This window comes from Pinus tabuliformis, chromosome 6, assembly GCF_031772625.1.
Source record: "Pinus tabuliformis cultivar Carrire ecotype Pingquan chromosome 6, CPIR1, whole genome shotgun sequence".
In the NCBI taxonomy this organism is placed as follows: Eukaryota; Viridiplantae; Streptophyta; class Pinopsida; order Pinales; family Pinaceae; genus Pinus; species Pinus tabuliformis.
In genome coordinates, this window is record NC_142292.1 from 124721936 (window position 1) to 124794024 (window position 72089).

The 72089-nt window shown below is 38.4% G+C and overlaps 2 protein-coding genes across 2 annotated transcripts; one reads left to right on the forward strand and one right to left on the reverse strand.

The window, feature by feature from the left end:
- The first annotated feature begins 4219 nt into the window (after positions 1 to 4219).
- On the forward strand, positions 4220 to 54591 carry LOC149257655 (protein ROLLING AND ERECT LEAF 2-like). Its single transcript, XM_089414513.1, has 4 exons — positions 4220 to 5722; positions 6685 to 6869; positions 7280 to 7503; positions 53543 to 54591. Exons 1-4 carry the CDS (start codon positions 4792 to 4794, stop codon positions 54339 to 54341), a joined length of 2139 nt encoding a protein of 712 aa, XP_089270639.1. The 5' UTR covers positions 4220 to 4791; the 3' UTR covers positions 54342 to 54591.
- LOC149257656 (uncharacterized) lies at positions 10721 to 41355 on the reverse strand. Its single transcript, XM_089433897.1, has 3 exons — positions 40200 to 41355; positions 39966 to 40076; positions 10721 to 11119 (listed from the first exon to the last, which is right to left on the reverse strand). Exons 1-3 carry the CDS (start codon positions 41295 to 41297, stop codon positions 10721 to 10723), a joined length of 1608 nt encoding a protein of 535 aa, XP_089290023.1. The 5' UTR covers positions 41298 to 41355.
- Positions 54592 to 72089: the final 17498 nt, after the last annotated feature.

Below are 72089 nucleotides of genomic sequence, written 5' to 3' on the forward strand. Positions count from 1 at the left end.
TAGCAATGGAGCACATTGATAGAGATAATTAGAAATGTGATCTCAACTACTCCGCTTCATGAGAATAGCAAAACAAAAAGGCTTTGTCACGATACATCACAATAATAATTTTGATACAATACAAATATTATTATAATATACTAAGTACATACATAATCATCTGGGTCTAACTTGAGTGGTTGAGGGATGGAGTGTTATCCTCCTTTCCTAGGTTATATTTTCGTAAGTGACATGTTGAGCTCATAAAGAATATATTTTTGTAATAGCTTTGAGTCTTCTTATTAACATTACATTATGCCTTAAAGGATCTATGGTTTACCTTGGGTACCATCCTAAAAATAAGGGAAAGTACCTAAGGGTTTTTCGAAAACATTGCATCCTAAAAAAAAGGTATACATGTTAATCCATATCATTTCTATTATCATTTTTTGTCCTCCAATGCTTTTAGGAGAGAGGGAAAGTGTTGTTGTAGTTGGCATCAAACCAGCATAATGTAGGCATTGACCTTGCCCAATGACAAGGTAGGAAGCAATGAATCCTTCACGAATTTGGTGAGACAAAGATTTGTAATTGGAATTTCAGAAATCAAACGCTGTCCCATTAGCGCCAAATGAGAGTAAATCTTTGGTACTAATGATGTGGGAAATCCTACTCATAAGTAGAGTTCAACAGACAAGGTGAAAAATACAATATCTAATTGCAATTTCATTAGCAAACACAAGCTTATATAACTTTACAACAAGAGAACTAACTCAAAAAATTAAAAGAGAAAATCCCAACAAGATCCTAAAAACTAGCAACTAAGCACAATAATACAAATGGTTAGACATATGATCTCAACTACTCAACTGGAATAGGAAACCAAAAGGCTTCATCACATCAAACCACAATGATAATCTCCTACAATACAAATAAATGTAACATACTAAGTACATATTCTAATCCATACCATCCACACATGTTTCATGGCGTGTACTTTGTGTTGGTAGGTGTAATAACAACATTGGACCCATATAATTTAATAGTTGGAATGATTCCAATCTCTTTCTCTTTAACCAAAAAGAATGTTATGAAGGGAACAACACAACTTCTTTAATAAATGCAACAATTTGTAAAACATATATATTTGAAACATGTAATTTAATTTGGGACTAAGATGTTTCAAGAGAGAGGTGTCTCGCTTTTCAATAAAGCTATGACATGCCAACATGGTCATTTTTCCTCTAAATAACCAAAGTGTCATTTATGGGAATGGAATGAGTTCAATCTAAATTCCTCAATGAATATCATTAAGATGGTATCCATTAAACACCCTTTTAATGCCAATGTATTTGGTACATCTACAAGAGCATCATAAATCAATGTAATGTCTCACTAAATCATGACCTTAAAATGAAATACTACTATTTTTTATTAATTACAATTACTAACAAGATAAACTAAGTAGATATGATACACTTTAAGGCTTTTTGGAGCATTGGTTGAATGCCCACTAAGGCATGAAGTAATGAGAGATTCCTTCCATCTCATGACTCAAAAGGAAGCTATTTAGAGTGATGACAATGGTAAATGAAAAATGAAAAGTGTAGCTGGAGGGGACAAGGAGAAAACCGAAAGTGGTGGGAGAGTAGAGTAACAACAAGAGAAAGGTGATATGTGCAAAGGCTTAGAGAAATAACAATACCTAACTTAATCTTATGGATTATGAAGACCATTGAAATAACCACGACAAGGGTAAGTAGGTTGGGGCCATAGTCAAGGTTATGACCACAATCTTCTCCAAAGAAAACTACTGAGAATGGTAACAATTACAAAGGAAAAATGAAAAGTGTTGAAGTAGGGGATAAAGAGAAAACCCAAAATGTTGGAAGAGTGTAGTAACAATAAGACAAAAGGCAACATAAACAAATGGTTAGAGAATATTGCTAACATTAAACTTAAGCTCATAATCCTATGGAGTACGAAGATCACTTAACCAACCATAGTCAAGATTGTTCATAGATTTCTCACAACGAAAGTATTAAAAATGACGATAAAGGCCATAGTCAAGATTGTTCATAGTTTTCTCAAAAAAAGGTATTGAAAATGATGACAATGACAAAGAAAAAATAAAAAGCATTAAAATAAAGGATAAAGAGAAAGCCCAAAATAATGGAAGGATGGAATACCAACAAGATAAAAGTGATAGGAGCAAAAGGTTACCTAAACTTACCAACTTTCAACTTAGACTCTTAAGCATATAAATATAATATCTCAATCTTATGGATTATGAAGACCATTGAAATGATCATAATAAAGGTAAATAAGTTGGGGCCACAATCAAGGTTAGGACTACAATCTTCTTCAAAAAAAACTATCGTGAATAATAACAATTGGAAAATGAAAAATTAAAAGGGTTGAAGTAGAGGCTAAAAGAGAAAACACACAATGATGGAAGGGTGTAATAAAGATAAGAGAAAAGTAACATATACAAAAGATTAGAGAATCTTGCTATCGATAAACTTAAGTTCTTAATCCTATAGATTATAAAAACTAGTTAATTAAATATAATAAAAGTAAAGAGATTAAAACGAAAGCCAAGATTAAATTTCTAATTTCTTCCAATAAAATTATTAAAAAAATAACAAAAAAATAAAAATAAAAATGAAATAACCAGAGGAAAGTGATAAAAGGTGAAAAGTTACATAAACTTACCAACATTAAACTTAATTTCTTAATCTTATAAATGCCACTTAAACTTACCAACATTAATCTCATGAATGCCACCCAATAACCATGATAAGGGCAAAGAGATTGGGGCCACATTGAAGGTTAGGACCACAATCTTCTCCACATGGTGTTTTAAGACGGCCCAAATATATGGGCCCTCCTAGGAGAGACCAAAAGTCTTTCTTCCACATCATGAAAAGGTGGGGAGGGGAAAAATTAAAGAAAAAACATAGAAAGTGAGCGTTATAGAAGTAATAAATTAATAAACATTTATTTGCACAAAAGTAAACTGAGCCGACCGCTCCCGAGGACCGAGTGAAAGAGACCAATTTAATTGTCGTTATCTTCGCTCAATTCTCATACACGTCGTGAGATCGAACCCGACAGAATCGAAAAACAATGGTTTTTTAAAAATTTTGATGCTTCACATTTGTGTATTAAATATGATTGGTTAAATATGTGAAGACCAGAGAAAATGAGAAATAATTTATTCTCTTCCACCTTCTACGAAATTTGTATTCATTTATTAGAAAAGTATTTTCGACATAGAAGCGTATTTGGAGTCTCAATTTTTAATAAATGTATTTTTAAAATATAAATTTTTGAGTTTTTATACAGCAATTTGATAATATATTTAAAAAAATTTAATCATTTATTATTTAAATTAAAATTTTAAATAATATTTTTAGTATAAAAACAGATTTAGCATTTAAAGAAAAAGATGGTCCAAATATAAAATGTTTGGAAGATTTTGGTTGAAATTGGGCCAATTCTTTTTGGGTTTTGGTTATAGTTATTGTTTTGAAGCAATTAATGTTTATTATTTTAAATAATAATTTGTAATAGAAAAATAGATTTAGTATTTTAAAGAATGTTGTTAAATATAATCTGTTTCTAAAATTTTGGTTAAAATTAGGTCAATTTTTTTTAAGGTTTGGTTATTGTTTTGAAGGTTTGGTTATTGTTTTGAAGAGTTTAGTTGAAATCTGATGATTATTTTTTGAGTTGAATTTTAATTTATCTTATTTAAAATAAGTTTCAACTAAATATATAAATTGAGTATTTTAAGATATTTTTGAGTTTAATATATAAAATTAATATCCTGAAAAATCCTTGTAAAAAATTTACACAACACACTTATGATTTCAACTACCTCAGTTTTAAACAAATTAGACTAGTTAAACTAGAAAATTTATGAGAAAACCCTCATTAAAAAATAGCACATTTAGAGTAAAGCTTTTAAAAACCCTTTTCAATATCTAAATCGTACAAATTTAACAATTGAAAATAAAATTACATTTTTAAAAGCGATCAGAAAATATATACTAAAAGAGAGTCAAAACGTAGAACGTGTAGAATACGATTTTTTTATTGCGTTCAAACCGCCAGGTCGGGGATTTTAATTTCCTGTTATTTCGCCAATGGGGTCTTAATAGTTCGTCACTTTCAAACCGCTAAAGTAGGCCTTGTCTGTATAACAGATTAATATATACAGTCTGAGAAAAAGACAGGCAGAGTTACATTACAGTTAGGAAGCTCTGAATTTATCTACAGGTGATGGTCATGAGGTTGAACAACATAAAAAAATGCAATTAGGTCTGTGTCTTGAAGGATAGATGGGTAGCACAGGTGTAGTGGAGAGTATGAAAGGCATTAGTAATGGGGTGTGTGTATTTGAGGCCATTTGTAGGGAGGAGGTATGTGTAGTTCGGTAGTTACTGTATCTGAGTGTGATTGCTGTATGGGGATATCATGTGGTTAAAGTTAAAGATGAAAAAGCCATCACCAATCAATCAGGCAGAAGAGGGATATTCAATGAGTATACATATCGTCGATGTGGGTATATGTGAATATCTCATTGTGGGAGGCTGATGGGTTTCTGGAGGGTTGATTGATTAGCACAACAACAGGATCACAGCAATGAGAATGAGAAGAGCGATGGTGTTATGAGGATGATTCGTCTGCTGTGACTGTCTGCAGCTCTGTGAATGTTGAGTAAAAGTTTTTATTTGGGTGTGAGGGGGAGGGGGAAGGGAAAAAGGAGTGAATTTTTGTGGGTGTGTGTTTATTGTCATTGGGAAGATGGGGTGTGTGTCATCCAAGGTGGAGAATGAAGAATTAGTGAAAAGATGCAGGGACAGGAGGAGGCTAATGAAGCAGGCAGTGAATTCCAGGCACAATTTTGCTGCAGCCCACATTGCTTATTTGAGGGCTCTGCAAAACACAGGGAATGCTCTGGTACAATTTGCAGAGGGGGAATCCAGTGCTATGAGTGGCAATGCTATTGAAGAAGCGGCCACATCAATACCAGCGACCCCATTAACAGCATCTCAGCGCCATCCCATGAAATTCCATCCTCCTCCTCCGCCTCCGCCGCCGCCATTGGTGCCTAGCAGCCCCTCCGTGAGTCCCAGCATGGAGAGCTTTCGTATGCCATCCAAGCACAATCCCCTCAATAGGTCTACTTCAGACATTAGCTATGTTTGGTCTCCTCCTCCTCCTCCTCCTCCTGCTAATCCGATCCTTCATGAGGATCGAACTCCTGACGACCAGTGGGCTTCGTCACAGTATTCAGGCACGCCTTCCTATATTTATCAGGGCTCTGCCTGGAATGCGTGGGAGCCCTTCTACCCCTCTTCTTCACCCGGGATCCATGGGCATGAACGTAAGAAGATAAAGCAGGAGGAGTACTATCAGCGGGAAGATCCAATGGATGATAATTCCACTGATTCCGAGGAGGAACAGGAGGAATCAGGCATTCAGCATGAGGTGGAAGGCAGCAGCAGAGCAGCAGGAGGTAAGTCTCCTGGGCGAGAGTACACGGACGATGTGTCTTCAGTCACCAGCTGGTATACTAAAGACACCATCGAAATGCAGATGACGGTTGCAAGACGGCGTCTTGAGGAGATCATGAAGAGCCTGGATGAGTACTTTGTCAAGGCCTCTGCTGCTGGGAAGGAGGTGTCAGGCATCCTAGAAACCAACAGGGCACAGAATGAATTTGAAACCAGAAGTATGTATGACCTCTATTTCACCCTTTTTCCCTTTTTTGGTCCTAAAGTTTTGGAAGTGCTTTCAGAAACATGCCCAGAACGGCCGCACAGCGGACTTCCTTAAGCTTTTTGGTGCCAGGTCCGAGGTCTAATTAGCAGACCCATCTAATGCCGGGTCTAATTTGGGTTGCATATATCGATTTCCAATATTTAATGCATAGACCATGTGTTGAAATTGAGATATACACCCTCAAGAATCACAAACTTAAGACGCATATGAGACCTGGTTTAGATGGGTAAGTGCTAGTGTCCATATCTGATGCACACTTGATGGATCCCCCAAGCCCCACCACCACCCGAGCTTTAGAGCACCTTCCTTCTCTTAGCGAAACTATTTCGTCGAAATCACCTAAAACTTGCATCTGGCCTTGAAAATTATGCCATTTGGGGCACCTTGCTTCTCTTAGTAAAACTATTCCACCAAAATCACCTAAAATTTGCCCCTGGCCTTGTTCTTTTGAAATTTATGCCATTTGGAGCACCTTGCTTCTCTTGCTTAAACTATACCATCAATATCACCAAAAACTCTCAACTGGCCGTTCATTCGGAACTTATGCCTTTTGGGGGGGCAGATCACTGCAGTAATGGAACCTGGTGATAGCTTAATACTCCGTCGACCTCCCAAGTGAATCAACACCTTATTGGCAACCTCACCCTCTTTTCGTGTTTTCACTACAATATATTTTTCTTTCTTTAAGAAATATGTCTACTATTTGTTCAAACTTTAAACCTACTGAAACTGTGTGGCATTACTTTTATTGATGTTTTTGGCAGTGGGTGCTCAAGTCTCAACCCAACATTTGGCTTTGTAATGTAGCATGGGCATTTTAGTAGTTTGTTCTTTGGGTATATTTAGTCTCTTTTCATGGGTGTTTTATTTTTGACGAATTCTCATCTGATTTTTAGTGGGTTTCTGAAACAGAGAACCTTTACCATTCTCCCAATGTATTCAATGCCTTATCGTGGACATGGTCTTCAAAGCCACCTCTTGCCATCCGATATTCTCTGGAACCCGGTAAAATGAGTTCATCTAGTAAACATGGCAGCCATTGCTCCACTTTGGAGAGGCTTCTTGCATGGGAGAAGAGGCTCTATGAGGAAGTCAAGGTAGTTTCTCCCATCTCTTGTTCTATTCAAGTTTTCGACTTTTTATGAGTTGTATGCATTGCCTGCAAGTTATAATGCAGCGTCTGAATGCCCAGAAGATTCTTTATTGATGGGTTTTTTCAGATGAGTTGTGTGGCTCAAGGAATTATTTGTATGCTTTCCATGATAGAGTTCTCTGTTTTAGGATTTTTTTCCATATTAAAAGGGACAGAAAGGTTTAACTCAAATCTTTTATGAAAGAAGCATAAGATTGAAAGTTTTCTAAATCTCATTGACGAACATTCCGTAACTCATGCACCTTTTCAGAATTGAGAATTTCTTTTTTTAGTGTTTTGATGCTGTTGCATTGGTCGAGCTTTTCTAGCTGCTAGACCTATCTGAAGTCATGCATTGCTTCGTTATATCTGCAGAATGAAGAGGCTAGAAAGATCGAACAGGAGAAAAAATTGAAATTGCTGCAGAGTCAAGAAGTCAAAGGGGAAAATGCGATAAAGATGGATAAGACCCAAGCATCAATTAAGAGACTGCAGTCCCTAATAATGGTTGCACACCAGGCAGTAACTACGACTTCTTCAGCAATTATAGAATTAAGAGACAACGAATTGTGCCCACAACTTCAAGAATTATCTGAAGGGTAGAAAATCCTCACTTCATTTTTTAGTCGTTTTGCATATTTTGCGTGGATTCCAATATTTACTGGTCCATGAAGAAGTGTCCTGAAATGCATATTTTGCAAACAAGAATGAGACCAATAAGATTTTAAGCTCATTCACACTATCTAAGGTCTTAACACACACTTCAACGAGACCCATTATGCCAGGGCATCTTAACATCCAAGAACAATTTTCAAATTTTAAATCAAGATTCCAATCTGCAAAATTTCAAGTGACACTCCTGCAGTTATGGTCAGTTCCTGTGTTGATGTTCAAGTACCTGAGGGTATTTCTTAAATCCTTTGTTTGCTAAGGAGGGGCTTACATTTTGATATCTCATAAAATCCCCTTTTACCTAGTTCAAGATGCAAAGCTGGAAAGGTCTTTTCTCCCTGTTGATTTGTGGCAAAACCTGCTTCCAGTTGACTTTCATCTGTCCAAGAGTTGACACATAGCTTGAGCAAGTTAGCAATATCCCAAACCTCATTCACATCCTCAAGTTGCCATCTAGGCATCCACACCAGAGTCATGGGTGATGATACTAGGTAAATGAATGCTTCACATACCTATCTTGAGATTAACAAAAGAAACAAATGGCAGGACACTCTCCTATGCTGATGTAGTGGCCCATGGCATATGCTACCAGCAATCTGACCAGTTATCGTTCCCATTCCCATCTTGGCCATGCATTAATACATTTTTAACTAATCAATCTATATGCATAATATATGCAGATTGGAGGTGTTTTCTAGTTTCTTATCTCGTGAATTGCTTAGGCCCAATTCTTGTTGGTGAAACCCAAATACCTTTTCAAAATGACTCCTTAATTAAGGATGTTGCAGATTCTGTTCTTCCAAGAAGTGCTTCAGGAGGAGGTAGTACCGTCATTGGTTGGGATTCAACTAGCTTTTGCAACTGAAACAATATCCATGTAAAAAGACAGAGTCTCAAATGGAGTTCTTTGATTGTGGCCAAGACCTTCTTCTAAACATTGCTATCCTTAGATTTGCTTCTTTTCCTCCTTTTTGGGGGTTGTCTGTTACTTTTTCTTAATTGTCATTGCCTAAATATGTTCCTACTTGGTAAATTTTCCACACAATTCTAACATAGTGATGCTAGAAGAGATCAAATTACCCACTTTGCAGTAAGTGCATATTAGATGGTGAACCACTGACTGACATCTTCAAATTATTGCAAGAAATGTTCACAAGCCATTGTGCACTTGCAATTGGTTAGTTAATTTGCTTCATGTGAAGGGCATTTTTGTTAAGGTTTGGTGACCACTTAAGGAATGCTTTGATAGGTGGAAGAATGTTGACCTTGGTCAATAATGAATGCACATTCTCAAGATTTTACCTGAGGCTAACATAAGTTGGTAGGGTAAGGCACAAGTCGATAGATTTGTGATCGGTAAAATTGTCCAAGGAGACCTAACGAGGACCATGAGACTGTACCAAATGCCATAGAAGCAGAGCTAGAGCCAAACTCAGGTATTCTAGTGGTCTTGAAAGGAGTTAGAGATAGACTAAGTACATAATTGGAGTCATTCTAATAAGAGGTTCAGATAGAGTTTGATGAGGTATAAGCAGACATATTTGGTCAATGTATTAGAGGTACAGAATGCTGCAACAACTTCCATGTAGGATCCACATTGTGATGGTCAACTTTTGACAAGGATTAGAGTGGCAATTGGTAATTTGTCACAGACGTCCTAATATTAGTTGTTGCATAGTTTAAGTATTGTGACCGAGTGTCACAAGCATATATTTTGGTACAGCAAATAATTTAGAGAATATGAACATATGGAAGAAAAAGTGTTTGTATTCCTTTAGCTAGATTATTTATACTTCTCCCTGGGATTGTAAAGGGGTTGATTTGTTGTTGTTTGTATCCATTTTCATGTTCTTCTCTTGCAAGCTTTTATTCAATTAATAAAAGTTGGAACTGACTTGCTGTCCAATATTATCACACCAAAATTATATACGAATGTTTAATTAGGTTTGAGTTAGATAAGTAAATCGCGATTGTGTATGTTAAGCTAAACTTATTGCAACTAGAGTTGTGGTTTTTCTAACTTTTCTAAGGCACTCCTGTTTAGATCACCTAGCCCCTTGTGGCCAATGTAGGATTGTTAAGGTGTTTAGATCTCCTTGTATAGATACTTTGAAGAATAGCTTTAGAATTGTGAAGGATAAAGGTCAAGATGATACATGTAATGCTATTTGGGAAAATTTGTGTTGGAAGAGAATATTGAGGATGGCTTTGTCCTTAAGTGTGGATGCTTTCATGCTATTTGTGTTTAATTATTGTTACATGTTTCTACTCAAATATGTATTGTTATTTCTATTTCACACACAAACTATGCTGATCTATGTTATAGTATTGATATTAATCTAGATGATATTAGAACATTTTTTTTTTCCATGTAATGAATCACCCGACCCTCCAAATTGTAGGTAAGGATAAGACATTCTTTATGGCTCAAGGCCACTTTACAACAAGGTTTGAAGCAATTACAACAATATACTCGATATAAGCTCAATTATGAGAATTGAACCTGGGTGGGGAGGATAACAATCATTCCTCCCAACCACCCAAGATAAATCCAACTGACATGATATTAGAACTTGTTAATGTTTTTTTCTTAATATGTGTTATTAGAGTAATATGCCCGTTGTGATTAACATGTGAGTAATATGCCCTTTGTACTCTAAGGTTCATTTTGAAGTGATTTGAGCTAAATATTGTCTTTAGGGAGAAGTATTAGGTTTATGGTGGCTATTGAGAGTCTGATTATGAATATCTGCTAAGATTGAGAGTTGTGTTTTAGTGAGCGCCATTTATTGGAAGATGAAATTGCATCCACATCATGTATGAGGGTCATTGGGCTGTTTATGAGTGTCACTGGGAATATTGTGTTTTCGTTGATGTCAAAGTTAGGGGGAGATTGTTGGAAATACTGTTGCCATTGATGTCAAAAACGGGTGTTGAAGTTTGTAGCTATGGCCAGTCTTCATAATTGTAATATTTTTCCGAAGGAAAAATTGTAATTTTATTAGTGAAAACAAAATTACATATAGCAGATGCTTGATAGCATTCCATCATCTAGTCAAAGACTGATGATCATGAGTTCAATACAATATAATCAATCATGAGAAGAAAGAGTTAAACTTTTCTCCATTTCTTCTTTTCCACCTTTCACCATTCTCCTTGAGATGGCGAGGCAGATACAATGGCGAGCTGCTGTCCTTCTGTTCTTGGAGTTTCCTTGTCTGAATCAGAATTTTCTGATGCATGTGGCAGTTTGAAGCCGCTAGTATCCTTTGCTTCAGGTATCCTTGCTAGTTGTGTTGAAGTGACCTGTAGATCGGTTTGTTCTTGTATCGAATTCTCCTTTTCTTCTTTCTCTTGAGTGTTCTGAGTGGGAATGGGAGTCTTCTCATTGTCCTCTTCCTCATCTGGTTCATTTGGGGGAAATTGCCATCCTTTGGGCTGCTTACGTGTCTTCTTCTTTCTTCGCGATTCCTTCTTGGTTTCAGGGCACATGTTTTGTAGATGTCCTGTTTGATGAGATGTTCTGCATCTAAATGCTGTGTTCTGGTCTTCATAATTATAATTGTACTTGTGTCAATATGTATTTTATGTAAAAGCAAAAGGAAGAAATTTTTTTTTTATTGTCAACCATGTTCTTCATGCTTTATTTTGGTCAAAAGAGAATAGGTCAAAGGCATGTTCTTCATGACCTTATGAAAAGAAGTAAAATTTGAATTTTTGTAAGTGTCATTTTGTTTGTCCAAGTTGCCAAGTTGGCCCTTCAGATGGACAAGTCAGCCAGCCCATAGGACGTGTCTCTTCATAAGGTCGAACAACTATTTATTGGCACAAATCCTTCATCATTTGACATCAATTTTGGGTCTCTTCCATGGTATAATAATTCGGGTCTGTGACATGAATCTGAGGCAAGTTCTTAAATATCTGAGTTTTTCTAAGGCTAAAACAGTGATATGACACTCGAGTTTCCTGAGGTCTGAGAACGAGTTTCAGAGGTATATAGTAATGCGGATTTCAGAAAGGCTTTTCCTGTGATGATAATGTGAGCTGATCTGTGGCACTTGCTTCTGAGGAATGCAAGCTGATTTGTGGCATGCACTTCTGAGGAATGCGAGCTGATCTGTGGCACCTATTCCTGTAGAATGCGAGCTGGCTGAGGTTCATTTTTCAGCGATGATATTCAAGTTCCATGACTAAGACAGTTAGTGATCTTCAACCCTCATGAAAACCTGTGATAGGGACCTCATTGAAGATCTCTTTATGGACAATATTTGAAGGCATCTTATCTTGACATGTTGGAGGTTTGACTTGGCATTTGGTGATTGGTCTGGTCAGTTTGTCTATGACTTGGATTTCTCTTGTTGATGAAGAATATATAAGGAAAGGATTGATGGGTTTTCCCCTTGTGGGTTTTTCCCTGGCCTTGGGCCTAATTTCTGGTGTTCCTTGTCTTTTGTGCTTTGTATTTGTATAATTGCTTGATGAACTAAAGATTGAAGTAATTGCTAAATGGAAAAACATAAATAAACTGTCGCAAGTAATTATCATGATTAAAAATTCTATTTTAATCGAATTTCCAACATGGTATCAGAGCTAGTTTGAACAAGTTGAAGAACAACTGAAGATTATATCTCTTAGAAAAGGGGAATTTCTTTCTGGACTAGTAGAACAAACTTCTATGAACCTTGGAAACCAAATTCTGTGTTCATCTCTGTAAAAGAAGCTCAAAAATTCCTGTGTACAAGAAGATCAAATTCCTGAGAAGTGAGATTTATTGAGGACAGGGTCTGACCTATTTTGATAATCCAAATATTGATGGTTCGAGCTCCTTCACACTAATTATAAAAACCTCTATGATCCAAGGAAGGGTCATCTAAAAGGTTATTGAAGCCAAGATACAAGTCTGAAGTCCTGAATGGTCTGAAGTTATTTAAGATAAGTCTGAAGTTTGTGTGAAAATTGCTCCAGATAAAAGATGATGGTAAAGTAAAGAATCCCTGTGGTGAAGAGCATTAACAGTGACAATTTGCAAAGTCTACATAACAAAAAACATCCGAATTATCTCTACATGGCATCTGAAAGTTGTGGTATCTCTGTTCTATTTTTGTGGAAGTCCGAACTTGTGGAAGTCATCTGCAAACCTGGAGACATAATTTATGACAGAGTTGTGACAAAGGATTGTATTTTTCTCGAGGCACATTTCTTTCAAGGCCGAATTAAGACTTTGTGACTAGGTGACAGTCCAAGGCTACACATGTCTGTGGAAGATAATGAAACTTGAAGCACTACTTCTCTGTGACAAGCAAGTCCCTTAAGCACTTTATTTTAGCAGCATATGGTATCCTAGTAACGTTACGAGCAGCCTGAAGAAATTATGATTTGGCACCATATTCAAGGAAGCAAGGTTAAAATATCAACCCTCAAAGGTATGTATAATCTTTTGTTCTTATATCTAGGCTAACAGAAATCTAGAGTATAAATCCATTTCAAATTCTCTTGCAATTGACTCCTAAGTTGTTAATTTTAGGATAACAATGGTATGTTCTATGCTTAGAGCAATTTTACTTCATTTTTCTATCATATCCAGTATAGCAATCACATCAACATGATAGTAAAGTGCAGATAAAACATAAACAATAACAGTAAAAGACAAGCCAACACAAGAGGACACAAGATATGGCACCAGCCAGGGACAAACTCCAATGTGGGGAAACCCTTGATCAATTCTTCTTATAATTCTTCAAAAATTCAGCACAGAGAGAGTACAATTTACAATATTCACTTGCCCAAACTGATCAGTCAAAACAACAGAAACAGAAAGCCCTAACCAGAAAGTCAATGCTGGTCAACAAGGCTGAAATTGACCTCCAAAACAGCTCGGTCAACCTTGGTCAACTCGGCCTCCAACAGCAAGATAATGCAACCCAAAACAGTCCGAAAATAACCAGTCAAATCTGGTCAACAAAAGTCAACACAGCAACCTGAATTAGGGCAGTCAACGTTCGTCAACGCAGGGCTCAAACTGCCTCGGTTTTTGTGCCCAGAACAACGGCCTGCCCAAACATAAGTCTTCCTCACAAAATCGAAGTCAAACAGGGTCAACGCTGGTCGAAGTCAGCCTCCTCAAATTTCGGTATCCTGAAATTTTGGTCAAATCTGGTCAACGCAGCAGCTAGAAAAGACATTTTTCCCTTCGCACGTGTGGAGAGAGAGGCCCAAAAGTCCGTACCCGATCAAGATGAGAGAGAGAAAGATGAATGAGATGCCAAAATGAGGAGGCACCTTGTATTTATATGCAACGTTGAAGGCTGGAGGAGGCTAATTTGATGGCTGACCGACCTTGACAATTTGTCCATAATCAAAATAAATTCATAACTTCATTTGTACATGTCAGAATGGGACGATCTTTAGATCAATCCTACACCTCTCGGAAAGAGGAATCCAAGAAGAATATCAGCTGTCTCATAAGAGCTGTACAATGTGATGTTTGGCCCTAGTTGCCAAATTTAACACTCCCTCTCAACTAGGGAGAACATCTCCTGCTAAACTGTTTGACAATCTGTACCATCCCTGTCATTGCATTGTTTTGCTTTGCTCTGCTGAACCATGAAGAAAGAAGAAATGATCGAGAATGTATCATACCATTCTCCACTGACCTGAAGTCAGTCTCCAACAAAAGAATGCGTCATACCACTCTTAACTGACCTGTAGTCAGTTTCCATTGATCCCAGATCAATATCAACATCCCAGCATAGGGAGTACGGTAGTACACGATGTGTCCATCGGTAGTACTATGGCCCTTATCCTCATTTCCCTATTCATTGGCCAGATGAGAGGTACTTCCCATGAGTCCCAGACTGCATGGGTAGGATGTGCCGGCAGGAGAAGGTGAACCATTCATCCCGCTCATATGCCATAGGGGAGGGTGAACCACACAGCCTATGCATATGCCACCATGGGGTATCACAGGGGAAGGTGAACCATTCACCTTGTACACAACGCACCACTAGGGGAGGGTGAGTCACCCTATGGTGAGTCATCGCTCCAAGTACCCCAAGCCCCTCGGAGCTCCTAGAGCTCACTATCCATCTCATACAGGACCCTCGTAAGAGGGTCTCTCCACGACTCTAAGTCGTTCACGGAAGGTTAAGAATTTGACCTTCCTGAGGGGCTTCGTAAGAATATTGGTGACCTGCTCATCGGTCCCAATATGATGGAGCCTTATTGTTCCCTGCTGTACCATATCCCGGATAAAGTGGTACCTAATATCAATATGCTTGGAGCAATCATGAAACACATGATTCTCAGAAAGACGAATCCCACTCTGGTTGTCACAGAAGATCACTTTTTTTATAATTCCTCTGAGTTGTAGGGTCCTAGTTTGTAGCTTTACAATCATGGTTGCAAGCAAAACTATAGGGTTCCTTCCTTCTTTTCTCTTCTATTGAGAGTGGGAGATTGATACTGATGATATTTTTGGTGTGGTTTCATCATTGTCAGATTCTTATTTCAGCTCGGAGGTGATTTTATTTTCTGACTCTGATAGTTCTATTTCCTTTTCATTTATAATTTTGCAATTATATGGCGATTTCTCTTCTTATTTATCCATGTCTTCAATTCCAATCTCTAACTTGTCTTCTTGTGCTGCCTTCCAATTTAGTTATTTTGCGTTATCTTCTTTATTGTATCTAAATCTTGTATCCCATTTCTCTCTGCATTTCATACATTTACATGCTTTTCATCTTTTGAGATTTCAGATTTTGTTGACTTCCGTCTAGCTGTTGTGGGGTGAGCTATCTTGAATTTTTGGTGTTTGTTGTTCGGAGGATTTTTTACTTGAATAAACTGTCATTTTTGGCATGATCTACTTAGTTTTAATTCTGCCATTTTTTCCTAATGTTTTCCTTTTCCACGGTTTTAACATTGTGCATGACTAATTCGTTCCTTATGTGAGGATTTAATCCAGAAACATAATATTGGAGTAATTTTTCTTGTGATAACCTGAGCACTCTTGTCACAATTGTTTATCATTTATGTATGTGTGTCAAGTTTCAACATCCTACTTTTGTGGTAACTTGGTGAGTTTTGCAATTTTTTTTTGTATACCCTAGGAGCTTTTAAAGAATTTGTCTTTAAATGTACACTAGTTGAATGAGATGTATGTCATTGAGTATTTCCACCACATGTACTAGTGGTATGTTGGGCCATGAAGGTGCATGGATGAGATTTTGATCTTATTTTCTTTGTTTTGAATGTTATGTTTGTCAAAATATTATTTTTCCTTGCTTATCCATTTCACGCTTTGTTTTTCATTTCCATTAAAGCTCATCAACTTAACCTTCATCCTTAATGATGGACTGTACCTTGGTGGGTTAGTGTTGCTCTGTGGTAGCGATGGGAGGATTGGGGTGGCAGCTGTGGGTGAATTGGGCAGAGTAATATTTTGGTTGGGTTTCATGTTGGCATTGACAAGTAGTAGATGTAATTGGGGTGTGGGTGATTTTAATTCTACCTTGTCCTGTTTGAGCTTTTTCAACCTTGAATTCTTCCTTCCGTGCTTTTTTACTAGCTTGTTTTTCCTGAATTGCTCTTCATTTCTTTTCATTGTCAGTGTTTAATTTTATATTCCGTATAGATTCGAGTGTTGATGGATACAATGGTTAATTGGTGGTAGTATGGTTTGGAAAGGTACAATTACCTCCGTAAATATCAGGCTCCAGATTTTTCAACCACCACAAATTTTGATTTCCAATACAATTTAGTGTCCCCACAATATCCGCTGAAGTTGGGCTTCAATACCAATATTATAAAATGTTTACTTTAAGTTTGTACCTTTTAATTATTACATTTGATTTGAATTTTGCATTATACCCTAAACTCATATGCTCCTATATCTATATATGTGTTATTTTATATTCATAACATATTCTCAAAGAATCCTATTTTGAAGGGGAAGTACAAGAAGAATAAGAGCAAAGTTTAAACAATTTAGATCTCCAAAAATTCACCATGGCTCATGCTATTCAGGGTTTGACAGTAAGAGAAGGGATTCAATTAGATTTCCTATCTATATTGGTGCAATTCCTTGAGACCAAGGGATACGATATATCTCTTTTGCTAACATGCTTATATTTCAAGGAACCAAGAAAGAAGACCTTGTGGCACATTTGTTTGAGTTTGACGTGTTTTATCGTGGTGTGGATTGTACTGTTGATGTCCGATAGTGATTGCTTGTTTTCAACAACATTGAAGGAAGCAACCATCAAATGGCTCTAGTCACTCAAAAACAAATTTTGTAGCACCATGGGCACTTATGAATGAGATATTTCTTTGGAAGTATGAAGAATATAGTAAACAACAAAATTTAGAGGAAGAAAGATTAACAATGAAACGATAAGAGTTGACTGTTGAAGAATTTTTGGAGTGACTCATGTTCTTGGAAAAGTGTTGCATAAACATTTCATTAGATAGAAACAATAATCTCTTTGCAAAGTTTGAAGGATGTTGTGTGAATCTGGCTCGATTTATTGACATAAGGGGAGACTACACAAAATTCATTAGAGGAGCGTAAGGCTTTAGATTTGAAATTTGTTTGTATTGCAAAATGGTGGGGTAATCCCTACAACCAAACTAGATTTAAAATGCAAACTGTTGACACTATACTAACATTTTAGGAGGAGATGATGGATAAATCGCCAAGAAAATGACATCCTTGGCCTTGGACATCAAGCACTTAGATGTTGAATGTAGAAACAAACACTTTAGATGTGGTGTGCACCATGCAAAGAGCCATACAAGTCTGGACTCTGGAGAGTCCACTGAGCCATACAATTCTGTAGAGTCCACTGTAAGAATAGTTAAAATTTATATATATATTTTTAACTTGAAGCAGTTTAGATGGATTTTGTTTAGATCTCATTCATTGTGTATATTTGAATTACACTCTTAGTATAGCTAATACATGTTTCCTTTATTGTCAACTTTGTAACAATTTACATTTCACGGGCTATGTTACCTTCCAACTTCATTCGTTGTCAATTTCTAGTTATGTAATTTTGTTCTAGCTTATGTTTTGTTTAAGTGTTATAGCTTTGCATTGAGCTTAGTTGCTTTTCTAAATAGGGGTCTTTGTTACATGGTGACAACATTCTAAGGAGGGTTCATTTTGATTTATTTCTTTCCTTTGCATTGAGTTTTTTTTCTAGTACAATTATAATAAAAAAATCGTTTCATAATAGCGCACTTATTGAATGTAATGCCACAAGTCTTTCTAACAGCTAGGTCAATTCCCTTTATGGAAAAATAAAAGAGACCTAGGATATATAATGGACCTCAAATTAACAAATGTAAAGTGACCATTCTAGCATGTGGTTTGCCTTTCTAGGGATCACTAGCTTGAAAGTGCAATCTTGTTCTAACCTTTTTGTTAAGGTGAGTCGTTAAGCAATCAACCTTTCTATGTGACAATACACATCATCTTATTGTTGTAAAGGAGCTCTAGAAGTTTGTTGTGATAGGTATTAGATGAAGGAAGTTTTAGGCATACTTGAGAAATTTACTTTTAATAAGCAGGAGTATTGCGAATTGGTATACTTTAAAACTTTACAATAGGTACAACTTAATGATAAAGGGGGTAAAATTTATGATAAAAGGAGTGCATGTTAGCATACTCTAAAAGTTGTGTTGCTCATTGGTGACTTTGGCAATTCTTATCACATCGAAAAAAACAACAATGGAGTCGGGAGCCAAGTGAGATTAACAGGGGTCAAAGTTATAGATCTTAGGATGGTGTTTGGTGAGTAAGAAAGAAATAGTCAATGTGAATACGAAGGTCAACGCTCTGACCCTTTGAAACCAATGACTTGGACATCCATCAAATCGAGCCAATGTTACAAAACCTATGGGAGTCAACTCGACTCTCGAATTTGACTTGTCTTGGTGAAACAATTGAGTTGAGTTTGTTTAAAACTGAGTTTGATTCCCTAATGCTTGGATCTGTTTGAAAGTTGATTAGAGTTTGAATCTAAACCAAGTTTGACTCAAACTTGAGAGTTAGACTTGTGTCAAGCAAATTTGAGCAAGATGACTTTTGAGTGTCGAGTGTTAGACTCTTATGGTCCATAAATTGTGCATACAAAAATATGTTCACCTTTCAGTTTTACCATGGAATTTTTCACAATAAATGTTTCAACATGAATAAGAAATCACACAATTGAATTTCTCTGTAGGAAATTGAGATTTCACGAATCACAATACAGATATTGTTGTTTTACAATTGCAATTCATAGAGGATTTCATAATAAATGAGACAATGCACACTATTTTCTTCACATTTTCATTTGCATTCCACTTCAAAATGTTGAGGGAAAATACTTCACCTAGAATTATTATCAAAGCTTGAGTAAGGGCAAACTAAAATGACGTCTTTGTGGAAACAAAATAAATGCGGGAGTTAAGCCTAAAGGGTTAGCTCAGGCAGTCAATAGCTAGATGTGAGATCTCTATGCTGAAGTTGGGGAGGTCACATGTGTTGATTTGGGGTTGCATCGGATGTGCTCTAGGCCTCAAATTTTGCAGGGAGGCTTGGGCACATGTATTCCAAACAACCCATAAAGTGTTTTGGGAAATTCCACCCAGAAACGATTTTATTAACATAATTAATAGTTTTAATGGAGTTCCTAAGTCTAAACTTAGAAAAATTAAAATATTAATGGGTATTATTCTAATTGTGGGTGAATCTTCTAGATAAAGACGGAGATCAAGTCAAAACGATCTGAGCCTTTGATTAGGAGTTAATCTAGGCCGTTGGTTGTCCAACATAAAGATATAAGAAAGGACTTGAGGGTCATTTGGAAAATACACCAAGAGAGATCAAAAAATCGATTTTCTGAAGTGAGAAGTTCTCAGGAGGAAAAATCGATTGAGGAGATTTCTTGCCGCAGAGGCGCAGTGAGAATCCGGAAGAAGGAAGTTCTGGAGAGTACGAGGCAGAGAGAGGACAAAAAGACGTCTAAAGGGGTTGACGTTGGCCCACGCAGTCCTTGAGGGGAAGTCGAGTTTCCTGCTAAGGGAAGTCGAGTTTCAGTTGCTGGGAGCCGGGGTGTGAGTCCCGGAGGCATAAGATTGATTTTCTTAGCCAACAGAGGATTCAGAAGAGGGGCAACATAATACCGAGCAGGGGTGACGTAAAAATTGCCGGGAGTGATGCAGTTCTGCGTAGAGGCCACACAGAGGGTGACGCAGAGGCTCCAGTTCAGTAGGATCAGTCACTGATTCTACCAATGACAGGGTGAGATCATTTCACCAATCTTTTGTCCAATATTCTCTCTGTATCGGATTGCTAGTTGAACATCCTAGAATTGTACTAAGATTTTCTCTTGCATAACAATAAAACCCTCAGAGCTGCTGCACTGGTTTTCCTGCATTGGGTTTTCCGGAGACATTTGTCCAAAAATAACGGTGTCCTATGTGTTTGTATTTCCTTGCTCAGTTTCTATGTTTCAGAATCATATTTAATTTGGTGTAGGCTGCTTCAGTAATTTACTTCAATATTTCAAGAAGAAATCTGAAATAAGTTCGTAATGTAATTTACAATCTAGGTGAAGTAGATTTAGTTCGTTGCAGTAGGATTCTAGAGATTGTTAGTTCTAAGAATTTTCACAACAGGTTTGACCCTTCTGATTCCCTCGAGGTTAGGCTTCATAATCCCCATGGATCATGGGGAGTACTTGAAGGGTTTCTTGTGAGGTTTTCCTTGGGAAAAAAACTGAACATAAATGGGGTAGTCAATCAATTGAAGCATCATCTTGCATAAATTGTCAATCAAAAAATCAAATCTTTCCCAAACAAATCCACAGGTCTCCAACATCAAGCAAAACTATGTAAAAGTTCCATTACTAACATGAAGAAAAAGGTAAACAACTATGTTTGAATCTGGTGGGTCTTCAAAAACATTTGGAGGGCTTGAAGCAAAATATAACAAATGTATTACTCATGGGGCTAGGACTCATGGAAGTGGGATTGAATTGTCATTTCTGCTACAAAACCCATGGGTTCTACTTCTACTCATCCTCATTAAAATCGGTGGTGGTAATGTGCAAGTTTTTTTTACACCTTGTACCAAACCTTGGGCCCAACCTAGCTTTTAGAGCAAAGGTTGGAAGAAAAAATGTGCATGGGCAAGTCGTAAAATTTGTTGCAAATTTTTGGTACCATTCCTCCATTCCTTTCAGTGTTGCCAAAATCTCTTGTTGGCAAGTTGTGATAGATGTTGTTACTATTGTTGTCTAGGGCTTCAAAGTTCAAAGGTTAATATGTTAGTTGAGGTTGTTCATGTGGTGACTAAAGTTCTTAAACACCATCATCAATCTTAAGGACAATTTGATTGCATTATTATGTTTGATGGATGGATAGAAAATGTTATTATTCCTCCACTAGGAATGTTTTTGATACTCTAATTCCTTTCAAGTTGCGAAAGCCCCTTGTTGGCAAGTTGTAATAGATGTTGTTGGAAGCATAATCCTTTTGGGTTATGCAAACTTGGCTCATTCACTTGAATGGAAGGCAAAAAGCCTCAAGTGAATGCCAACAATTATGAAAAGTTGTTAATTTGTGGTATGTTCTATGCTAGAGCAATTTATTTAAATTTTCACAGTTAGCAATCACATCAGCATTACGATAAACTGCAGATAGAACATAAATATAAAACGCAGAAAACAAGCCAAGACAAGAGGACACAGGATGTGGCACAAGCCAGGGACAAACCCCACAATGTGTGGGGAAACCCTTGATCAATTCTTCTTTTATGTTCTTCAAAGTTCAGCAGAGAGAGATAGTACAAATATACAAATCTGAGATTTTGTTACAGCAGTAGAAAACCCTTGACCAGAGAAGTCAATGCTGGTCAAACTGGACAGACTCTTTCATCCAAGTATCATCAACAGGAAGCTCATCACACAGAGTCAAACATAGTCAAGCCTTGACTCAATATAATTCCCAGAACGCTGTAGTCTTCTTGCTGCATAAGCTGTCCCTGTTTCATAAGATAGGACATCATCCTCCATTCTCCATATGGTCAATAAGGCAGGCCTTCTAAGGCTGTGATGAACTAAGTAGAGACTCCACCACTGCACTGCTGTCCAGGTCTAATTGGAAATCCTGAGAACAGCCTTTGTTGCTAGCTATGGCCTGCGGCCTAGCCGAGCAACAAGTTAGGCCTCCAGTCCTTTATCAAACAGCATCCAAGCACCATCAATGCAGCAATACTTTATCCTATAAGGACTTGACTCTGCTGTCAGCCCTTTCCAACATCCAACTGTTTACATAAGCTGATCTAGGGCAGATTTCTTCAACGCATTCCTTCATTATGTAGCAGTGGCTTACCAACCTTTCACACAGTCCTTAAGGCATGTCTTAAATGTCTTCACTGATCATGCTGTCACCTACAGCAATCCAAATTTATATGCTGTCCTTTCAGACCTCCTTATACTGTGAATAAGTGCCATCTTTTGCTGCAGATAAGGAGTCTCTTTCATGACAGCAAATAGGAGCCTTCACAAGACTATGAATGGGCCTCTTAACAGCAGATTAGGGCTGCGTAATAAGGACCTTGGGACAGCGGATTATGGCCACCTTCATACTGCATATTAGTACTCCTCTTGACAGCTACAGGTCTCCTTTTGCACTGCGTCCAGACCTCCTTGTAAGACATGACTGCGGCTTGACTGCGGCTACGTTAACCTTACTGCGGTTGTTCCTTATATGACTGCGGCTGCCTTAACCTTACTGCGGAATATGCGTATAACATAACTGTTCTGCGTATATATTTATGATTAGCGTATAATGCTACAGCATGTATATATCTCTATAGATGTGAATATATGTTGTCATTGCTACATTGAAGGAGACTCCATTGACTGCGTAGATTAGGGCCTGCGTGCCTCGTATTAGGTCTTTGTCTGCTGCTCATCCTCATATGCTTGCGGCTTCCTGCGGTTAGGGCATCACCCTTGGGCCAGCGTATCTTTAGGTTCTCTCCTTCCAAAAACCCAGACGTGGAGAGGAGATCACCTCAAGAATACATGTGCAAATTACTTCAAATCCTCATCTATTTATACTAAAAGTGTAGAGGTTGAATAGACACGTCGGTTGGGCTTCTAGAGCCTACATATGTGCTGGTCGGCTTGACTATAATTACATAAACAAAATAAATTCATATCTCCATAAATACTTATTGGAATCGGATGATCTTTGGATCAATCCTACACCTCTCGACGAGAGGGATCCAATAAAAATATTAGCTGCCATAAATAAGCTAACCCACATGGAGTTTGGCCCTAGTTGCCAATTTAACACTCCCTCTCAACTAGGGAGAACTCCATCCATTGATCCATAAGTCCGACTGTACTATCTCTGCCATCAGTGCCCTGCACTGCTCTGCCCATCTTTGCTCAGCTCTGCTGGCTCTGCTAGCTCTGCTCTGCTCAGCTCTGCTGAACTATGAGGAAGAAGAATTGATCGAGAATGTCTCATACCATTCTCCACTGACCCGAAGTCAGACTCAGAGTGCATACCTCTGGTCCCAGACCAGTCTCAACTGACCCAAAGTCAGCGTCATAGTAGGTACCACTCCTACCACTGGTCCCAGACCAGTATCGCAGGCTCAGAGAGTGTACTACTGGTCCCAGACCAGTCTCAACCGACCCGAAGTCAGCGTCATAGTATGTACGACTCTCACTGGTCCCAGACCAGTCCTGCACTGACACGAAGTCAGTGTCGGAGTATGTACCACTGGTCCCAGACCAGTCTCAGCCGACCCGAAGTCAGCGTCATAGCATGTACAACTCCTACCACTGGTCCCAGACCAGTATCATTGATCCCAGATCAATGGAGGACATCCTAGTGTAGGGAGTACGGTAGATACAACGATGCGTCCATCGGTATTACTATGGTCCCTAACTTCATTTCCCTGCTCATTGATCAGATGAGAGGTACTTCCCATGAGTCCCAGACTGCATGGGTAGGAAGCCTCGACAGGAGAACTTAATCAATCCTGTCCTCACAGGAGAACACATCAATCCTGCTACAATCGCCATGGAGAACACATCAATCCAGGCTGCCATGGAGAACACATCAATCCAGGCTTCACAGGAGAACACATCAATCCTGCTACAACCGCCATGGAGAACACATCAATCCAGGCCTCACAGGAGAACACATCAATCCTGCTACACAAGAGAGCGAATCATCTTGTCCCACAAGAGAGCGAATCATCTTGTTTCAGTGCGCACCACCAGGGGAGGGTGAGTCACCCTGTGGTCGTATGTTGCTCCAGTAATAACCGCAAGCCCTCAGAGCTCCCAGAGCTCAATGTATGCAACATGCAGGACCCTTTTACAAAGGTCTCTCGACGACTCCAAGTCGTTCAGGAAAATCACTAATTTGATCTTTTCTCAGGGCTCTGTCCTGTACATCATCTCAGTGTGATGGAGCCTCCTTGATCATCGACTTACCATATCCCAGATAAGGCAGTAATTGATGTCTATCTGCTGGAGCAATTGTCAAATACGGGATTCCTCAATAATCGAATCCCATCTCTGGTTGTCACAGAGATTCACAATGGTATTCATCATGTGTACAAACAGCTCACTGAAGAGCTTCAACAACCAGACTGCCTCACAGAAGGCCATACTATCAGCATGGTGGTGCTCAGAGTCACCGACTTCTGCTTCCTCTGCTCTTTCAGGATATCGAGGCAAACAGCACTGAGAAGTGCTCTAGTGATCCTCCATACTGCCTGCCCACTCATCATTCGAATAATCATGTGGTTTCATATTTCCGGCAGTGTATCTCAATTAATGAGAGATTGTGCCTTGAAGATATCTTAGAAGATTCTTGGCACCAATCTAGTGAGGCTCAACCAAATATGAGCTCACCATGCTAACTGCAACACAGATGTCCGGACGGAGCTTCTCCAAGAACATCAATGCGAATGAGTTTATGAAACTCAGAGGCATTTCCCAAATCTGGTCCGGCATCATTACCATATAACTTCTGAAAGTTAAGATCATCGAGGCAGTCACAAGCTTGCATCTTATCTTCCCACATTCAGAATCCAACTCCCTCTGTCTCCTATGAATGAGAGGGTCTGCACCTGTCAGACATAGGTGCCGGTACGAGAGGTTTATCATCCACAACCTTCGAGTAATGGTTTCACTCCTAGTGAATCTCAGCTGCATTGGAAAGCTATCAATCCTCTCATACTATGCCCGAGGTGTTTTCCTTCAAGCCATAGAGGGCTTTTTTCCGCCTGTATACATGAGATTCCTTAATCATGATTCTCAAACTCCTCGAGTTGTTCCAAACCTGTGAACCAGCTGTATGAGGGGAATGGTCCCCTTATAATATTTTCCTTCGGTACATTTCAGACATGTACCTGCATGCTTCTTTTGAATACAGGCATCCTAGTCACCATTTGACTCACAGACCTTGAGTCAATGGACATGGTCCCTAGTGAACTTCCTGCAACTTGATACAACCCTGAACTCAAAAACATCTTTAAAAGATCTATTTTCAAACACGTACCTTTATATCGATAAGTGCCACCCTGCAACCTTTGACTTCCATTTCTGAGATGGACATCAGGTTCGATCAGGTACATAAAAGAGATTTGGGGTTCCTTGCTTTCGTGGAAGAGTCGACCATTGTCTTTGATGACCCGCATCTCTGTCATTCGGGCACTCCTTCGCATAAGGGCCGAACTCATAACCAACACATCTACCTTTCCTTCCTACCCTTAGATCTGAACTTCCTAATGAAGTGATGCCATCAGAAGTTTTGCTGCACCATTCTAATAACATTCTCTGCTTTGACTTCACCCCATTGATCCTTCTGTCTTGTCCCAACTGTCTTCGGTGATTGCTTTTTCACTCTTGCTTGGGCATTGTCTTCGCCTTAGCTCTGATACCATGTTAATTTGTGGTATGTTCTATGCTAGAGCAATTTATTTAAATTTTCACAGTTAGCAATCACATCAGCATTACGATAAACTGCAGATAGAACATAAATATAAAACACAGAAAACAAGCCAAGACAAGAGGACACAGGATGTGGCACAAGCCAGGGACAAACCCCACAATGTGTGGGGAAACCCTTGATCAATTCTTCTTTTATGTTCTTCAAAGTTCAGCAGAGAGAGATAGTACAAATATACAAATCTGAGATTTTGTTACAGCAGTAGAAAACCCTTGACCAGAGAAGTCAATGCTGGTCAAACTGGACAGACTCTTTCATCCAAGTATCATCAACAGGAAGCTCATCACACAGAGTCAAACATAGTCAAGCCTTGACTCAATATAATTCCCAGAACGCTGTAGTCTTCTTGCTGCATAAGCTGTCCCTGTTTCATAAGATAGGACATCATCCTCCATTCTCCATATGGTCAATAAGGCAGGCCTTCTAAGGCTGTGATGAACTAAGTAGAGACTCCACCACTGCACTGCTGTCCAGGTCTAATTGGAAATCCTGAGAACAGCCTTTGTTGCTAGCTATGGCCTGCGGCCTAGCCGAGCAACAAGTTAGGCCTCCAGTCCTTTATCAAACAGCATCCAAGCACCATCAATGCAGCAATACTTTATCCTATAAGGACTTGACTCTGCTGTCAGCCCTTTCCAACATCCAACTGTTTACATAAGCTGATCTAGGGCAGATTTCTTCAACGCATTCCTTCATTATGTAGCAGTGGCTTACCAACCTTTCACACAGTCCTTAAGGCATGTCTTAAATGTCTTCACTGATCATGCTGTCACCTACAGCAATCCAAATTTATATGCTGTCCTTTCAGACCTCCTTATACTGTGAATAAGTGCCATCTTTTGCTGCAGATAAGGAGTCTCTTTCATGACAGCAAATAGGAGCCTTCACAAGACTATGAATGGGCCTCTTAACAGCAGATTAGGGCTGCGTAATAAGGACCTTGGGACAGCGGATTATGGCCACCTTCATACTGCATATTAGTACTCCTCTTGACAGCTACAGGTCTCCTTTTGCACTGCGTCCAGACCTCCTTGTAAGACATGACTGCGGCTTGACTGCGGCTACGTTAACCTTACTGCGGTTGTTCCTTATATGACTGCGGCTGCCTTAACCTTACTGCGGAATATGCGTATAACATAACTGTTCTGCGTATATATTTATGATTAGCGTATAATGCTACAGCATGTATATATCTCTATAGATGTGAATATATGTTGTCATTGCTACATTGAAGGAGACTCCATTGACTGCGTAGATTAGGGCCTGCGTGCCTCGTATTAGGTCTTTGTCTGCTGCTCATCCTCATATGCTTGCGGCTTCCTGCGGTTAGGGCATCACCCTTGGGCCAGCGTATCTTTAGGTTCTCTCCTTCCAAAAACCCAGACGTGGAGAGGAGATCACCTCAAGAATACATGTGCAAATTACTTCAAATCCTCATCTATTTATACTAAAAGTGTAGAGGTTGAATAGACACGTCGGTTGGGCTTCTAGAGCCTACATATGTGCTGGTCGGCTTGACTATAATTACATAAACAAAATAAATTCATATCTCCATAAATACTTATTGGAATCGGATGATCTTTGGATCAATCCTACACCTCTCGACGAGAGGGATCCAATAAAAATATTAGCTGCCATAAATAAGCTAACCCACATGGAGTTTGGCCCTAGTTGCCAATTTAACAAAAGTCCAAGAGAACTCTTAGAAGATGAAAACCAAGGGTCACACAATGTATTAATATGCGTACCATTTGAGTATTATAGCATTCACACTTATCTTTTATTTTGTTTGCACATTCTAACAACGGTATCAAAGCTGGTGCCTTCTTATAGTGTTGAATTGTGTGAGAGCCATAGATTTGTGGCCTTTCGATTTTGTGAGCTGCTGCTTGAATGAATCTATATTTTGCTGGGCCAATTCTTCAAGCCATATGCACCTCCAGGTTGAATTTCTTTTGATTTGCCTCAACTTTGTGCTGTAAGTCCTCCCAATTGGTTGATTTTGGCTCCCATCTGATTGATTTAATTCATTCTTGGTAGAATTTTGCATTTGATGGATGCTTATTGTTGACTTCGATGCATGGGCCATTTGGTCACTAATTGCATCACTTTACTGCTAACCTCGGTTTCTCAATTATAAGGGGCAAACTCAATAAATCCTGCTTCTGGCTTTGAATTAAAAAAAATGGAATGTCCTTTTATTCAGCTAGTCCAATTCTTCTGTAGCTAGTTACAAATATGGTCATGGTCATCTATTTTGAATTGCCGTAGTGTGATAGTTGTGCATGCTCCTACCCATGAAACATGTTTAGAAGGATGAGCCTTGTGGCCCCTTCCTTGGAGATCCTTGTACTTCTTTCCAACTTACTGTGTGCCTGGTGATGTACCTTTTCCTAAAGTAGAACACCAAGAAATATATGAACGAACCTTCTAGTCAACATTGGATTGTGCGAGATGGTTCAGCTTCCCGGCATCACTATGCATGATGGCCCTATTGAATAGGTACTCATGGGATTTTAGATCTATTGCAAAACACCTGCCTGTCTGGAGTATTGTGGAGTATCATCTTTGATTTTCCCTTTGTTGAATTGTAGTTGATCGAACTCATGCCATATAATATGTGGATTTAATAAAGTACCACTGGGCTCAGAGAGCAAACCAGACTTGTCCCTTTGTCAGGAAACACTCACCTGTGCTTTTCTGTGCATTTGTCAAAGCAAAGGCACGTTACCTCTCACCCTATCCACCAATCTTTTCCCATTAGAGCCACATGTTCCAAATTTAGGCACTTCTGCCCCTCTCAGTGTAACTCCTCTAACTGTCACTCTGCTAGTTGCCTGCAGAGCAATAGCCATCTCACTCTGTCTGGTTTGACATCTGTTCAAATGTTTCTCTGTCCCTCGAGCCCTGTCACCACTGCCTGTTGAAAGAATTGTTACGACTTTTTTGTGTAGCTTGTCTGTAGGCCATCAACTTTCCTATCTGCATACTGGTGTCATTGTTTGGGAAAACGCATAAGTTTGACTAGGAGAAAGATATTTCACATCCATACATTACAAGGGAAAGGGAATTAAAGTAGAAATTTACAGTCGGACATTCCTTAGAAAATGACGCAGCACCACAGAGCTAGGAATTGGAATACATAAAGAGGATCGAGCGTTCCAATTTTACAAATTTGGTATGTTCACAAGCACTTGAGGAATTAGTTGGGACACAGTGTGACTCTGATGGGATAAGGCTTAGCGTCCGACACAGACTACTGGATTGTGAAGAATTCTTGGGGAAGGAGCTAGGGAGAGAAGGGTTTCATTCTAAGTTACCAGGATTCAGATATAGATATGGATCTGGATCCGGATTTGCTAGATTTTTGAAAATCCAGGATCCGGATATGGCAAGGATACGTCCAGTAGAAAAAAATATAACAATATTTTAAATTTTTAAAAAACACTTTGAGTTCAAAAATCAAATCCATTTATAAGTCACAACATTTAGGACTGAAACCATTAGATATATTATAAATATGAAGACTGAAACATTGAAATGATGCATCCTCCCTCATACAAAATGGATAATATCATAAATGATAATAGTAAGTACAAAAATGAGTGTCTCATCCATGATCACTCTACTAATATCATAATGTGCAGTACGTTTAACGGTTTAACTATATATCCTCAAATGGATCTACATTCTCTTCAAATTAAAATTTATTATCAATACACAAAATAAAAAATTAAAAAAAATTATTATTTTTTATATAAGTGGGAGTACCTGCTGTTGATCACCAAGGGCTTATATAAAATTTATACGATTTTAAACATAAGTTTAATTTATAACTGTAACTAAGATTTATGTTTAAAATCTTAGTTTATAGACTTTTTGTATATTATAAGTTGGGAGTCTGTAAGCATCAAGCCCATATGTATCCAACTTCTCAATAGACTTGAATTGTATGCAAATTTGATACCAACAGTTAATATAATTTGTTTTACAAAACTTCAACATAGAAGAAAAGGATCCTGAGCTCCCTTTCTTTTAGCAGAGGGAAAAACAAGAACATTTTTGTTGGAAAATAAGCAAGTCAAATTGTTGTGTGCGGCAGGTAAAAAAGAGAGGCTGTTGAATCTATTTGGGGGTTGGTGTGAAGAAGTGGTAGATTTACTCTTGGCAACCCCAGAGGAAATTCCACAGAATTCCTCTTGAAATCTGCAGGATCCGTTTCCTCAGCATACGATCCATTTCCTGCAAGTATGGATCCACCACATTGCCGTACTTCTCATAGATCCAGGCGGATCCAGATCCAGATCCGCGGATCTGTGGATTCTGGACCTCCCTGTGCCGGATCCGGTAACATAGGTTTCATTAGACTGTAGAGGAACATTGAAGGAGTTTCCCCAATGCGAGCTACCCTTGCATCACTTGAGAGATGCTTACAAGGGATGTGGAGCTCTGCATGATCCAAACTAAAGACACATGCAGGTTATGGTTCTTGTTGTTGTGTTTTTCTTCTTATTTTAATCGTTGTTTATCTGGTGGGAGCGAAGAGGAACTACAAAGACTTGATGTAGTGTGAGGAAAAATAATGTTTTCGTTGATTACCCCATACAACCATCTATAAATCAGGTTTCCAAATACAATCTTAAAAGTGGACCACTTTTCATACCATCCATGGAAGTGTTAACTCATTGGTGGTTGTTAATCAAGCGCGTAAGAAGAAGCATGAGATTAGATTGAAGAGTAGTCTGCAATGTCAAAGAAATTGATGTCTAGGGGGTCTTTCGATATTGGTTTTGACATTGAAGAACTCTTACAGTTGGAAATTCTTTGTAAGGAATTGAGAAATGAAAGGGATAGACTTCAGACATCACTGTTAATGGAACAATAGATGAGAGTTACATTTTGTTAATGCAGGAATTCTGATATACTTCAACTCAATTTCTTGGTGAAATCTTTTTATTGTTTTTGGGTTTCTTCAATAACCAACTATGAGTAAATAATTTGCTGGTGTATAATTGTCCACCACCCAGAATAACAGATCAACTAAAAACCTTTTGTCACTAACATCTTTAATGCATGTTCATGTTCACATGTGATTGAGAGCTATCCCAGTACCGGAGGGAGCACGTTGGATATTTGCAAGTTGTGGGTGTCACCAAATGCACTAATGGAGACTGGACCTCTATAATCATGCTTGGAAAGGGCTTTCTCAAAATTTAATGTCAATTTGAGTTGTAAAAGGGTACATCTTTTGAAACTGACACCTTTCATTTTTTGAGCTTCAAATTTCAATTGTTATGAAATGGCTCAAATTAATAGGGTATTGGAGTTGCTAAATACTCTGTTACATTCTATTTTTGACAGTACAGTCAAAATCTACAAAGCCAAATGAATTGATATTCAAGCCTATTTAGAAGATCCATAGGAGAAAATGAATTTCCCTAGCTCGAATCTCAGCTCTAGTGAGATGAACTACAATAGAAGAGTCAACTTTGAACTGGTTCTTGTTCAAAACAATTCTCTTTTTGAGTTTGAGATAGACTCTTATCAACAACCAACACATAATCAGATCAATGAGGCCACTTCAGGAGCATATTTACATGAAGATGCAAAGGTTCAACTTGCAGTTCCTAAGCCCATCATTAGACCATGGGAAGAACTTATTGGCAACAAGAACAAAACTGGTCTTAATTATGAAAAGGATTTATCCTTTCACATTCTAGACGACTCTAAATCCATCCAGTTTCATAGTGTTGGGTTTCTTTAGGATGGTTCATCTTCACTTGCTTCTCTTCCACAGTCACTTCAGATTGTCAAATGCCAACATTTTGATCGGATTGACTATGTGAAAGATCAATGTTTTGATCTTCACCGTTGTGAGCATTGTGGAAAACATACACATCATTCAAAAAATGTTCTAGACACAAGACTCCTGCAAGATCAAAAATTCACCTTGGATGGATCACTTCTTGGCAATGGTCTTCAACAACCAAGAAGATACATCGCTCATACCTCAGAGTTCAATCTCAATTATTGACACGTCTTGTAGTGGAGATATGTTCATCCTCTCACCTTGTATCTAATGTGGGGGAGTTGATGGTTAGCTACTAGCTTCAAAGATATATCAAGCTAGCTTGAGCCACAGGTGAACCAAAGCTAGCTACCAAAGCCTAGAGCCAGATTCAGCTAGTGCCAGTCATAACTGTAGCCAGAGACAGATTCATGTTCCATGAGCATGATTTGGTTGGTGGCCAGCCTTAAACCACCACCCATAGAAGACTTCGTCTTCTAGCTAGATTTAAAATTGTTCCAGGAGCTGCTTTCAAATCAAGTTCTAAAGTTGGTGGACATCCTTAAACCACCACTGGTAGAAGACTTCGAATTTTGCTGCCTCATTTGGTTTGTGGTCTTCCTTAAACCACCATTTTAGAGAGCACATCCAACCATTCACGAACATGCACTTTTGTATTTCAACTCTCTTCTTGGACTCATATACACCCCTTCAGATTAAGGGGGGAATGTTGGAAGCATAATCCTCTTGGGTTATGCAAACTTGGCTTATTCACTTGAATGGAAGGTGAAAAGCCTCAAGTGAATGCCAATAGTTATGAGAAGTCCAAGAGAACTCTTGGAAGATGAAAACCAAGGGTCAATAAAATTGTATTAATATGTATATCTTGTGAATAGAATGCATCACATGAGTTATCTAAATCTTGCTTATCACTTTTGTGTATGTTTAATAGATGTTACTATTGCTGGCTAGGTGTTGTTCAAGAGGTGATTGAAGTTCCTAAACACCGTCATCAATCTTGGAGATAAATTGATTACATTATTATGTTTGATGGGTGGATGGATAGAAGGAACCTAATCTCAATAAATTTCCTCATTTATTGCCCAATGGTATGATGATCATCATAACCATTGATGCATCCAACTTGGGAAAGATTGTTGGGATTCTTTGTGAGGAGTTACAGTTTATTGTCATGGAAGTATGGGATTGCCACTAATTTGCCTTTTATGGAGAGAAGCCCTACCATTTTTTGGAGCTTTGTTTAGACCTCTTGTTACAGGACATTGGAAAAGTTGAGTGGGTCTAGGATATTGTGGAGAATGCAAAGCATATCACTAAGTAATTTTACAATCATAACAAAGCACTTAACACGATGAAGAAATTTACCAAATGCATGAAGCTTGTTCATACTACCATTTCTAGATTTATGATGAATTTTGTCTCTTTGTAGTGCATAGTTTCACAAAAGTTTAATTGAATAAGATGTTTGATTCTCTTGAATGAATTGATTCAAAATATTCAACGTCTGTAGAATACATTCAAATTACAAAACTTGTGCTTAATGATGGATTTTGTGTTGGAAATTGGATAAACCAACGCTCCCCGTGTGTTTCGCGACATGGACTAACCGCCTCTCGTGGATCCTTATCTCTGGTGATGCGATCGTTGACTAACACCTGCGGGTTTTGGTCTAATGACAATCGTGATTCCCAACAAGTGGTATCAGAGCATAGGTCACGAGTTCGATACACACCCGACTCGCGTTGGGGGGGAGATTGTTGGACATTGGATAAACCAACGCTTCCTGTGTGTTTCGCGACATGGACTAACCGCCTCTCGTGGATCCTTATCTCTGGCGATGCGATCATTGACTAACACTTGTGGGTTTTGGTCTAACGACAATCGTGATTCCCAACATTTTGGAGGGATGTTGAGGAGGTAATAATATCTCAAAGGGACTAGTAAAAGTCACTAGGGTGGTGGATGGTGAGAAAACCAACATGGGTATCCTTTACAAGACAATGGATAGGGCCTAGTAGACCACTACATATGAAGGTGTTGAGGCCTTATAAAAGCCTATATGAGAGATCGTTGATGCTAGGTGGGAGCATCAACAACTCAAGCTTTTGCATGTTGTTGGGAACTTCCTAAACACAACCTCCTTTTATGATCCAAGATTTTGTGTAGGTGCGAGGGTGAAGAGAGGTATTTTCTATTGCATTGAGTAGTTGTGATGTGCCTCATGATAGTCATGATGTGCCATAGACATTCACATGAATGGTAAATTGTATTGTTCATCACATGAGAAGCTTAATAGGGGTAATTTGTAGGAACAGTGATAAGTTGGAGATATTTTTTAGGTTGGATGAATAAATCCACACTTGGATTGATTTTTCATTAACACGAATCCTTTTTTATATATTACGAAGATGACTCTTTGCCTTCATCTTTTACATGGAGTTTTAGAGTCCTAATTGTTTACCATGTATTTACAGTTACACAAAATCCTAGAGGATTATGTGTCCAACATTCTCCCCCTTAATAAGCTTAAGGGGTGTTTGTGAGTCCAAGCATCATTTTGAGCTTCTCAAACTTTTCTCTTCCAAGTGTTGTGGTGAAGATGTCCACAATTCGCTCATTTGTGGAACAATGTCTCAAATGATTAGTCTTGGCCTCTACATGATATCAAATCAAATGGTACTTTGTGTTCATGTGCTCGGTTTGATCATAGAATCTGGGATTCTTGGCCAACTTGCTTGTAGAAGTAATGTCACCCAAAAGACGAGTAGAATTTACTTGTTTCTCTTGCAAATACTCAAGTATTTTGTCGAGCCACACAATTTCCTTTGTTGCTTTTGCGACTACTACATATTTTTCCTCTGTTGTGGAATTTGCTAGAATTGATTGTTTGTGTGACCTCCAGGAGACAACAAATGATCAAATACTCATGAGATATCCTGAAGTTGACACACCATTTTCTTTATCCCCATCAAAGTTTGAATCAGAACATCCAATCACGCTGAACTCATCCACATGAGAATACTTGAGGCCAAAGTCTTGAGTTCCCTTAAAGAATAGTAAATCTCTTTTTGCAACAAATCAATGTCCTTCATAAGGTTTTGCATAATTTTGGAAAGAGTTCCAACAACAAATGAAAGATCTGCTCTAGCGGTGGTAAGATAGATAAGATTTCCCATAAGTTGTCTGTTCTTGGTTGCATCCTCAATTTCATTCCTTTCTTTTGATGTGCGTTTCAAATTTTGTTCCATTGGAGTAGAAAGAGGGTTAAATTGAGCCATGCCAAACTTGTTTAACGATTCTCTAGTGTACTTTTGGGAGATGAATATGTACTTTGGATGTTGTGTCGCTTCAAGGCCCAAGTAGCAGTGAAGATGTCCAAAATCTGTCATCTCGAAGCCTTTCTTCAACTCTTTCTATATGGATGCAGTATAGTTTTCATCGTTCCCTGCGATCAATAGATCATTTACACACAAGTTATACAACAATTTTCCAACTTTCTTGACTAACAGAGTTGCATCATTAAGATTAGAATGCTTGAAATTCAATTTTATTAGATGCTCAATTAATTTTTCATACTAGGCTTGTAGTGCTTGTTTAAGGCCATATAAGGATTTGATGAATTTACATACTTTATGCTCTTGTCCCTTCACAACAAAACCTTCCCGTTGAGACATGAAGACATTCTCTTTCAATTCTTCATTCGAGAAAGCAATTTTCACATCCATTTGATGAACTTTCCATTCATTTTGTGCTACAACAGCAAAGAGAGTACAAATGGTGGCACATTTTGCTATGGGGGAAAAGTCTCCTCATAATCAACACCTTCTTTTTGTGCAAATCCTTTTGCCACAACCCTTGCTTTGTGCTTACCAAGTGAGCCATCTTTAGAGGATTTTGTAAGTTTATTGCTTTATCATTGATATTTTTCATATTGAAGAGCAAGAGAAAGGTTGCCAAGGTGACAATGATAGCTCACTCCCTTGTCGCCATAAAGTCTGGCTCCACCCAGTGAGGCTTTGCATTGGGCCTACTAGATTTTGGGGCAACAAACCCTAGCTTACTTATGGAATTTTGACACACATTACACTTGATTATGGAATGCACTATGATCCTTTGTGGAGCATTCACCCTAGCAACACATTTGGAGGATGATTGCAGTATTTAATTGTGGTTTTGGCTCATGTTTGACTAAAGGAAGACCCGTCTCTTGAGCACCCTAGTTCATTATTATGTTTCTATGCAGAGAACTCACCTTGTTGGCACACATTTGGAGGCATCATTCACCTTGTTGGACTTGGCACACATTCGGGAGCATCATCACATTTTTTATCATTATTTTATTGCTAGGTGATGGGGCTGTCCCCTCTTCTTGGAGTTGGTGGAGCTTTGGCTGATTAGGTGTGTGGCTCATGGCATTATCATATTGTTGACTTGTCATCACCTTGGTGACCACATGATGGATTATTTTATGGTTATCTTAATGGGACTTTGTCCTTTTGAAGCCACATTTTGTTAGTTTTTGTAGCATCAAAGGTGTTTTAGTCTCGAAATGTGGAGAAGCTAAAACACAGGAGTTCTCCATAACCTAGAAATTGTTTATGGAAATTCCACCTAGAAGTGTCTCAATTAGATTATTAGCCTATTTTTATATATTTCCTAAGTCTAAACTTAGGAAAATGGGTTAATTAATCAATAATAATTGAGATAAGGTGTGAATCATCTAGAAACTCACACAGATCGACTTCGATATGATCTTAGCCCCTGATTAAGTTTTAATCTTGGTCGTTGGAGTCCCAACAGAAGATTATAAGAAGAAGTCGATGGGTAGATGGAGAACATATACATAGAGATTGATTTCCTTGGGTAGTTCGATTTCCAGAGAGCAACAACAATTGCCGGAAGAGCTTGAGCCAGAGAAGGAAGCAGAGACAGAGAGGGGTAGGGACAGTGAGTCTGGAGGAAAGTTTTTCCAGATCTGGAGAGTCAATAACAGAAGGGCCATATTTCCTAGTGGATCTGTGCAGAGGCAGTGCAAAAAGCTTTAAAAGGAGATCTATTTTGCCGAAGGAGAGAGAAATTCAGTTGTTGTTGGTACAAAAAATAACCAAGAGGCCAAGCAGATTTCTCCCAGAGGTAAAATCAGCCAGGATGTCATTTTTTTCTTGCTTTTCCTGGCTTAGCGAGTTGGGCTCTGTGCAAGCATTGCACAAAGGCTGTACCATTGGCCATTTTTGTTAGTTGTTGTAGTAGGATCAAGCGTGGTGTTGAGGTATTTGCCTCACAGATATTTCGGCCAATTTATTTTGTTAATTGGATTGCCAGTTAGGCATCCATAGATTGTACTCAGAATTTCATTGCTGTTTAATAATATAAAGCCCTTAACTGCTGCATCTATTTTCCCACATTGGGTCTTTCCGGGGACATATGTCCAAAAAATAAGTGTGTCAAATTTATGGGTGTGTGCTAGCATATTTCTTAGTTTCCAGCACTATTATTTTCCGCAGTTTTATTTGTGAAGGTTGCAGTGTGATTTATTCGATATTGCCGTAACAAATAAATTGTTAATTAATTAACAATTAGAAGAAATTCCAGTTGTTGCAATAAGATTTCAGACTTGAAATTTTCACATGGTATCGGAGTGTGATTGATCAGACGGGGAAGCTCAGAAGCGGAGACAAAAGAATTCGTTGTTCAAAGGGAGCAACAAGCCAAAATTTTCTGAGGTTGCGCAATGCCTAGCCGGACAGAACGAATTGCTAGGCAAGGGTTCGATTTTTAGTCGCTGGGTGGCAAAAAATCTGAATTGTCCGGAATAGTGATTCCAACAGGGAAAGGGAGCAGTCGCAACTCAGATTTTCGCTGAGCAGATTCCTTGTTTGGGCGTAGAGAGTTTTGCAGTAGCAAAATCAATGCTGGGTTGAAGAGATAACAGACACAGAGGGGAAATTTCACTTAGGGGATCTCGAGTTTTAGAGATCTAATTTTTCTAGTTGTAGATTAGCAGTAGCCGCGAGCATAGTTTCTCACTCCAGAAGGGAGTGCGAGTAGCAGATTCTATAGTCAAGCAGAGGGAAAGAGGGAGAGTTTCGACTAGATTTAGAGATGGCCACCCTTCTAGATGAATATGGCCTGAAGACTTATGCAGAGAATGTGGTAGCAGCACCCCAGGGTGCCGATCAACTCAAGGAGTACAGGAAGGAGATGGCAAAGGCGAAGCAGATGATCTTAGATGGAGTCCGGGATAATTTAGTCTCACATGTGGTAGACAAGGTACGACCAAGGAAATGTGGGATGCTCTCTCCAAGCTATATCGGAGTACTTTCGAGCATAGGAAGATGTTCCTATAGGAGAAGCTGAGGAGCATCAGGATGCAGAAGGGCGAAAGCATAGATGCCTTCCTCACCAAGATTCAGGAGGTCTGATATCAGTTAGTAGTTGTTGGGGGGGGCACCCCAACCCTCAAAGCTTGTACGATTAGCACTTAATAGTGTCTTAGAGGAATGGCAAGTGTTTGTCCAAAGTGTCTTGGTAGAGACACATTGCCTAAATGGGACAGGATGTGGTCCGACCTACAATAGGAGAAGTTGAGGAGAGCTCTAGTAAAGAGTACCATCAGCGACAACAACAAGAAGGGACCGAAGGGTGAAGATAAGAATTTGGCCCTAGCATTAAAGGGTCCTAGTCAGTGACATGGGGAAAAGAAGAAGGACTTGTCAAAGGTCAAGTGTTTCAGATGTGGCGAGTTCGGCCACTACAATACGCAGTGTCCTCTTAGGAAGAAGGACAAGCAGGAGAAGCATGACCAGGCGGCAGCGTCCACATAGATAGATAAGTTGTCCTCTAGGCTGGAGGACGATTTCTCTATGTTTGCAGCTATACCTCCAAGAGAGAGGTGGGGCGATATGGCGCTATAGTTCCACAGTTGCAGAGGGTTGGGCAAGGTCCATTGAGGTGTCCTCATGGATCATTACCTTGCTACAGGGGCCCACAGTATCAGTAGCAAGATGGATCAGTATCAGTGATGCAGTCAGATACTCGAGTGACAGTTGCAGACTAGTGGCAGTCAAACACTGAGGAGCGTAGTGTAGTGTTGACAGCATAGCAGGTGGCTTAGTAGCAGAGTCAACAACAACTTAAATTCTTCAGTGGACAGTGTAGTGGCTAGTAGCAGTCAGATGCTCAAGAGACAGATGCAACATAAGATACAATTCATTCAATATTTAGGATGCTTCTCAGTTGCAGTAGTTGCAGTTGCAACAACAACAAATGAGAGGGAGTTGCATTGCAGATGCAGAGTTAGCAACATTGTAGCAATGTCAACAACGACACAAATGCAACGTCAGAGTTGTGCAGTGGTTGGTGGGCAGTGGTAGTCAGTCACAGTGGCCAAACACCAACAATGTGATAGAGGGTAATACAGAGACAAGGTGTTGTAGCAGTAGTGCAGCACTAGAACACCTTCCTCGTTAAGAGGGAGTGTTAGTTTTTGTAGCATCAGAGGTGTTCTAGTCTTGAAACTTTGTGGAGAGGCTAAAACACATGAGTTCTCCATAACCCAGAAATTGTTTCTGGAAATTCCTCCTTAGAAGTGTCTCAATTAGATTATTAGCCTATTTTTAAATATTTCCTAAGTCAAAACTTAGGAAGAGGGGTCAATTAATCAGATTTAATTGAGATAAGGTGTGAATGATCTGGAAACTCACACAAATTGACTTCGATATGATTTTAGCCCTTGATTAGGTTTTAATCTTGGTCATTGAAGTCCCAACAAAAGATTATAAGAAGTCGTCGATGGGTAGATGGAGAACATATACATAGAGATTGATTTCCTTGGGTAGTCCAATTTCCAGAGAGCAACAACAATTGTCGGAAGAGCTCGAGCTAGAGAAAGAAGCAAAGACAGAGAGGGGTAGGGACCAATGTTGCACGAAGCGGGAGCGAAGCGGAAGCGGGAGCGCGGAAGCGTCATTTTCCAAAAATCTAGGAAGCGAAGCGTCCGCGGAAGCGTCTGCTATATATATATATTTTTTTATATTTTTTTGCATTTATACTCAAAACAAACATCCCAAATACCAAATTAATTGTAGAAGACATGAAAACATGCATATTTTTGCATAAATCAAGATAGATATGGCATCCATGATTCCATTGTAGTTACTAGTATGTACAACAATCGTCTATATTCTAGCTATTACAAACATACATCAAATTTTTAAGCATATTATAAAACATAAAACATTTAAGCATATTATAAAACATAAAACATAGAGCATATTATGATTTATCTAGCAAGTGAGCAACTGTCAACATTTGTCATGTCCAAAATTCAAATAATAATGTTTACAAAATATGTCACTTGGTCACCGCCAAGCCAAAAAGGTTCAAAATTCAAATTCACAAGTCTACAAGTCTAATGAGTAATCTATGACAAAAGGTAGTAGATTGTGAATATATCTACTAATCTCTCCTCCTTCCACCACGAATAGAACGTGATGGCGGGCCTCCACGTGGTGGCAATGAAGAAGATGGTCCCTGTGTAAGTCGTGGCACTGAAACTGATGAAGAAGAACCCCCTGTTGTTGGTGTTGAACCATGGAACCTAGGAACCAAGGGACCAGATGGGGGTGGGGGTGGTGGCATATCAACACGGTCATCATCATCCTAGAATTGCTCAAAAAATTCATGCAAAAAAAAAAAACACTAGTTAACAAAAAAATTAAAAACATGAATTAGAGAAATGCTTTATAAGGGAAAATTGGAAAATTCATACCACAATGGACATACCTGGATAAGAGCATCCTCTAATTGCTCTAGTCGCAACACTCCATCCTCCAAATTGGGCTCCTCTGGATTCTTGTCCCAAATCAACAAGTCTTTATTAGACTTTGCATCTTCACAGTAATGGGACAACAATCGCAAGTTGTAATGAACATAAACGAAGCTCTCTGCCCGGTCTAAATTCAACCTGTTCCTTTTAACACTGTGGATGAAAGAATAAGAGCTCCAACACCTCTCTGCAGAAGAAGTGTTTACCACCTGTGATAGCACCCGCAATGCCAAACTCTGTAGAAGTGGAGTACCCCCTCCATGCATGTTCCACCACTCAAGAGCAGAAAAAGTCTCTCGATCTTGAATTGCATGCATGCTCCCAAATGGACCAGTGTTGAGCGTATAGTTGCTCACCTGTCTCCGTACCAATGCAGCCTCCTCCTCATCAGGGATTAATTTACTCAATGCAGCCATATATTTTTCGTGAACCTCTCTATCTTGGTGTGGTTTTTTCCTGCTTCCCCCCCCAGGTGCTGGTGTTGAAAGCCATGATGGATGATAGTATTTAGGTGTCAAAACATATGCTAATGCATGCAATGGAATATTTAGCATTTCCCATCGGTTTTGCACCTCTACACGAATATAATTGTACAAGGTGGTATCTCTAGGCTCAACAATGTCTTTAATCTGCCCCAACATGCTATCCATTTGCTCATACACCTCCCCAATTACTGGTCGATCTGAATCTGCAAACTTGATCATGTAATAAATTGGTTTGGTGAATTGCAAAACATATTTAACCTGTGACCAAAAGTAACTGTCAAGAACAGTGTCCTTGACTGCATTAGCACCATCTGAGTCAGTGTTAATTTCATCCCATGTTTCAGCACACACCAGATTAGTTAAAGCTTGTCTCACCCTCACTAGCCGCCTAAAGGTGAGGTAATAACTAGCAAATCTTGTCTTTGCAATTTTAAGCAATTGCAACTTGGAGTAAGTGCCATAGAAGTAGTTTACCCTTGTATGCCCTGTGATGAATTTAATGAGCTGCTTCCCTTTCCTGTAAACCTCAGCAATCCACCCACAAACTTTGTGTTTCACAATATCATGCATCAAAAGGTTCAATGTGTGAACCAGGCACCCAGACCAAAAGATGTGTGGATGAGTACGCTCAATAATTTTTCCTGCTGCCTTACAATTTGCTGCATTATCTGTGATCACTTGAACCACATTATTCGGACCAACATCTTTGATTGATTTCAATAGGAGATCTGCAATGTTTTGTGCAGTTGCACTGATGGAGGAGGAGTCATGACATGCAATAAATACTGCACCACTAGAAGAAACACCAAGAACATTTATCAAATGTTGGTTTCTAATATTTGTCCACCCATCTGATACAATGGATACCCCAGAATCCACCCACTCATGTGTAAAACGTGTCAAAGCTCTTTGAACCTTAGCTTTTTCTCTTTCTAATAACACTGTTCTAGCTTTCTCATAGTTGGGGGCCTTGTATCCTTTTGGGGCTTCATTGATGGCCTTTACCATGTCATGCCAATAGGGAGAGCGAAGCACATTGAATGGTACACCGCAAGCACAAAGAAAACGGACCATCTTTCCATCCACATCATCCCTCCCAGCAACATTAAGGAAATCCCCTATTGTTCTTCTACCTCCAGAGGTTGCAGAAGTACCATGAGGAGATGGGCAACTACCAAATTTAGAGGTTGCACTTGATTCAGAATGAGTTTTTTGTTTCTTGTTTTTTCGTTGTGCAGCCATCTCTATTTGGATGTATTTTCTTCTTTCTTCAGTTGAAATGTTTGGGCAAATTTGTACCCCCACAGAACCCTTTTTTTCATCACTGTCCAGCACCCCACAAAGATGCCTCCTCAGACGGGTATATGAACCCGTATATGGTTTTCCTCCATGACAACCATGAGGGCACGCAAATTTGTAAGATCCACCACCCTTTCCCCCATCAAGTTTGGTCACATAGTTCCACAAGGGTGTTGATGTACCTTTCCCATCTTGTGCTTCAGTGTCCCCTTCAAGTTCATCCCCTTCCTCTTCAAACCCTTCCTCCTCATCATACATTGGGTCACTACTATTAGGACCAAGTTCATCCCCTTCCTCTTCCCCTCTATTCCTCACCCTTGCCATCATTAAAACCAAGAGTGGAATGATACATAGAAGCCAAAAGAACACCATCTTGGAATATGGATATAGGTGGTGGACAACCTGTAAATAAAGGAGCAAGTAGAAACAATGGGAAAGAGTAGGAGAGGGAGGAGAAAAATACAATTTTTTTTTCAAAAAAACAAGGGAGTTTGGGGTTTGAACTTACCTCTTTAGCTCTTGTAGATGAAGTCCTCCAAGCTCTTGCTCCAAGCTCCTCCTCCTTCTCCTAGCTCCTCCTTCTTCACTCCTCCAAGCTCTCCTCTCTTCTCCTCTCCTTTCCTCTCTTCTCTTCTCCTCTCCTCTCTTCTCTTCTCCAACTCTCATAAACTCAAAGTGAGAAAATGAGGAATGAATGGGAGCTTTATGCTTTTCATTCCTCACCTAAACTCACCCTAAACTCACCCTAACCCACCCCCTCATTGCAAGTTAAGTTAACTTTTAAAAAAAATTAAAAAAAATTTAAGTTTAAAACCGAGCCCGCGCGGAAATTTCCGGAAGCGCTCCGAAGCGCTCGTGAAGCGTGCGCTTCCGGGCCCGAAGCGTGGCGCTTCCGGAGGCCCGAAGCGCCCTCCGAAGCGCGGATCGGGGGCAACGCAACCCAAAAACCAGGAATCGTTTTAAAAATTCGGAATCGCGCTTCATGAAAACTGGAATCGCGCTTCGGCTGGAGGTTCCGGAACGCTTCCGTACGGGACGCGATTCCGGCCTAGGATCCGGGGGGGGGCGCTTCCTGCAACTATGGTAGGGACAATGAGTCTGGAGGAAAGTTTTTCTAGATCCGGAGAGTCAGCAACAGAAGGGTCGTATTTCCCAATGGAGTTGCGCAGAGGCGACGTGGAAAGCTTCAGAAGGAGATCGATTTTGCTAAAGGAGAGAGAAATTCAGTTGTTGTTGGTCTGAAAATTTTCTAGTTGGCCAAGCGAATTTCTCCCAGAGGCAGAGTTAGCCAGGACATCATTTTTTTCTTGCAGTTCCGGGCTTAGCGAGTGGGGTCTGCGCAAAGGCTGTATGACTGGCCAATTTTGTTAGTTGTCGGAGTAGGATTAGGCGTGGTGTTGAGGTTTTTGCCTCACAGATATTTCAGCCAGTTTATTTTGCTGATTGGATTGCCAGTTGGGCATCCATAGATTGTACTCAGAATTTCGCTGTTGCTTAGTAACATAAAACGCTCAACTGCTACACTGGTTTTCCCACATTGGGTTTTTCTAGGGACATTTATCCAAAAAATAAGTGTGTCAAATTTATGTGTGTGTGCTAGCATATTTCTTAGTTTCCAGTGCTATTATTTTCCGCAGTTTTATTTGTGAAGGTTGCAGTGTGATTTATTCGATATTTGCCTTAGCTAATAAATTATTAATTAATTAACAATTAGAAGAATTAATTCCAGTTGTTGCAATAGGATTTCAGACCTGAAATTTTCACACATGGAATATGGAGAATGCTTCCACAATTTTCGTGGTATTTGATGAGATGACCTACCCTTGCAGGCCACACATTTGGTTTGAGTTGGTTGCATTGCACATTTATAGAGTTAATCTTGTGGAGCAACCTCTCATGTAGTGGTTTGAGGAGTTCATTGGATTTTTACTTGGTGTTCTTACTATTTTTGGATGGCACATGTAAGAGGCTACTTTGGCTAATGTTGTTGGAAATGGTTGTTATTGATATCAAAGGTTGTCCAAATGAAAGAGAAAGTTACATAGACAAATAACACATTTCAAGACCTTTCCAACGATATATGACACACCTTCTGGAAATATTGTTTTTGGATTTTTGATGCCCCATTTAGATACCCTATCTTTGAATGTTTTTTTTACTCCAATTACGTAGCTCAAATGGGAGCATTATATATATGATTGGAAAGATTATTCCAAGAATTTTCCAACGGTATAAGGCACTCCCTTTAACTCATCATGGTTGAGGAGAAATGATTTTTTGAATATTCATTATACATTTTGCCAGTTGCACAAGTTGGCCCCGCTAATGGACAAGTCGACGTAGCTAGTGGATAAGTTGGCCCAACCAGTGGACAAGTCGGCCTAGTTTAACTTTAGACCCCAAATGCACTATAAATAGGCATGAGAAGGAGCATTTCTAGCCCTTCGCTCAAGCCAATTCGGTTCTGTCTAAGCAAGCGAAAGAGTAGTTTTGAGGTTCATACCTCATGAATCAAGTGAAGTGAAGTTGAGTTGGAGAGGTTTTTTATGGGAAGGGTTTTCGGCTTTCTTTGGGAAGGTTTTTGGTCCTGGTTAGAAGGCGAGTTGTAGAGCTGTTTTAGGGGCCGAGTTTCAGCCCTATTGACGATGAGTTTTAGGCATATTGAAGGCTAAACTTCAGTCCTGTTGAGGTTGAGTTTCAGGTCTGTTCAGGGGGCCAAATTCTAGTTTTTGAAGGCTGAGTTCAAGGCTAGTTTGAAGGTTGAGTCCTCGAGTTTTGAAGGCCGAATTCAAGTTTGGTTTGAGGGCCAAGTTCTGGTGCATTGAAGGCGAGTTCAAGTTTGGTTTGAAGGCTGGTTTCTGGTGTCTCAAAGGCCGTGGTTTGTGGCCGAAGTTGCAGCCTTGCTATAGAGCAAGTTTTGGTTTGATTTTTGAGGTGGCCAAGCTCTATTGGAGAATTGTTGCATGGATCTTTGGAGACCGAGTCCAGTTGGCTAAGGTAGTGTTAAGGGAGTTGTTAATTGAAGTAGTTGTGATGTTAAGGTGATGATAGGACCGAGCCCTATTGTGGACAAAGGTGTAGTAAGAACAGGGCTATCGTGGATAATTTTTGTGGTAGGCTTGTGGGCTGCATAAGGTGAGTGTTTAGTGCAAAGGTTGATAGGCCACAAGAAGCAAACCTTAAAAGATGTAAAAGCTTGTTTGGTTCCAAGTGCTTTGAAAAACCCTATGTAGCAAAAAGATATCTACAGTGTTGAGTACAAGCTGCCAAGTGGACAGACCTTCTCTTTGAAAATATAACAAGCCTATGTAGTTTTAGTTGAACAGTGAACAACAAGAGTTGAGGAAGCTGAAGTGCTAGGTGGGCAAACCTCTTTTTGATCAAATACAAAGCATTGGCGTGTAGCAGATCAAGTCTAAAGAGCCATGTCAAGAAGCCTTGTTGAAGAGCAGAAAGTTAAGTTCAAGTGGCTGAGATCAATCTTGAAGGTGCAAACCTGAGGGTTGCATGGTTAGATGACAACTCACCGAAAAATTTGTTAAGGACTAAAAGATATTGATGAAAGATCCAAGAAACAACTTCGAGCGTAGGTTGGTGCCTACAGTTTGTTGAGTTGGTGCTCAGCTGGGGGATTGATGTCTCCTATATGTTGGTGCCTATATTCACTGAGATGGTGCTCAGCTAGGGGAATGAAATCACCTATAGGTTGGTGCTTATGAATGTTGTAAGTTGGTGCTTACTTTTTACAAGTTTACAAAATATTTACAAAGAAAAAGTGTATAAGTGTTTCTTATGGAGATCTTTATTTCATGTTTTATGTGCATCAAATGTTTTAAAAAAATAAAAATAGTTAAAAATAATGAAATACTGATTAACCCCCCCTCTCAGTGTTTCCAACAGATATGCGCTGGCTTATCAATGAATATCTTTTGATAGAGTGCCATGATGGTTTTTGGATCACAGCTATTAGATGTAGTGGCTGTGGTATTTCCAAAAAGTGGTAATAATAAAAAGATGATAAATCTGTGGTATTTCCAAAAAGTGGTAATAATAAAAAAGATGATAAATATCAAGGGGTTACAGCAATTTGAAATCTGTCATTGTAAAATCCCTTGCTGCATTTAAATTTTAGACCACACGTGCCATGTGGAGAAGAACACCCTTGACCTCTGTTTACTTGCTTTGTTGGTTGCTACACGTATGGAAGCTTATGTCACGTTCAACCAACCATCGACTCATCTAGAGGATGCATCCCACCTTCTTGTGCTATTCTTGGAAGGTGTTGCATAACCAACTCCATTATTTTATTATTATTGATTTGTCTCATGGAGTTGGTTACATGAAAGCATTATTGTATTGTTTTCCTTATATTTGTTATTTTTTCTTCTTGGAGAAGAATATGAATATGGATCTCAAAATCTCATTGCTACTTTTAATAAGGAGGTCGTTGAGGAGGATATTTTATTGTTATTCCTTGGAGAACTAATGGATCTAGGAAAACAAACATTTTTTTATTGTTGAGGGGATAGAGTTGAAACCTATATAAAGGTTTGCTCTCTTTGTCGATGTATGGTTGGATTTTGGGAGTTCTCCCTGTTGAAATCTTGTTGAAGATATTGAAGGCAATGCAAGCTATGGATTTCTACTGGGAGGTATAATGTGCCTTTTGTACTTAATTTGCTGAATACTAAGGCTGAAATCTTTTGCATCAAATGTATCAACGAAGGGCTAGAACATAAGCAACAAAATTACTTATCAGGAAGATTGTGCCTTCGTTACGAAGAAATTTAATTGTGATTCAGCCTCCCTTTAAATCTTTGTGTATGGCACTGGAAAATGTTATAAATTATATTCTTTGTTTAATTGGATTACCGACATTTTCCATTGTCCATTAGTAGGCACACCCTCATATACATTTGGAGGTCTTTCTTCATTTGGATTCCTACAAAAGTTATTTCTTTTGGTGGACAGCAAGATAAGATTGTAGGAGGTTCTTGCTTTTGTCTACACAATCACATAAGAAGACACTCTCCTCCTATTGTTATCCTTTGACTCTACTTGCCCAGTGGATTTGATGCTAGTTTTGATCCTCCCGTCACCCTTTGATATTCTATCTTTCACAACTATGTTTCGTTAAAGTTAACTTCTCATTTTCACTTTGAGCATTTGTGAGATAGCTCTAGCAATCCTATTCCTAGGGAAACCCCCCTTGCCTTGGAGGAGAGACAGCCTAAAGAGTGGGGAAAAGCTACCGAGGTGACAATGGGTGACCTTCCTGAGTTCCCTTGAGGTTGCATTTTGTTGTTGGGACTCCTTACACATTGAATGCAGGTTTGAGAGGTAACACGCCTGATGCAGTACAGCATCGTTCGAGTTTGACCACAATTTCCTATGAGTAAGTTATGAATCCATGCAAATTTTGTAGATGTTGAAGTTCTCTCCATTGAACGTTTGCACAACACATTTTTGTTATTACCATGTGCCTCTCATTGAATCTAAGCCATTCCTATTGAATGTCAAATGGTTACTGACAGGTATAATTGACAGCCCCTACAATTCAGACTTGAACCCTTGAATATGGAGAATTTTGAAATTGCTTCATTGATAACCTCCTTGTTGCAAATACACAAAATGAAGACTCCAGATGCTATATTTTATGAGTTCTGACACACTTGCTGTTAGTACTAGAGGCTTTGAAACCACCACAACCTCTGATATCGTGTGTTTTGATACAATTTAGATTGATAATGGAGAGGAATGCTAAACTACAAGGTAAATTAAACCCATATAATTCCTAATTAACTAGGATAGTGCAGTGCATTCCATTTGGCATAAAAGACATTCCACAAATCAACAAGATGGATATTCAAATTTCATCCACATAAGCACAAATATTCTCAATAGAAGTGTATATCCTTAGAATCACAACTTTGTGCAAATTATAACAACGGAGATAATTAAAATCCTAGAACAATGTGTTTCATACAACAATTACCACACATAGTACTGATTGAGGGTTGCACAAACTGTATACAACATTTACCACACATAGTACTGATTGAGGGTTGCACAAACTGTTCCTTACTTTTCACAGTGCAACACGAATGATAACATACTTTGATGGATTAGAAGCCAAAATGATTTTACAACTCATTTACTTAGTTTGCTAAAAAAATGAGATGACTTTAGTTTTGACTAGTTTCAAACAGTTTGTGGCATGAAGGCATAAGCATATCACAGTGATCCAGGACTCCCTATGCCTTTTGCTGTACAGACTCAATACAAGTGTACTAACGCGAGGGAATGATGGGCTCCTATAATGGCCTATTATGGAACATCATTACACTATCTTTCTATGTTTTTATGTGGTTTGAAGACTATATTTTGATGCAAATGACTGACTTTTTCCTTATTGGACTGCAAAGCGTTACTTTTTTCTAGGTAATGTAAACTTTGGGAAACCCATCGGGCATTCTCCCTCATTTTGAAGATGGTTACATGGTACCCTAGATGCTTTAGGGCACAAGGCCAGTTCAACGACATATAGATCTTATATGGCTCATCAATAATCGGTCCACTGAGAGCAAACATGTCGCAAAGTGGGATTTGAACTCGGGTGGGCGAGGGCAACAACTTTTCCTCAATACCACTCAAGCTACAACTAATTGACATGCTGCAATGCATTACTTGAAGATCGTTTGGTGTCATTTTGGTAGTTTTTGAAGTGTCTGTAGACTCTGTACCATCACTTTCACTTTTAAGTTTTGAGTGAGTTTCTGCCTTCACCTTCACCTTTTTCAAAAAGCAAAGGTGGAATTAACTTGCACTTTTTTTTTACTTTGTAGCTAGCTATGTTTAACTAAAGGGCACAAACCCAAAAGACATGAGCCTTTGGAGTTTGAACCACCGTAACTCTTTGTAAATTTTCCTACACAATCCTCTGTCCTTACATCTTGGAAGGCAGAAGGGCAGGACTAAATATAAGTTTTCTACAGTTATTTTCTTGTGTGTAGTTGCTGCCTTGACATTTTTTTTAAATGCTTCACATATGATATTACTTCAAAGAACAACTAATTACATCAGGGTTCAAAATAGTTACATCATGCAGACAACAGGGGTACTAATAAAGTCCCAGCCTACAAAAGCTATAAAGGCCAGCATATGATCTTGGGCTACCATGGGGAGGGGCTTCATCACAAGTCACAACAAAATGCACGTTGGTGAACTCATAGGAGTGGAGCTGACCCTTCCTTAAACGCTCCATGAATTCCCAAGAGAAAGCGGATGAGGAACCTCACTGAATGTAACTTTACAACTGTGTTTCCACAAAAATGCCTATTGCAACCAAACAAACTGAAAACCAAAGTAAGCTGCAGCTGTCTCTGACTGTCCAAGTGTACCCTAGGAGGGTTCCCTTTTAGGAAGGCGGAGGAACAAAAGTAGAATAAAATTCTTTTAAAACCAGGCCAAAAAAACTCTGGGCAGAATGGCATTTCCAAAAGACATGTTGACACACTACACAGGCTGCATTAATATGCCAACTTTGTGCAACCTACATTTGATAATGAATACACGATGAAGCAATAACCACCCCCAATATTTAGGTTTAAAGGGAGCATGATTCTTCCAAATATATTGACACCTCCTCACCCATCACTCCACTGGATTTCCAAGTTACCCACCTTTTATTTAAGTGGAACCATATATTAGAGGACTTGGCTTCACCAACTCATAAAGATATTGTCTCATGGATATAAATAGGTTTTCGAGTTCACTGTCTTCAATCCCTCGAAAGAGGACCTTCTCCATGCATTTGAATTTGACATAAAAGGCTCTCTGGAATCATATGACAAAGACCCTATAGAACAACCTTGTGCAAACTAGAGAATTTTTGAGCATGGTTAAGAGTCTTCCACGTCTGCCGATCCTGAATATTTTGATTCCATAAATCCTTTCAAGTTCCAAAAAACCAAGCCTTTTCAAGCCAATTGTTTACTTGCATAACTTGGAGAGATTCCTGGTTGACCTGCTGACAACTGGAACATCCAGATTGACCAAGAAGCTAGATTTCAAGCCTCCTGGGGGCCCTACCGATGAAGAAACCCAGGGGCTGTCAGCTTAGTCCCCACACCCTCTTAAGCAGAACTGGACCTAGGATCACAAAGGCCTTTGCGTGACCAACAATGTCAGCTGGAAAAGGCCTTTAGTCCCTCCAGTATGCTGTGCATGCTGAATTTGGTGATGCACTGAGACCTGCAAAGGGGCATTCCTTTCCATTGCTCGTATTGCCCATTTTCCTGCAAGGGTCAGCCCTTGGACTTTCACACCAGGGAGGCCCAAACCCTTTGAGCGTTGAGGTAAGGTACAGATTTCCAAAGCCACCAAAGGGAGCCCCGTTGCCCCACCCTGCTTACCCTAGAGAAAGCAAAGGTGAACACATTTTGAGACCTTATAAGAAGATTTGGAAGGAACTGTCTTGACATTTAAGTGTATTTGTTTGAATTTTCAATTGGACGGCCCCTGAATCTCTAAATGTCTTATATTGATTTGTTTTTCTTTTTTCTCAACTTTTTCCTCAGCAATTTCAGCAGCATTCAAGTCTGGTTTCTTTATTATGGCAGCTAGATGTTAGATGATGTGTGGAAAAATAACATGCCGCAAAACAATAGCAGTAAGGTTCTTTCAAAGTAAATAAGCAGCCGTCCTTTATTTACATTGACATAACAAAGAATTACCAAAAACATAACATTGACCATTCTTCCAGAAAGTTAGGTGTATAATGCTGCATCTGAATTGTACATTCTCAGATTGATGTATTGGCAAGGTTCTTGGTGGTGATTAAGTGCAGCATTCTGATCCCCGGGACTTACCCAACAGATGGAAAAGAATGCTAAACTACAATAGCAGAAATTAAACCCATTCAACTCCCAGTCAACTAGTATATGGCAGTGCACGCTGCCTGGCATCAAATAGAGTCCACAGATCAGCAAGGTAGACAGTAATCAACATAAACACACATATTCTAAGAGTACTCAATGTGCTGCTTAAATAGTCTGTTGGGCTGTCCTCTAGTGGCAAGTCGGAGCACTTGTTATGAAGTTGACCGAAGTTCAAAATCCCAGCCGCTAGGCTTTGGTAAAAAAACTGTGTCTGAGACCAGGTGAAAGTCCTGGAAACCTTGATAACCTAGAATTTGGCAAAATTAAAGTGGCTCTTATTGTCGGTGCAAAGTGCAAATTTTCTTGTTTGAAAAGAAAGTATATACCCCCTAAATCATAACTTTATGCTCATAACGTTGGAGTTAATTACAATCTTAGAACAAGGCATTCCACACCAATGTTATCAAGCCCGAACTGGTCAACCCCAAAAACTGGAACTGGTACAAAAGGCAGACCAAAATTGGTTGACCAAAAAAATACATAAAATACTAAAATTTTGAGAAAAAATATCTCTTCATGTACATGCATGACCGTTAGACACCAAATAATGAAAGTTTTCCCACTGTATGATGAGTATAGCAAAATGGCAATGAGTGCAATGCATATCTGAACCAAAATACATTGAGGCTCTAAATGTTCTGCAGAGTCAAAAAATAATCATACTTTAGTCTACAATCAAATAAAATTACATAATAATCTTGAATCCAGATCTTCTACATATTCTGCATGGGTATGCTTGGCAACTTGGCTCAATGTCTTTCAAGGTCCAACACCAATGCCCATATCCTGTTTTTGTGAAAGCTGCTGCAAGTCATCCAAGTGAAGTCCATTCATAATAGAAGGGGGGCATCATTAAAAATATCAGAATTAGGTTTTAGGGTAGTTGTAAGTTTTTAGTTTTTTATGTTTTTAGTTTTGCTTTAGTTTTTTTCAGGACCAGTACAAACAATTCAAACTGCTCAGTTCTGACCGGTTGTCTTGAACCAGCTTCTTTTGACCAGTTCCAAACCAAAACAGGTCAATTCTGGCTTGGGAGGTCAGTTCTGACAGAAAACCTCCCAAAGCTGTTCTCACCAGCCAGATTTACTGGTTCTGGTTTGGTGTTGATAACATTGTTCTATGCAGCAATATGCCCACCCCTAGTATCAATGTAAGAGTAAGCACAACCTGCACCTTACCTTGCACAGTACAATGCAGCATAGCCAATGCTTTAAATGCAATCTATAATAATCTATTTATAGGCAGAGATACAGTTATATTTCAATAGCTTATCACTGCCTGTATGTCAACCTGACCATGCCTCTCTGTTAGCCTTTCTGTTTACCTTGATTTCAGTCCCTGCTCTCTGCAACTCTGTCGAAGTCAACCTTGATTCTGGTCAAATGCTTGACACTTTATCACTGGAACTTGGTAACTTGACACCACTTTGCTCCAATAGGACATGGTGTATAAGGCAAGGGAGGTACTCGGATTCTCAAAATATGCCCTGAAATTTGTGATGCAAAATTGTATATTATAATACAAATTCCTGATTAGAAAATAGTGAAAAATAATCGAAAAACAAACTCTCTTATGAAATTAGAATCTAATACAAATAAGCTCGAGTCTTGGGATTCATATCTGTCTTTCTGCAGTTTAGCTTTCATTAATCTTTTTATACTCTTGCAAAAAGTGTGCCTTCATAGAGTGCATTAGTAACTTTGGGAATGGTGTATATCTGTAGAATGCTTCTTTCAAAAATAAAATGATGGAAGTGACATACCAGGAGCAATCAAAATTGCTAGAACCATTGTAACTGTATCAGCTTTCCACATTTATATTTTGAACATCCATTCTTAATTGACAATTAATTGACTTTTCTTTGAAGTACTTGAGTTGGTCTACATGAACTTCATCATTAGAACTTCAACATGGTCCAATGTCATTCTAACATCCTGCAGTTGTTGAAGTAGAGTCCAGCATCATCATTTATTTTCATCCTTTATGAAGATGACATCATATTTTGTAATATTAGGTTCCTTCTTAGGCTCTCCATAAATGTTGTCTTGACTCTTAATACATCAGTGGACTTCTCTAGCAGTCTCTTCTCAAGAATATCCTCTGGACATTTTGACATGTTTGGTCTTCTTTCTGTTCTTTGATAATTTTTGAACCACTTGCTTGTATTTATCTCTCCTTCAGTATCTTGGACTCTGATTGTTTTTCATCATTTTCCCTGGTAAGCTGTACTTCATGGAATATCTGAAATTGGAAATAAATCATTTATTTACAGACCCAAAAATTTCATTTTGGTATGGCATCAGTCTCTTGATGCCCTTGAAAAGAAAAATGTTTCTTGATTCTCTTTCCATAAAATATCTCAATTGCAGGACAAATATTCTCTCAATAGCTTGGGATATTTTAATCAGATCAAATTTGAGAAAGCAGTTAGAACTTAGAAGAAACATCAAACTAACACATATTTCGATCTATTTGACAATTGTATCAGTGATATCAACTGTCTACTGAGGCAGGATTTGCTCATAACATTCATTGCAAGTACAGAATTTTTTATATCACAACACCTTTTATGTGCAGGTTAATGCATATGTGGAAGTCCATGAATGAATGCCATCAGATCCAAAACAGTATTGTGCAACAGGTAAAGAATCTGGGGACACTGGCAAGCAGGGAATTTACAAGTGATAGTCACAGGCAAGCAACACTTCAGTTGGAAGCCGAAGTTACAGCGTGGCACATCAGTTTCTGTAGCTTGATAAAAAGTCAACAGGATTATCTTTGTGCCCTGTATGAGTGGGCACGTCTAAGTCTTGTTCAGCTTGGGAATGAAGCACAGTGGGAACGAGGAAACCGCCTACCTATTTATACTCTTTGTGATGTATGGCAACAAGAACTTCAAAGATTGCCAGACAAGGTTGCTTCTGAGTCCATCAAAAGCTTCATCTCTGTTGTTCATGCTATAGTGATGCAGCAAGCTGATGAACAAAAGCGCAAGAAGAAAGCAGAAAACATTTCTAGAGAGCTGCAAAAGAAAATGATTGCTTTGCGCAATATTGAAAAGAAGTATTATAGTTCATATTCGATACCTGCTAGGGCAGATGCTACAACAGAGTCTCAATTTGAATTGGGTCACACAGATCCATTGGCAGAAAAAAGAGCAGAGATTGAAATATATAAAAGGCGGTTAGAAGACGAAAAGGCCAACTATTCAAAATCCGCCAGAGGAACCAGAGAAATGACCTTAAATAATATTCAAACAGGCCTTCCAGGTCTATTCCAAGCACTGAGTAGTTTTTCAAGTGTGTGTGCAAGTTCCTTTGAGGAAATCTATAACCAGACCAAGTCTTTGAAAGGTCATTCTTCTGTCAAATGTTAAAGAGGTTGCTAAATCTTTTTATTATATGAAGCCATCCATCATAGAAATAAGGGCTTTCCTGTTTCTAGGTGCCAATGTTTCATTCTAGATCACTATTAGGTGATAGTCAATTTTGATTTAATCCTTGTAACAAACAGTAACTTAGGTTCACTCCAAATCAAGAGTGCTCTTGCTGTAGATAGTATTTTCACTTCGAGAGATCCTATCTATGTACAGATTCTACTCTGCAATAATATTTGTTTCAAGGGTCCTCACATTGTAATTTATATTATATGCAGATATTGAGTTGCCCAGAAGCATTTTTCCGTGTTGTGCATACAGGAAATAAAATTGGTTGTGACTTGCTTTTTGATTGCCACATCTGAGTTATGTGTACAGGTTTGCAGAAGCTAGGGAAGGAAATTAGTTTGGAGCTATGTCAATAAAATAATAATGTAACTTAAAATATCCAAGATAATTATTTTGTCACTTTGATGAGATGGAAATTTTCTCCCATCTTTACTCGGCTAGCCGTTCAGAAAAAGCAAAAGACAACAATCAACATGACAATTGCGGTTCCTGGTTTATGCGTGGCAGCTTTGTTATCCACATCTGGTGCTAAGAAATAACTCTCTTAACTGAAGATAATAAAAGAAGAATCAGCGGAGGGCTATTATCCCAGAAAACATTCACAATCATATGTTTTTTTTTCTACCCAAAACACGGGTTTAGAACCTTCGGTGCAACCAAAGTGTATATGTTTTATTACTCAGGCCAATGTTCGTTGACAGGTTGGGGAACTTGGAGCTGAGAAAAATTAGTGTCGAGGGCTTACTATTTAGTTTCTTATTCTCATATTCAAGTTTAAATTTTTGGCTGTGTAACAAACCGCTGTGTTGAGCATCCTTGTATCTCCCTCTGATATCTTTGTCGGGCATTATCTCCTACATGGACTGAGAATACAATGAAAAGAAGGGAACAGGAAAGAATGAAGGCAGGCAGTCATGAAAGATTTGACTCTGCATGAATGTACTCGGCATATTTTACAATGATTCTTGAACTTATTTCTTCTAAATAATTACACTTCTATTTCCCGATTTATTATGTTACTGTATTTTTGGTGCACTTTGTTACGCTGATATTCCCCCCTCCCCTGAAAACACTGGAACTGGATCCATCCTAGTTCCTTTATGTACATATTTGCATACAAAAAAAAAAATCTCTTTTTCGGTCCATTGATCCATCGATACAGAACAAGAATAAACTGAGTAAGAATCTGTAAGATGTTTATATATCTTGTCCACAGATGAACTCTCCGGTACATTGAGAGAGAATGGTAATATGAATGGGAAGAAAGGCATCCTTTCCTACAGTTGTAGTATAATGCATTTCGCAAACTTTTGGGCGTTTTCAAGTTGTGTGGGCTTCAGTTTTAGAAGCAATAAATACCATGTTTCATTCCTGATCAGTTGTCTTGCGGCCCTAACATTTCTCGTGTCTAATAACTGTAATTTTTTTATCTTAAATATTTATGTAATCTTTTTATTATCTTACAGATGTATGTAACTGTCAGAGAGCTTCGGGCATCCATGCTCGCTATACTGTTGAACAGCTATTCTAGGGTTTGCAGATGGAAGTCAGGAGGGGACTTATTCCTAATTGGTGGTTTTGCGGACCCCATATATATATATACTCTTCCATTAACTCTCGCCAGTGAAAGTAAGTTGCCCATATACGTAAAAGCTCCAATACTGATTATTTTAAGAACGTATTAATTGTAAGACTTCAATAATTATAACCGGAGATTGATTGATGAGGGTTCCCAAAAGATTAAACCTGGGGATAATAAAGAAAAGTTGGTAAGTTTAATAAATATTATTTTTTTAATATAAGTTAACGACATCAAATAATTTTGTTGTCACATAATTATGAAAAAAGTTTGATATAAAAGACGTATAAACATATGAAATAATACATCAAAGTCAAGCGTAATTCTAAAAAAAACTGGATTACTAATATTAAATATATGGAAAAAAGGATAAATAATATAGTCATATTAAATATATATAAAATCATATTAAATATATAATCATATATTAAATATGTAAATTATATTTTATTATAATCAACATCTTTGCAATATCAATCTAATACTTAGTGGTCAGTTTCTCTTTTTTTAATAGGAAAATTAAAAAATTTATTTGCCACCAGAAAGATTAAAAAATTTATTTGCCACCAGAAAGTTTCTCTTCTTTTAATAGGAAAATTTAAAAATTTATTTGCCCCTAGAAAGACATGCAATAGTAATGTGATGTGCGTGAATATGATGTGTATAGGATGACATGTTTCATCAGTCTTTATGCTTTTTTGTTGGATTAACACTTCCCCCTAATAGGGGTGGTTCATCAATATTGCTTCCTGTCACATGCACATGCTCACAATGCTCCTTTTTTGTCTCTAACCATGAAGGCGTCTCCTTCATAATAGGCTTCTTAGAGTCCACCTTTGGATCAACACTCCCCCCAATGGGGATGGGTCATCCATATCCCTAATTGCCTCATGCATATGCTTAGGATGCTCCTCTTTTATCTCTAACCACGAAGGTCCTCCTCATAATAGGCCTCTTAGAGTCCACTTTCCAGTGAGTGTATTATGTAGAAATTTGATAGAAATTGCAACTACTCAAGGTTTCAACTTGAAAACAAGAGATAATTCTACTCTACTGATCCGCGGAATGAAAATTACAATTTAGAACAACATGCATAGACATGCAATAAGCAAAACCACAAATACATAGTGATTTCTAGGGGAACCCATATGGGAAAAACCTCTAAAGCCTTTTTGCATTAATTAGTTGAGTAGAGAAACTATTACAATTGCCAGCTCCAACTCTGAGCTCAACCTGAAAAAGAATAATTGTTCTCTCTGCTCAATGAGAAACTCTAGCCAACACTTAGCCAATTATTTTCCCACCAAGCCTCTTATTTCCTTGCGCAAATCTTGAGGAAATTAGCCCCTAAAAGATAGGAATTTCCTCCAAATTGATTGCGCAATTTCCAAGGATGGATCACGTGACCTCATGCAACACTTGTACACTCAAACTAGTTTACAACTGATGTTACTCTACCTTGTCATCTCCACTTTATCTAAGGAATTCAAATTCCTTGCATGCATTAGCTATTTTGCGCTGATTGATCGGTTAATTGACAAATCTCTAAGTTACACTGTTGTCCCATTACACCACTGACCTTCAACTGACTCCAACAATAGTTAGAGGCCAATTAACTGAATACCACTGAAAATAATTGAACTAGATTACTAAAATTTAGCAATCGCACATGCACAATTGAATTCCAAGCCCTCTAACTCGAATTTACTGAGCTAACTGAGTGACAATATCCATGTCACACTAGTTAATTGCCTCCAAGTTGTCTTGTTGATGTGGAAATTCGAGTTACTGAATTTGACTAAGGCTAAAGTCAAATTGAGTCTTTCTTGCTACATTTTGTTCAACACTCTCTCTTAGCAAGAAAGAGATTTTCCACCACCCCTATCCCGCACTTGTGGAATTCGAATTTACCTCTTGACAATGCCTTTGTCAAGAATTCAGCATCTTGCTCTTCAGTTGGAATGTAATGTAGCAACATAATTCTCCTCGGCACACAGTCCCGCAAATGATGATACTAGATATCAATGTGCTTGGACGTGTCATGAAATACTATATTCTCAAAGAGCTTAATGCAACTTTGATTATCACAATATATCACTGTCGGATCCATCTCCTGACTGAATAGTCCCATAAGTATTTTCCTCATCCATATGGCTTCACACGCTGCTTGACTTGTAGCCATGTATTTAGCCTCCGCTGAGCTGAGTGCCACAAACCTCTGCTTCATGCTGTACTAGGAAATAGTTGTAGACCCAACATTGAAGATAACGCTTGATGTATTTTCTTGTCGAATGGACTCCTTGCACAATCTGCATCGGTGAAGCCTTGAAGCTTCACTTCCTCTGTCCTCTTGTACCATAATCCATACTCGGTAGTGCCTCTGAGGTACCATAACACATGCTTTGCCGCCTTCCAATACATCTTGGTAGGCCTCACCATAGTTTGGCTAAGCTAGTTGACTGCATAGCACATGCCACGTAGTGTGTTCACAAGATACATTAGTGAACCCACAAGCTGCCTGTAAATGGTAGCATCAACTTCCTCACCTGAAGAAACATACTCCTTTCTCCAGTTTGTAGCTAGAGGTGTGTCCACGGGCTTACAATTCTCCATGTGAAAGCTTTGAAGTATCTCAATAACATATTTGTCTTGAGACACAAACAATTCACCATCACCCTGCCATAATTCTAGCTCGAGGAAGTAATGCATGAGGCCCATGTCTTTCATCTCAAATTTCCTTGCAAGATCTTCTTTGCAAGAGCGTATCAGTTGCTCATCACCTGTCGATATTAAATCATCAAATACAAAACAAGAATAAACAAATTGCCATCTACCACAATGTGATAGAGATTTGCATCTACTTCACTTTTGGTGAAGCCCAATCTAATGAGATAACTGTCGATCCGAGTGTACTATGCTCGGGATGTCTATTTGAGACCATACAATGCTCTCGAGTCTGCACACATGCGATTCTCAATTATATGTATCAAATCCTTCTGGTTGCTCCATGTAAATTTCCTCCTCAATGACACCATTGAGAAAGGTGGTCTTCACATCCATCTGGTGGATTTTCCACCCCATTCATGCCACCAATGCTAGAATGGATCTGGTTGAGGAATATCTTGCAACTGGTGCAAAAATTTCCTCATAATCCACTCCCTTTATTTGAGAGAATCCTTTGGCCACAAATCTGGTCTTGTACTTCTCGATGCTCCCGTCAGCTGCATGCTTCACTTTGTACATCCATCTCGAATCAACCACTGATTTCCCTTATGGTCTCAACGCCACCTCCCATACACTGTTCTTCATGATGGATTCATATTCTTCCACCATGCCATTAACCCAAATAGGTTGAGACACTGTTTCCTCAAATGAAGAAGGCTTTGTCTCAATGAGCTCTGTCATGAGAGCCATGTAACTTGTGTACCTATCAGGTGACCTCCTCTACCTACGTTGTGATGTAGGGGCTCCCACATTCCCCCTAGCATCTTGCAACAATCTATCAGCTTCTCTGGTTCTCTTTCTCCCATCTCTGGAAGATTTTGGTTCAGTGGGTGCCTCCACTATGCCTTCCATCTACTCCTCTGCATGTGGTTATTCCACAACTTCCTGAAGCTCCTGCTCCAGTGGGATACCTAGCTCTCGTTCCGGAGAGAATCTCATAGCCTTCTCTTCATCAAACTTGACATCTCTCCTCACAACTGTCATTCTCAGTGAAGGAATATACACCCGATAATTGTGTGGAGTTTCGATGTATACTACAAAAACTCTCGACTCTGTCGTGGGCTCAATCCTGGAGACATGACAATAACCTGAAGCTCTAAAAATTCTGAAATGAGACACATCTGGCTGTCTCCTAGAGAAAGCTTCCTTTGGTGTGATCATACCAAGTATTCTACGATGACTTTGGTTCTGCAAGTAGACTATGGTGTTGCATGCTTCTACCCATAGATGCAATGGAATCCCTAATCATGCAACATGGCCTTTGCTGCTGCCACTATGCTGTTGTTCTTCCTCTCAGCTACCTCATTCCGCTGTGGGTTATGGGGTGTTGTCTACATTCTTCGAATATCTTCTTACACATAAATCCTTGAAGGCATGCGAAACAAATTCATCTCCATTGTCGCTCCTGAGAGTCTTCACCTTCTTCCCAATCTCCTTCTCAAGTAATGCCTTTTATTCAACAAATTTAGAGAAAACTTCATCCTTCATCCACATGAAGAAGATCAAACATTTTCTAGAGAAATCATCAATAAAAATAATATAGTACTTATGTTTTGTTGTGGAGGTTGTAGAAAAGGGTCCAAAAACATCAAAGTGGACTCGCTCCAAGTTTGCATATGCTCTGCTATCTTGGCCATTGAAAGTGTATTTGACATATTTCCCCAATGTGCAACCCTTGTAGACATCTATCTAGTCAAGGGAGCCTTTAGGGAGATCAGTGGTAATTTGCTGCATAAGGCACCATGGTGTATATGATCCAATATCTTGTGACGGAGTTCTCCAACATCTCAACTCTGCATTTTTTCTGCCTTGCTGGTCAATGCAACACAATCTCCCACTTCAATTTTCTATAGGTTCTTGACTCGAACTCCAATCTACCTCACTTGCCCAGTAGCTATATGTCTCAGAAAGAATTTCCCTTTACTGAAAATAACATCATAGCCACGATTCTCCAATACTGCTACATAGATCATGTTCTTCTTCAACCTAAGTACAAACATAACATCTTTGAGGCGAAGAGTGGGGGGGGCTTTCTCCCTCTTAAATATGACAGTACCAATTCCGGTAGCACTGTACCTCACATCATCCCCCAATTCGATATGCATCTGGAGATCCTTCTCCTCCAGGCTGCTAAAAAACTCCTTACACTTGTCATATGGAACAAGGGACCAAAATCAAGGTACCACACACTCCCCATAACAATGTTGGCCATGCATGCTATTAGGGTGAAGTCTAATTCGAATTGTGAAGCTAGTGCTTCACCTGCTGCTCCTCCTAAAGGCTTCTTGGTAGAATTCATGTGTAAACATTTTGTTGCATAGTGGCCGAATTCGAGGCAATGGAAGCATTTTATCTTGCTAAAGTCTTTCTTGTTGCCATTATTTTGGCTGGATTAAGGTTTACTCGGGTCTTCTTTCCTTTGCCCTTCTTCCCCTTTCCAACCAATGAAAAATTCTCTTCATCCTTAGCTTTGGATGATGTTCCATCTCTATTATTTCTTCTGAACTCTTCTTGAACCAAATTAGACCACAACCTTTCCCAATTCGATAATTTTTCCCTTCCATTCACAAAGTCATCGTAGTTGTGCCAGGATTTTGGAAGCCTAGAAGAGCTAGGCTCACTAGGTCATCTTCTACTACATTCACCTCAACCCCTCCAAGATCATCTCAAACTTGTGTAAACCTGGAGAGATACTGCGGAATAATGTCATTTTTCTGCATCCTGATGTTTCAAAGTCTGTCTTTCAAGACCAATTTTCTACGGTCTCTACTATTTTCGAATAGCCCAGTTAGTGTCTTCCACATAGCAAATGGTGTCTCTTTTCCATGGAGATTTGTGACCACATGGTCTTTCACACCTTCCAGAATAATTTTTCTCGCCTTTGCAAGATCCTTCTTCCACCAGGTTAATTGACGTGCATCCGACTGTGGAGGTTTTGCAATATCAGTTTTCACATATTCTAACACACCATTGTCATCAAGCACCACCTCCATTCGATCCTTCCTGGCTATGAAATTTGAGCTACCCTCCAGGGAATACTCCAATCTCAGACCATTGAAAACGTTCTCTTGATCCTGAAGAAAAATTGTTGCACTGAAGCTGCTACTTCGAAATTCCTAAGAGACAAGTTCAAAATATTGGTTTTAATGTGATTTCAGGGCTCTGATACATGTAGAAATTTGATAGAAATTGCAACGGCTCAAGATTTCAACTTGAAAACAAGAGACACAATTCTACTCCACTAATCTGCGGAATGAAATTCACAACTCAAAACAACATACATAGACAGTGATTTTTAAGGGAACCCAACTGGGAAAATTCCCTCAAGATTTTTTGCATTAATTAGTTGAATAAAGAAACTATTACAATTTCTAGCTCCAGCTCTAAGCTCAACTGCAAAAGAATAACTATTCTCTCTGCCCAATGAGAAACTTTGGCCAACACTTAGCCAATTATTTTCCCACCAAGCCTCCTATTTCTTTACACAAATCTTGAGGAAATTAGCCCCTAAAAGATAGGAATTTCCTCCAAATTGATTGCACAATTCCCAAGGATGGATCCCCTGACCCGATGAACACTTGTACACTCAAACTAGTTTACAACTGATGTTACATTGGCTTTTCATCTCCACTTCAGCTGAGGAATTTGAATTCCTTGCATGCATTAGCTATTTTGGGTTGATTGATCAGTTAACTAATGGATCTCTGAGTTAGACTGTTCTCCCACTCCACCTCTAACCTTACACTGACTCCAACAATAGTTAGAGGTCAGTTAACTGAATACAACTGAAAATTACTGAACTGGATTACTAAAGTTTAGCAATCACACATGCACAACTGAACTCCAAGCCCTCCGACTTGAATTTACTGAGACAACTGAGTGATAAGATCCATTTCACACTAGTTAACTACCTCCAAGTTTTCTTGATGTGGAAATTCGATTTACTAAAGGTTAAAGTCAAATTGAGCCTTTCTGGCAACATTTTTTTAACATATTAGGCTCGTCTTTTTTATTTCTATGGATTAGTATGAGTTTTTTTTTTTTATATTCATGCACCCTAGGTATAAAGTTCTTTTTTAACTTCAAATCATCATTTAAAAATATTATACATATGCTTTATGTGGAATTCCAAGGATTACATGGTATAATTAGTCTAATTCATTTAAATGTTCCACATATCATTCTAACTATCTGGAATGAATCCTATGTATAGAATAAAAAGTGCAAGTATGTGTTTTTATTGAGTGGGGTAGGGTGTTATCATGCAAATAATTCAAGTTTAAATTTTGACACCTTTAGAGTCTCTTCTGTGCATGTGTGTGAGGATGATGTTTGACCTTTCATAGTTGGTTTTCCTTCATCATTAAAAGGATTTAACATATATTCAATAATACAAATTGATTTTACTAAACGTTAATGGCACTACCCATTTAACATCACTCATTTGTCAAATGTTCTTACCACAATGTGCGCATCAACAATCCACTTTGACATATAATGGTCCAAATACAAACTGAACTTAGTTATAAGGAAATAATAATGCATCTTCAATTTATAGACTAGATCCAAGTATTGGATTTTCCCCCATATGTAGTTTCTTTTTTTATTTATTAAACTTATATAATATCTCTACTTTGTGAAGGTCATGGACCTGTCTCCATATAAAACTAATTTCAGCGAACATATTTATTTCAAATACAATTTTAATATGTATGACAATGATTATTTCTTTTTAATAAGATGCGTTCACTCTTTTTATGATTCAATGCTTGTAGAGGTTGTTCATTAAGGGTTAATTTAATCTAGAAGGTCAAAATGTTCAATGTTCTAAAGGAAGGATGTCTGATGCAAGGCATGCATGATTGCTGCGATTAAGTATGATATAAAGTAGTGGCAAATGATGAATGCACAAATTCCAAAACTTTTAGTTATTTAACCATTAATCTTGTTCACTTAAGCAAAAGGGAACTATTCATACACAGGGTATACAAGAATCCAAACATCATACATATACCATATTACTACTAATAGTTAAGTGAAACATCTATGTAGCTCTAGTGTATTATCAAATAACGTGTTACATATAGGTTGCAACCTTATGTTTCACATTGATAACCATTGAAAAGAAAAGCTACCTTAATTCATTAACTCTTCACAACTATGTTGCATGAAACGTGGAATGCTTGGAAGTTTGGGTATGGCTAGAAACGTGACCCCTCCAAAATGGAAACGTCGGGGAATACATCCTAATGTGTTACATCTAATCCGCAACCTTATGTTTCACCTTGATGACCATTGAAAAAAACAACTACCTCAATCCATTCACTCTTTACAACTAAGTTGCATGAAACATGGAAATGCTTGGAAGTTTGGGTATGGCTAGATATGGATGAGATTAACCCGTGGCTTGAGAAATTGCGACCTAGGGGCATCTAAGCAATCAAAAATTTCAATGATGAGCTTAGTTTGGTAAAGATGCTAATATGCTAGCTTATCAAAATATTTGTCTCCACACACACACACAATTTTACTATTTATTTATTTTTTATTTTTATTTTTATTTTTTTTCTATGTATTAACATGAGTTTTTTTAATATTCATACACTCTAATTTGGTAAAGATGCTAATATGCTAGCTTATCAAAATATTTGTCCCCACACACAATTTTACTATTTTTTTTTTCTTTTCTATATATTAACACGAGTTTTTTTAATATTCATACACTCTAGCTATAAAGTTCTCTTCTAAATTCATATCATCATTTAAAAAATATTTTACATACTTTTCTCATGGAATTAAATGGATTATATGACTTTATTAGTCTAATTCATCTAAATGCTACACATATTATTTCAACTACGTGAATGGAATCTTATGTATAGAATACAAATTTCATGTTTGAGTTCTTTGTGGGTGGGGTAAGGTGTTAGCATGCAAACAATTCAGATTTAATTCTTGAAGAGTGTAGAGTCTCGTGTGTGCATTTATGTGAGGAATATGTTTCATCTTTTAGAGTTGGTTTTCCTTTGCTATTAAAAGGATTTAACATATGTTAGATAATCCAACTGATTTTAGAGAATGTTAATGACAATAACCATTTAACATCACTAATTTGTCACATGTTCTTACCGCAATGTGCCTATCAATAATCCACTTTCACATATGATGATCGAAATAAAATTTGAATTTAGTTGCGAGCAAATAATAATGCATCTTCAAGGTATGGACTGTACCTAGGTATTGGCTTTTTCCTCATATGTAGTTTCTTCTTTTGATTATCAACTTTATATAATCTCTCTACTTTGTCATGGTCATGGACCTTTCTCCATATAATTTTTTTTTCAACTAACATATTTCTTTAAAGTACAATTTCAATATGCATGATAATATTTATCTCTTTTTAATAAGCGGTGTCAGCTCTTTTTAAGACTCGGGGTTTGTAGATGTTGTTCACCAAAGGTCAGTGTAGTCTAGAAGGTCAAAATATTAAATGTTCCAAAGGAAGGAGGTCTTACTCAAGGCTTGTATGGTTGCTACCATTAAGTATGGTGTAAAACAATGGTAAATGGTGAATGCACATATTTCAAAAAATTTATTTATTTAACTATTAATCTTGTTCACTTAAGCAAAAGGGAACTATTCATACATACAGTATACAAGAATGCAAACATCATCCATATACCATGGTACTGCTAAAAGATAGGTGAAACCTCTATGTAAATCCAATTTATTAGAAAATAATGTGTTGCAACTTTATGTTTCACATTGATAACCATTGAAGAGAACAACTACCTCACTTCATTATCTCTTAACAACTAAGTTGCATAAACATTGAAATGCTTGGAAGTTTAGGTATGACTAGAAACACGACCCTTCAAAATGGAATTGTCAGTGGAGATGTTTTACATGTGTGTGTGCGTGTTTGCTAGGTTGTCCACAAATCGACAGGATTAACTTATTGCTTGAGAAACTGCGACCCAGATACATCTAAGTTGTCTAAAACTTCAATTAGAGATTTCAATCCAAGATGAGCCAATACACTAACTTGTCAAGGTATTTTGACATTGCATACCCTTATGTTCGATAATCTAAATTTATTTTAGTGAATATTAATTCCAATACCCATTTAAGATCACTAATTTTTCACATGTTCTTACCACAATGTGCATATCAACAATCCACTTTCACATATAGTGATCAAAATAAAAATTGAATTTAGTTGTAAGAAAATAATAATGCATCTTCAAGGTATAAACCTGTTGGCTTGTAGGGGTCTAACCCAGGTTCGGAGGTGATTTAGCCAAACAAATCCCGGTACTATTGGCCCTTTCGGCAACAGTCCGTGGGGCGCGGACCGAGGTCTCACCCGAAGTAGTATGGGAGGGTGCTAGAACTAGGTTTCTGTACCCTGGAGATGTCTGATGTTTTCAAGTGGTCCGCGGTTCAACCTTGCGCGCACGTTGCTACACGCACTTACCCATGCCTCGCAGCCTGGGATGCTGCCTTCGCGGAGCCCTACTCGGGGGCCGAACAGTGTTGTTACCCAATTCCTTATTATTAACCCGATATTAGTCAATCACTTAGCTTATTAGTATGTGTCTAGATATATTTAACAATGTTCAGTACTCATATAAAAGCGCGCGATAAAGAAAACAATATAACTAAACATGAAATAGCATCAGAACAGATACACAAGATTTGGAATCAAACTTCTCTTTATTATTCTTCTTTCCTTGGTTACAAACTCGACTCCCCCCTGCGCACTCAGTTGCAGGGTTCCGCGTACTCAACTACGGACTCAACTAGGCCTCTGCGCACTCAGCTGCAGAGCCTCTTCCTACTACTACGACCCAAAGCACTTAGACCTTTTCTCTATTCTTCTATCTCATACTTCGCTCTTTCTACTTACTTCACTTTCTTTTTCACTTAGAGCTTTGCTCTATTTATACAATCCCATGGTCCGCGGACCATGGGTAGGCTGATATTACATTCAAAACTTAGGGTGGATAACCATATGACTTTAACATACACTTCGCGCTCCGCGCCCGCAATTTGCGGAGTTTTTACAACAATAATACTCAAAACTCGGTCTTTGAGCCCAAAAACATGCTGTGGGGGGATTCCATGCCCAAAAAAACCATACCTAGGTATTGGCTTTTTTCCCATATGTAGTTTCTTCTTTTCATTATCAACTTTACATAATCTCTCTACTTTGTCATGGTCATGGACCTTTCTCCATATAAAACAATTTTCAATGGACATAGTTCTTTGAAGTATAGTTTTAATATGTATGACAATGTTTATCTCTTTTTTATAAGCGACGTTGGATCTTTTTAGGACTTAGTGTTTGTAGAATTTTTTTGTTGGAAACACCGAGGGGGGTGAATCGATATTTCACTTTTCTTTCAATTTAATATCATAAAGAATAACCAATAACATCACATCAAAGGGACACGATATATATATATATATATAAAAACAATTTATTTATATCATGATGGAAGATACAACTTCCAGATTTACTAGCTACAACTGGAAGGGCTACAATCCCAAGTTTATTTACCAACCCCTATTGGAAGGAGATACAACCCTTGGTTTACCAACATCCACTGTAAGGAAGTGAAAACCTCTTGAAGGAAACTACAACTTCCTTGCCTAGCACCACCCTGCCACCCTTAATAATAAAAGATAAAACTATAATTTTGGGCTCTTGTACCAGGGACAAGGACCCACTTACAACAATGTTCAATCATTTTCAATAAATACTATCATGACACTTTCACTACAAATATGTTATTGAACACTCACTGCTTACATTCATTCACTATAACTCTTGTTTTTAAACTACTTCCACAAGAAAAAACCATTGTGCCACTTGTCTGCTCTATGTCATGCTTCTAATAGCCTCAAGTTTAATATTAGAAAACATAGACTCATCACACTGTCACCTTTACTTCTTGTGTCACGGTAATTATTGTCTTCTTCATTTTTATCTCTATCTTCAAAGTGCCCTTAATCAACCCTTTTAATTCTTCTTAAAGAATGTGATTTAACCACCCTTAGACATCCTTCCAATCTCCTCTTCAATGGCTACTTGAATAGGGTCTGCAAAAATTTGGTTTGCCACATAGGGTTTGCACAAATTCTATCTACCTCAGGGTCTACACAAATTTGGTCTACCTTAGGATCTGTACGAATTCAATTTTCCTCATATCTCCTTCATAAACTCTACCTCATGAACTTGGATTAGTCCAACAATTGTGTTCCTACCTTAGATTCAAATCTCCCTCAGACTCAGATTGCCCCAGACTACCACAGGTTTGTATCTGCCTCAGTAAGCCTCAGGTTTGTATGCCTCAAACTCAGTCTTAGAACAACCTTAGGAGTAACTTCGGATTAACCATAGAGAGATTTTAGATCTATCTTAAAAGGATTGCTTCAGAAGGAGACTTGGTATAGATTCAATCTTATACTAATTTATGCATCAAATTAGCCTTAAAACAAATATTTTATTTTCCACAAAAATTCTCTAGAAGTCAGCTCACAATCTGCCCCAGGAATCTCAAAACAACCATAGAAAATGGCCTCAGAAAAGGACTTCAGACTTGGATTTGCTTCAGACTATGTTAGAAACAAATTTGGTTGGCATTAGAAAGAGCTCCAGAGTAGGCTTCATTTTGGACTTTTATTCAACAAACAACTCAGCCTCAGTGCCATGAATTTATCTCAAAAGATATTCCAACTTTGGCCTTCATTAGATAATTCCTTGTACGCTTGGCCTGTATAAAACCATACGATTTATTATGAATCGATGCTTGAGAATTCAGTTTACTATGAGGGCAACCGAATTTTCTATTTACATATGAAAGAGGGAGGGTTAAATTCGAGCTGAACAACCCATAAAAAATACAATATGTTTCCAAAAAGAAACTTTTATCAAGATAAATTGTAGGAGAAGGCTTAGATTCCAAGAAAAAAATGTTTTTTGTATTTTATAAAAAATATTTTCAAGGCTGATTTGAACACTAGGATTAGAGGATAATTCAATTACAAATTATGACTTCCTTCTAGGGGAAACAATGAATTACTAAGGCCATAAAATTGTGGGGAAAGAGTTTTTCAAACACCCATCCGTTTGGGTCATCAACCTTCAACCTTGAATATCTACTCAACTAAGAGGAATCACAAGGCACACCACCTATCAAATGAAATGGCACGACAATGGCTGCCAATATAGAGTGTTATTGCATCTAAATTCACTAAATTGTGCACATATATCATCAAACCATTGTTGGTCCATTCACCCTTTGACATCAATGACAATTTCTTCGAACAATCTCTCCCTTTGTCATTAACATCAAAGCTCATGCTCCCCCTCTCATCATGCTCCACTTTTTGTCATGATCCCCCTGTCTCCATGCTTCACTTCATTTCTCCTTCTCTCTCCCCCTTTGACATCAAAGGTAAAGTGTGTCTTGTGTTTGTTAGCCTCTTCCCCCTAATGGTATTTCTTCTTCTTTCTTGACACATTTTCTTCTCCAAACCCTAGTGGGTTTTCTTTCTTGGTTGATCTGCTTAGGATTCCACTACATGTCACATTTGTAGTCTCGTGCAATATGTCCAAGGTTATGGGATTTAAAACATTATGTGTTGTACCTGAATGATGGATAAAATGTTGTGTACCTTTTTCTAGAGAATCCATTAGGGGTTTTGACTTGTCTACTTGTAAACCTAGCTTTATGCCCAAAATTTGTACATGAATAACAATGACCAAGAAACATACTTGGGTAACTTGGTGAAATATATTGCCATGATGGTCTTTTGAAATTGTTCTACCTTGGAGGAGGTCCAATCTTCTGTTGCTCTTCTTGGTAAGTTGTCTTCTTGAGAACATTAACATAACTTCTTAGATTAACAACTTCACACTTTTTGTGTTTCTCGCTTGGCCTTTTGAGGAAAAAATTCCGATTTCAAGTTTTTTTCTTTAGATTTCTCCTTTGGGGACTTGGTGATTGCCTTCTTTGCATGAAGGTTTACCTGAACTTGATTTGTTGTAACTGATAATGTTATATAGCCCTTGCAAGAATTTCAACTTTTTATTAAGCTTCTTTAATTCAACCCTTAATGATATAAATTCTTCTTCATGGTCCACACCATATTTTTCCTTCTTCTTTTTTTGGAATTTGGTCACTTCTTCAATTCATCTTGCTTCTTCAATATGGGTCTTCAAGGAGATAATTTATTCCTTAAGATTTCTCTCTTGTTGATCAAATTCCTTAAGATTTCTCTCTTGTTGATCAAATTCAATTTGTAGCTTGACCAAGTCCTCCAATTTTTCTTTAAGCTGGCTTGTCAAAATTTGTTCTCTCCTTTTTCGACTTGTTTTGCATAAATTTCTTCTATCATTTTCTAAAGATATTTAGCTAATGAGCATTGTCCCACCTTGTCTTTTACAAGATATGATAAGGTTCTTAGTATGGTATCAATTTCTTTTGTATCATCTTCTTTTGACTCCTTTGTGGTTGAATCTCTGGTAACAACTGTGAATCATATATAATCTATGGTTTTTAAATAGATTTCCATAGACACTCTCCATAACTCATAGTCTATTCTATCAAACATGGGAGGTGGTGGAAACATGACAGCTGGGTCAACTTGATTTTCATTAATGAATTTAGTATGTTTTGGCATCATTGCAATGGAGGAGACTTCCTTTTCCTTTTCCTTGGAGTGTTTGGAGGCTATCCTTTTTTCCTTCCCATCTTGTTCCTGAGATCTTCCTTCAAGTTTTTAGAATGTGATGAAGGAACCTACTTTGATACTAATTGTTGGAGATATTGAGCTGGGGGATGAATCAATATTTCACTTTTTTTTCAATTTAGTTTCATAAAACATTAACCAAGAACATCACATCAAAGGAACACAAGATATATATATATATAGACGCATATAAACAATTTATTTATACCATGATGGAAGCTACAAATTCCATATTTACTTGTCAAGACTTGAAGAGCTACAATCTCGGTTTTATTTACTAGCCACTACTGGAAGGAGTTACAACCCTTGGTTTACTAGCATCCACTAGAATGAGGCTAAAATATCATGAAGGAAGCTACAACTTCCTTTTCGAGAACCACCCTTCCACCCTTAATAATAAAAGATAAAACAATAATTTTGGGCTCCTTTACCAGGGATAATGGCCCACTTACAACAATGCTCCATCCTTTTCAACAAACACTATCATGATACTTTCACTGCAAATATGTTATTGAACACTCATTGCTTACATTCATTCACTGCAACTCTTGTTTTTAAATTGCTTCCATACACACAAACCAATATGCCTCTTGTCTACTTTGTTTGACTTCTACTACTCCCAAGTTTGATCTTAGAAAACATAGACTCATCACACTATCACCTTTACTTCACGCATGACTGTGATTATTGTATGTTTCGTTCTTAGCTATGTATTCAAAGTTTCCCTTAATTAACCCTTTTAATTGTGCTTGAATAATGTTCTCTAACCATCCTTAGACATCCTTCCAATATCCTCTTAAATTGTTGCTTGAATAGGGTTTGTACAAATCCGGTCTGCCACACAGGGTTTTCACAAATTTAATATACCTCAGGGTCTGCACAAATTTGGTTTGCCTCAGGGTTTGCACAAATGCAGTCCACCTTAGATCTCCTTTAGAAACTCTACCTTGGGAACTCAGATCAATCCATCAATTATGTGCCTACCTCAGATTTAAATCTCCCTGAGACTCGAATTTCCTCAGACCTTAAACTACCTCATACTACCACAAGTTTGAATCTATTCAGGAATTTGGTTCTGCCTCAGAAAGCCTCAGGTTGGGATTCCACAAACCTAGTCTCAGAATAGCCTCAGAAGTAATTTTGGATTCAACCATAGAGATATTTCAGATATGTCTTAAAAGGATTGCTTTAAAAGGAGACTTGGTACAAATTTGGCCTTCTACTAATTTATGCCTCAAATTCCCTTGAAATAGGGATTTTATTTTCCATAGAAATTCCCTAGATGTCATTTTACAGTCTGCATTTGGGAAGCTCAAAACAACCATAGAAAATGGCCCCTTAAAAGGGCTTAAACTTAGATCTACTTCATATTTCCATAGAAATGAATTTTTTCTACCTTAGAAAGAGCCTCATAGAAGGCTTTGTTATGGTCTTTTCTTCAACAAACAACTCATCCTTAGACCCATGAATTTATCTCAGAAGATATTCCAACTCGACCTTCATTAGATACTTCCTTGTAGGTTCGACCTGTATAAAACCAGAGGATTTCTTATGAATCAATGCTTGAGAATTCAATTTACTAGGAGGGAAACCAAATGTTATATTTATACATGAAA

What these genes read in the sequence shown, in the direction of transcription:
- LOC149257655 (XM_089414513.1), top strand. Translation starts at nt 4,792, where the DNA reads ATGGGGTGTGTGTCATCCAAGGTGGAGAATGAAGAATTAGTGAAAAGA. An exon ending in GGCTCTATGAGGAAGTCAAG is followed by an intron (nt 6,870 to 7,279) that starts GTAGTTTCTCCC and finishes TTATATCTGCAG; the next exon opens with AATGAAGAGGCTAGAAAGAT. An exon ending in CTTCAAGAATTATCTGAAGG is followed by an intron (nt 7,504 to 53,542) that starts GTAGAAAATCCT and finishes TTTTATGTGCAG; the next exon opens with GTTAATGCATATGTGGAAGT.
- LOC149257656 (XM_089433897.1), bottom strand. Translation starts at nt 41,297, where the DNA reads ATGCATGATATTGTGAAACACAAAGTTTGTGGGTGGATTGCTGAGGTT. An exon ending in TAGAGGATGCTCTTATCCAG is followed by an intron (nt 40,077 to 40,199) that starts GTATGTCCATTG and finishes GAGCAATTCTAG; the next exon opens with GATGATGATGACCGTGTTGA. An exon ending in GTTCTTCTTCATCAGTTTCA is followed by an intron (nt 11,120 to 39,965) that starts GTGCCACGACTT and finishes TATGAAGACCAG; the next exon opens with AACACAGCATTTAGATGCAG.